The sequence below is a fragment of the Callithrix jacchus genome, chromosome 2 (genome assembly GCF_049354715.1).
Source record: "Callithrix jacchus isolate 240 chromosome 2, calJac240_pri, whole genome shotgun sequence".
NCBI lineage: Eukaryota > Metazoa > Chordata > Mammalia > Primates > Cebidae > Callithrix > Callithrix jacchus.
The window spans coordinates 50,189,310-50,261,398 of NC_133503.1; the positions used below are offsets into that span (position 1 = coordinate 50,189,310).

Consider the following 72,089-nt stretch of genomic DNA (forward strand, 5'->3'; position numbering starts at 1 on the left):
AACAATGACAAGAATTTCAACCCTACAATATATGGAATTTTATTGTCTATGCCTGTAGATAACTAGAAAGGGGGAACCTGAGGATTGAGTGTAGAGATGGAACATAAGGTAGATGGCACGGCAGCAGTCAAGGTTTTTACAATAAAGATTTAGGAGAAGGAAATGAGGTTAAGAAGTCAGACGATGAGACCTCTTGCTCTCTTGAGAAGGAGAATGTATTAGTCCATTCTCACACTGCTACAAAGAAATACCTGAGACTGGGTAATGTATAAAAAAAGTAGATTTAACTGGCTTATGGTTCTACAGGCTACACAGGAAGCAAGATGGCTTCGGGGCATCAGGAAACAGTCATGACAGAAAAGCAAAGCGGAAATAGGCAAATCTTACATAGCTGGAGCACAAAGAACACAGAGCTGGGGAGGTGCTACACACTTTCAAACAACGAGATCCCATGGTAACTCACTCACTATCACGAGAACAGTGTCAAAGGGGAAATCTGTTCACTCAATCCAATCACCTCCCACCAGGCACCACCTCCGACATTAGGGATTACAATTGGACATGAAATTTGGGTGGCAACACAAACCTAAACCATTTCATTCCACCCTTGGCCTCTCCCAAATCTCATGTTTTTCTAACATTGCAAAATTCAATCATGCCTTCCCAACAGTCCCCCAAAGTCTGAACTTACCCAGCATTAACTGGAAAGTCCAAAGCCCAATGTCTCATCTGAGACAAAGCAGTATCTTCCGTCTCTGAGCCTGTAAGTCAAAAACAAGTTAGTTACTTTTAAGACACAATAGGAATATAGGTATATAGGTATTGGTTAAATACTTCATTTCCAAAATGGATAAATCAGACAAAAGAAAGGGGCTACAGGCCCCATGCAAGTCTGAAACCCAGCCCAACAGCCATTAAATCTTAAAGCCCCAAAATAATCTCCCATGATTCCATGTCTCACAACCAGACCACACTGATGCAAGGGGTGGGCTTCCAATGCCTTGAGCAGCTCTGCATTCAGGCAAGGGGAAACAGGCAATAGACAAAATAAATAAGTAAAACATATAGAAAATTACATAATAGATATGTTTTGGAGAAGACTGAAGCAGGTATGTTGGATAGCAGAGGTGGGGTTTTGATTCTGAATAAGGTAGTCATGAAAGGCATCTCTGAGCTAAAACTCAGCTCAGTCCTCAAGGGAGGGCCTGCAGATTCTAGAGAGGGGACAGAGCAGTGTCCTGAGGCCCATGTGTGGTAGGATGTCTGAGCACCTTAGAAAGGCCACTTTCCTTGAAGTAAAATGAATGAGTGGTAGGAGGAAGGGCCACAGAGCCTTCAGTGTGGAAGCCCTGGGGAGCCTGGAGGCACTGTAAGAAATTTGGATGGCAATATTATCTAGTTCTGTGTTGCCACCAAAATCTCATCTTGAACTTTATAATCTGAATTGTAATCCCCACGTTTTGGGGAGGGACCTCATGAGAGGTGATTAGATAATGGTGGCAGTTTCCCCATGCTGTTCTCATGATCGCGAGTGAATTCTCATGAGATCTAATGGTTTTATAAGGGGCTTTCCCCACTTTGCTCTAACACTTCTCTCTCCTGCTGCCCTGTGAAGAAGGACACCTTTGCTTTCCTTTCTGCCGTGATTTTAAGTTTCCTGAGGCCTCCCCAGCCATGCTGAACCGTGAGTTAATTAAACCTCCTTCCTTTATAAATTATCTGGTCTCAGGCAATTTTTTATAACAGCATGAAAATGGACTAACATAGATGGTCTCTGAGACAGTGGGTCTCATGGTGTGGCCTGAAGTTCCAGAAAGACACTCAGGTTGTTGGACTGGGGGGAACAAAGGAAAGAAGCATGGTACACTGGTGTCTCAACCTGCAGTGGTGCCATAAATAGCAGTGAAGTTCTGAAGCTTCTCTGAAGATAAAGCAAATGGAGCTATGGTGAGCAGGGGAAGGTAACATAAGTAACTGTCATAGCTGTCTGGAAGAATTCCCATCACAGCAGATGACCAAAGGGAGTGGGCAGAGAGAGCTAGCAACCAAGCTGCTTCTGACCATAGCTACAAGGTATTTTGCTGACATGGATGCTCATTCTCCAGATCTGCAGAGGTGAATGATCTGCAGGTCTATGCTCCATGACATTACCTATGCATATGAAAAAATACATTCACTAAAACTTTAATTAACATTTTATATAGTTTACAAAGTATGAACATTTTCTCATAGTAGAGAGACCTGGGCACATGGAATGAGTCAATAAGGCAATACCTGGCCGTGACTGGGCAGGCTGGAGAGCAGCTGTGGCACCCAGCCTGAGTCTGCAACAGAATTCTCTAAATCCCAGCCAGCAATGCACCTCTCATTGAAGCAATCCACCCTGAAAGCAGTGTGGGATTTGTATTACTGCATCCTTAGTCAAGCAGATGTCATTTTGTTTCCAATTCTGGGCTTCTGTTTCAGTTAAATGTGTAAAGATGGGAGGGGCTCCAGAGTGGGAATCCTTTCAGAATGCTACTTCTCAGGGGTCCCCATCCAGAGAGATAATTAAAAACAGAAACTCATCCTGGGCAACATGGCAAGACTCTGTCTCTATAATGAAAAATTTAAAAATTGTCGGGCATAGTCCCAGCTACTCAGGAGGCTGAGGTGGAAGGAAAACTTGAGCCTAGGAGTTCGAGGCTGTAATGAAACATGATTGTGCCTCTGTGCTCCAGCCTGCAGGATACAGTGAGATCCATCTCAAAAGAAAATGAAAAATTAAGAAATTAAAATTTATTTAAACTGCAGCAAACATATTTTAGACTAAATATTTAGAACAATGTTTCTAGAGAAAGGTGAACATATGTCCAAAAGACATATTACCTTTCTTGGTGAAACTTAATAATTTCTGGGCGTATGGTGAAAGAAGGGATAAAAATATCAAAATCAGAATATTCCTCTTGGTTAATTTCAGGGTCAATTCACCCAGACACAGAAAGTCAAGCTTAATAACAGGCGGGAAAAAACATGCTTCTAAGAACCTTCCATATAGGGTGACAGAAGGTGGCACAGAGCCTGCATCCAGAGACCACTCTGAACCAGGCAGGAATCAGTGTCACTGTACTCTCTGTTGAGCAATAAATACACTCTGTTCTAGGTGTGCTCCTTTTCAAGGAAGCTAATATATACATCTGAATTTCAAACACATGTCAAATAATTTCTTTGTATTTTAAAATCTCATCCTTTTTTGTAGGATTAATAGCAGTCTTGAGTTTAAACAGCTCTACAGGCAACTCCAGACAATTCCTGTATTTTATCAATGTTTGTTTCCCCATCAGTGGCCTGCACATAGTCAGCACTCAGTCAAGTTTTATGAATAAATGTTTGAGAGCATGAAATTTTAACAATGTTCTTCCCGATCAGACTATTGGGTGTGAAGAACAGAAATCCAACTGAACTGGACTAAGCAAGCAAAAGAAGGCTCTGCCTGGCCAGGACTCGGACATCTAAGGCAGGGTCTAGCCATGTGAACTCAGCTCAGTGGGTTCAGCAACTAACTCCCACCATTCAGAGGGCACATGGTACATCTATCCCATCCTTTCCCGCTTCTGATGGGCTCTCCTTCTTCACTGTGGGGGCAGATATGACCAGCACCTACCCAGGTCCCTCCCCTGACCATGGATGTCACCTGCATCTTGGTGGGCAGTTTCCACATTCTCCCCCTGTCCTATGCCTCTCTGCCTGAGAGGTTTTCCTGGCCACAGAGGCCTGCCAGCTCATGCAGGGGGACAGGGGTGATGATGCACCGCCAGGGGCACTTCCTCACCTCCCCAGCCAGTGGAAGACAGGCATTGGTTGATAATCGTCTCAACTCCTGCTCTGCATGACATGGTCATTCAGGGATGTCTTACACTGTCTCTTGAGGTGTCCCAGGGGATCGCTACAGTTATTGGTGTCTTCAAAAGAAGTGTCTCATCAGACTTGATCTTCAATTCCTTATGTTGAGGTGTTGTTACCATCATTTCCAGTGTTGAAAGAGGGAAACTTGAAACCTTGAGGCACCAGAACAGAAGTAAAGTCCCACCCTGCTCAGTTTCCTTCTGAGGTCCACAGTCCAGCCAAACGCAGCTAGGATGGGAGGTCACATGTATCCACTTTCGCTTCACTGATGGGAAGTTTCTGTCAAACACCTGGGGTTCTTCCTTGTACTCTGCATATTGTGCCAACGAGAGTCACCTTAGCTCCCAAAGTCATGGTGTTTCCCATGCCAAAGACACTTGAAAGCACACAAGTTAAATGAGGATAAGATAAAAAGTTGTTTCTAAGTCTTGCACACCAATAAAGGAAATACAGTGGTCAAACAGGCCCATTAGAAATGTGAGTAGTGGTGTCTAAGAAAGAATAGCTAATATTTACATTTCTGAAGCAATTAGTTGATACATGTCCATCCATTATGTAAGAGTGTAAACCAATTTTATATGTGTGCAAAATCCTTGATATTGGAAGAAATCAATAAGACTCCATTTCACTTTGCTACTGAAAGAAACTTTAACCACAATTTTATCATTTCTGCCAAAAATTCTAAGTTCAGTATGTGTTGAAAGCACAGGAAAAGGTGTAGCAAAGCATTGTCAGGAGCAGAGGGAAAACCTGAATTACCTTCAGTGAACCAAGAGGATTTGAAATGGAAAAGACAGTGAAGCAAATAATTACCTAGAAATAGATTTTAAACATGCAATTGCTTATAAGGGTGCAAGCATTTCAGAAAAGTCCAAGGTTTGTTAAAAGAGAAGACAATAAGAAGTCTATACAAAATGGACACGATCATGCAGTACATAATGACATCTTGGTCAATAACGGACCACATAAGAATATAATGCTGTGGCCAGGCGCAGTGGCTCACGCCTGTAATCCCAGCACTTTGGGAGGATGAGGTGTGCAGATCATGAGGTCAAGAGTTCAAGAGCAGCCTAACCAACATGGTGAAACCCCAACTCAACTAAAAATACAAAACTTAGCTGAGTGTGGTGGCAGGCACCTGTAATCGCAGCTATTCAAGAGGCTGAGGCAGGAGAATTGCTTGAACCTGGTGGGAGGAGGTTGCAATGAGCTGAGATTGCACCACTGCACTCCAGCTTGAGCATAAGAGCGAGACTGTCTCAAAAATATATATATATATATAATATAATGCTATATTTCTACTTGACCTTTTCTATGTTGAGATATATTTAGACACACAAGTACTTATCACTGCATTACAATGGTCTACAGCATTCAGCACAGTCACATCCCACACAGATTTATGGCCTAGGCGCCACAGGCTAGCTGCAGGGGAGGCTCTACCATCTAGGTGTGTATAAGTACATGCTATGATGTTCACATACCCATGAAATCGCCTGATGACACATTTCTTAGAATTAATCCCTATTTTTAATGGCTGGATTCAGAGATAATTTTCTTAAGTAAAAATGAAGCATCTTAAGTCATGTAAAAAGTCACATCCAACATTTATTTTTGAGGAAGGATGGGCTAGATTGGAATCTCAGAGCATGCCCATAATGGTTAATTTTGTATGTCCACTTAGGTGAGCCCCAGGATGCCCAGATAGATCCCTGACTTAACCTTTCCAGGTGTGTCTGGGAAGGTTCCCCAGGAGAGACTGGCTTTCAGTTGGTGGACGGAGGAAAGCAGATGGCCTCCAACTGTGGGTGTGCCTTCAGCCATGCACCACCAGCCTGAGCAGGACAACATGGCAGTGAAAGGGTGAGACCTTTCTGCCTGGCAGCTTGAGCTGGGACATCTGCTCTTTCTGGCTCTCAGTGCTCCCAGATCTCAGGCCTACAGACTCTGCCTAGAATCTATGCCATGGGCTGTCCGGCTCTCAGGCCTTTGAACTATACTCCTGGCTTTCCCGGGTCTCCAGCGTACATGTGACAGATCCTGGGACTTCTCAGTGTCCATATTTGTATGATCCAATTCCTTGTAATAAATCTCTTTCTAAATCGATATAAATATAGATACGTGATACTGCTAGAGACGTATATGGAAACATTTCTTATAGGCTCTCATGCTCTGGAGAACCCTAACTAATACGACACCCCACCCAAATGTGCCTACCCACCCTGTGCATATAACTGGAGCTGGGGTTAGAGTGGCATTCTTGTGGCTAAGGCTTGGTTTCCCCATTCTTTCCTCCACTCAGTCATCCAGGAGACACATGGATTCCTCACCATAACAAAATGCAGACTGAGTGACTTAGAAATTTGTGCCCTTACAGTTCTGGAGGCCAGGAGGACAAAATTAAGGTGCAGGTGGGGCCACACTCCTGCTGAGGGTGCTGGGAAGGGGTCAGACTCCTAGTTCCGAGTAGCTCTAGTGTGGCTGCATCACTTCCATAGTCACAGGGCATCTGGGTCCTTTATATAAGGACACCAGTCATACTGGATTAGGGTCACCCTAATGAGTCCATCTTAACCTATCATCTACAAAGACCCTATTTCAAAAAAAAAACGAGGTCATCTTCTAAGGTACTGGAAGTCAAGACTTCATCTTTTGTGGGGACACAATTCAAACCATAACAGTCATCAATGCATCAAGTATTGTGACAATATTGATGGTACAGATATGGCTGCTGTGGCCTCTTCCTCAAGTGGTTCCCCTCCTGTCCATCCAGGAGTCAGGGACACAGACATTATATATATATATATATATATATATATATATATATATATATATATATATATATATATATATGCTATAGATCACAAACATATATGCCATCTGTGATGCTGCACATACAGGAGAAACTCCATGGTGGCTCTGGGAGGATAAAGGAGTTTCCCAGAGGATGTGGACATCTGAGCTAAATCTTAAAGACAAAGATTATTTAATGTAGCAAGAAATAAGAGAGAAGGGAAGGGTGTTGTAGGCTAAATAACCCTCCCCTGTAAGATCAATGACAGAACCTGTGGTTGTCTGTATGGCCAGGATGCTGGGGGCTGTGACAAAAAGATTGAGACAGGATTCACATGGGAACTAAAAGGAAATGATGAACCATTTTACCAAAAGTGGGTCAGTCCAGTGCTGCAGATCGAAACCAATGGCAGCACCCAGGGTTGGAAGTGAGGAAGGGGAATGCCAATGACACCAAACACTCCTTAGGGGAAGGTTGCTAGTGAGAAGGAAGCAATGAGGGGAAGAAGGTGCTTCAGGATACTTTAGGCTCCAGGCAGTGGATGCCCCTACTCAACAGAGCTTGAGGGATGAGAAAACATCTTCTTGCATAGTGAGAAGACCAGCGGTAGGTGACTTGGGAGGACATGGCAAGGGTCTTGTCTCAGTCTATGGGATAATCTCCTCCTCGTGCCCATCTGGGCATGGCTACATCAGCTTCCTCATAGTTGCCTGATAGTGGTGAGCAGCCACTAGGGCAGTCTGTCTCCTCATCATCTGGAGGACACCCTGTCATTTAAGGGCACCCAACTCCCAGCTGTACAATGAAAGCCTTCCCTTTGGTTCAATTTAGCCAATTTAGTTCCTATTCTCATTCTTAGACCAATAAGAGGTGCTGGGAATACCCATGCCCAGCTTAAACCTGCAATCCTGACCAAATGCTGGGACAGATGAGGTCAACACAGCCAGCTTAGTTCATTAGAATAACTAGGGAAACTTGTAAAAATTACTAGTATTGGCCGGGCATGATGGCTCAGGCCTGTAATCCTAGCACTTTGGGAGGCTGAAGTCGGTGGATCACCTGAAGTCAGGAGTTCAAGACCAGCCTGGCCAACATGGTAAAACCCCATCTCTGTTAAAAATATAAAAAAATTAGCCAGTCATGCTGGCATGCACCTGTGATCCCAGCTGCTTGGGAGGCTGAGGCAGGAGAATTGCTCGAACCTGAGAGACAGAGGTTGCAGTGAGCCGAGATGGCAACACTGCACTCCAGACTGGGCAACAGAGTGAGACTTTATCTAAACAAACAAAAAAAAAAAGCTACTAGTATTTAGGTTCCACCAAACTCTTGATTTAATTGGTCTAAGTTGAGGCCCAGGCATCTATATTTTTTTAGAAATTTCTACCAGGTCAATCTAATGTGCAGATAAAATAGAGAACCACTGACTAGGACTAATGTGAGCTCTACTCTTAAAGCTAGAGAGAAAGTCAGGTCTGCTATGTTATGAGGCTATGATAGAACATAGGTGGGGATTTGCTGAAATAAATAAATATAAAATAAGTTAACAACACAGATTCCTTTAGGCAGGCAGAAGTGAGTAATACATGCTGGGTAGGCAGCCAGTACTCTAGGAGGTTAAAGCCAGGGAAGAAGCTTGTGGTTTTCCTTCCTCTAGGTTTGTAAGAAGAAAACTTAGGCATCCCTGTAACTTAGTAACTTAAGGGAAAAGACCTTGGGGAGAAGTAGGATTGAAGATAAAGGATAGAGTACAATCAGTGGGGCAAGGAAGACATGGAATTCACATTCACATAAATGGGCTTACCAGCTGGACTAATGTGCTTTTGAGTCCCTTGCAAATAAGGAATAGACTCTGAGATCAGGGAGGAGCTGCTGCTTAGCAACAGGAAGGCATCAGGCAATGTGTTTGTTCAGTGGTGGGCCTTTGAGAGCAGATCTGTGAGGGTTTCTCTAACGGTGAGGGGTGTCATTCCTCCCTTCTGCAGGTAATGTGTTTCCACTGGATGGTTCTTCCTGGCTGCACACAGTCCTGCATCATCAGAACGTGGGAAAGCTATTCAGGGCAGCCTGCCTCTTGCTATTCCTGGTAAGAAAGATGCAAGCACTAATCTACAACACACACTAGCAGTACAATCTGGGAAAATGAACTAAAGTTCTCCGGTTCAATTTTGCAAAAAGAAAATCCAGGTTCAATGGCATGTCTGTACCAAATCAAATGATTCTTGAGCTTGTACCCATGAACATACCTTTGAATAATATATACTTTGAATGAATCAGATGCAAATGATTTATACATATTTGAATATAAAACCTATTTATTTAAAAATAATAATGAGAAAGCTGAACTGAGAGCCACAGCTAAGCAAACTTTGATGATAATGTACTAATTTTGGGTCAGGTCTCTAAAACAATAATAAGTGGAGACTGAATATTTTACAGCTTACTCCTGAAAAATAATTTATCTTCCTTAGAGTTTAGTTTTACATTTATAAGTGGACCCAAGGGCCAAGATTATGAGACTAAATCCAAGTTAAGATAGTATTTCTTCAGGATATGAAAGATAAAGTCATACTTGAAAATAAATTTAACTTGTTCTCACTAACTCTAAGTTCAAATCGAGTATATAAAAATATCTCACAGAAAAGATTATGGTGCTTGATTAAAGCTATTGTTATTTCACTCCTTCTAATAATTTTATGTGTTTTATTACAATTTTGAATGAGAATATATTTATATATTGTATTCCTAATTCTCTTAAAAAATACATATTGGATATGTTTGACTTGGTAAATTATCCTTTGAGATAAAACATTAAATGCTCAGAAATATTTTTAGATTCTATGCAATGTTAAACATCAGTGAAAACTTTTTGATGTTATTATGCTTCCATTCTGCTGTTAATGCTTTATCCTAAATATTTTCTTTGTCTTTTTTTATCTAGTTAAAGACCAGTATGATAGTATTTTTTTATTAATTGTCCTTTAGGTTCTGGGGTACATGTGCAGATCATGCAGAGTGGTTGCATAGGTACATACATGGCAAGGTGTTTTGCTGCCTCCATCCCCCCATCATCTATATTTGGCATTTCTTCCCATGTTGTCCATCCCTACCCCTCCACTTTTCCTCCCCTAGCCCCCCGCAACTGACCCCAGTGTGTGATGCTTGCCTCTCTGTGTCCATGTATTCTCATTGCTCAACATCTGCCTATAAGTGAGAACATGCAGTGTTTGATTTTCTGTTCTTGTGTCAGTTTGCTGAGAATGATGGTTTCCAGTTTCATCCATGTCCCTACAAAGGACATGAACTCATCATTTTTTATGGCTGCATAGTATTCCATGGTGTATATGTGCCACATTTTCTTTGTCCAATCTATCATTGATAGGCATTTGGGTTGGTTCCAGGTCTTTGCTATTGTAAACAGTGCTGCAATGAACATACATGTGCATGTGTCTTTATAGTAGAATGATTTATAATCTTTTGGGTATATACCCAGTAATGGGGTTGCTGGGTCAAATGGAATTTCTATTTCTAGATCCTTGAGGAATTGTCACACTGTCTTCTGCAGTGGTTGAACTGATTTACACTCTCACCAACAGTGCAAAAGTGTTCCTATTTCTCCACATCCTCTCCAGTGTCTGTTGTCTCCAGATTTTTTTAATGATTGTCATTCTAACTGGCATGAGATATCTCAATGTGGTTTTGATTTGCATTTTTTTTAATGACTAGTGGTGATGAGCATTTTTTCATATGTTTGTTGGCCTCATATATGTCTTCCTTTGAAAAGTGTCTGTTTATATCCTTCATCTACTTTTGAATGGGGTTGTTTTTCTTTTTTTCTTGTAAATCTGTTTTAGTTCTTTGTAGATTCTGGATATTAGCCCTTTAACAGATGGGTAGATTGCAAATTTTTTTCCCCATTCTGTTGGTTGCCAGTTCACACTAATGATTGTTTCCTTTGCTGTATAGAAGCTCTGAAGTTTAATTAGATTCCATTTGTCTATTTTGGCTTTTGTTGCCATTGCTTTTGGTGTTTTAGTCATGAAGTCATTGCCTATGCCTATGTCCTAAATGGTTTTTGCTTAGGTTTTCCTCCAGGGTTTTTATGATGTTAGGTCTTATGTTTAAATCTTTAATCCATCTGGAGTTAATTTTAGTGTAAGGTGTCTGGAAGGGGTCCAATTTCTGCTTTATGCACACCACAAGCCAGTTTTCCCAACACCATTTATTAAATGGAATTCTTTCCTTGTTGCTTGTCTTTTGTCAAGTTTGTCAAAGATCAGATCATTGTAGATGTGTTGCGTTGCCTCCAAGTTCTCTGTTATGTTCCATTGGTCTATATATCTGTTTTGGTACCAGTACCATGCTGTTTTGATTACTGTAGCCTTCTAGTATCGTTTGAAGTCAGGCAGCATGATGCCTCCAGCTTTGTTCTTTTTGCTTAGGATTGTCTTGGCTATATGGGCTCTCTTTTGGTTCCATATGAAGTTTAAAGTGGCTTTTTCTAGTTCCGTGAATAAGGTCAATGGTAGCTTGATGGGGCTAGCATTGAATCTATAAATTACTTTGAGCAGTATGGCCATTTTCATGATATTAATTTTTCCTATCCATGAACATGGAATGTTTTCCTATCTGTTTGTGTCCTTTCTTATTTCCTTGAGCAGTGGTTTGTAATTCTCCTTGAAGAGGTCCTTTACATACTTTGTTAGTTGTATTCCTAAGTATTTTATTCTCTTTGTAGCAACTGTGAATGGGAGTTCACTCTTTTTTTATTGCATTTTAGGTTTTGGGGCACATATGCAGAACATGCAAGATAGTTGCATACGTACACATGTGGTAGTGTGCTTTGCTTGATTTGGTTCTCTGTCTGTCTGTTATCAGTGTATAGGAATGCTTGTGATTTCTGCACACTGATTTTGTATCCTGAGACTTTGCTGATGTTGCTTATCAGTTTCAGGAGATTTGGGGCTGAGACAATGGGGTCTTCTAAATATACAATCATGTCCTCTGCAAATAGAGACAATTTGACTTCCTCCTTTCCTAATTCAAACCCCCTTTTTTTGTTTTCTTGTCTGATTGCTCTGGCTAGAACTTCCAATACTATATTTAATAGGAGTGGTGAGAGCAGGAATTCTTGTCTAGTGCCATATTTGAAAGGGAATGCTTCTAGTTTTTGCCCGTTGACTATGATATTGGCTGTGGGTTTGTCATAAATAGCTTTTATTATTTTGTGATATGTTTCACCGATAACTAGTTTATTGAGGGTTTTTAGCATAAAGGGCTGTTGAATTTTGTCAAAGGCCTTCTCTGCATCCATTGAAATAATCATGTGTTTTTTGCCTTTGGTTTTGTTTATGTGGTGGATTACATTTATAGACTTGCATATTTTGAACCAGTCTTGCATCTTTGGGATGAAGTCTACTTGATCGTGATGAATAAGCTTTTTGATGTGCTGTTGCATTTGGTTTGCTAGTATTTTATTGAAGATTTTTCCATTGATGTTAATCATGGAAATTGGCCTGAAGTTTTCTTTTTTAGTTGTGTCTCTGCCACGTTTTGGTGTCAGGATGATGTTGCTCTCGTAAAATAAGTTAAGGATGATTCCTTCTTTTTGTATTGTTTGGAATAGTTTCCGAAGGAATGGTACCAGCTCCTGTTTGTACATCCGGTAGAATTCGGCTGTAAACGTATGTGGACCTGGATTTTTTTTGGTTGGTAGGCTATTAATTGCTGCCTCAACTTCAGCCCTTATTGTTATTGGTCTATTCAGGGTTTCAACTTCTTCCTGGTTTACTCTTGGAAGAGTGCAAGTGTCCAGGAATTTATCTATTTCTTCCAGATTTACTGGTTTGTTTGCATAGAGTTGTTTGTAGAATCTCTGAGGATAGTTTATATTTCTGTGGAATCAGTGGTGATATCCCCTTTATTGTTTTTTATTGCCTCTATTTGATTCTTGTCTCTTTTCTTTTTTATTGGTCTGGCTAGTAGTCTGTCTATTTTGTTGATCTTTTCAAAAAACCAGCTCCTGATTTATTGACTTTTTGAAGGGACTTTTGTGTTGCTATCTCCTTCAGTTCTGCTCTGACCTTAGTTATTTCTTGTCTTCTAGCTTTTGAGTTTTTTTGATCTTGGTCGTCTTGCTCTTTCAATTTTGATGATAGGGTGTCGATTTTAGATCTTCCCTTGTGTCTCATGTGGGCATTTATTGCTATAAATTTCCTGCTAGTCAATGCTTTAAATGTGTCCCAGAAATTCTGATATGTTGTGTCTTCATTCTCATTCATTTCAAAGAACATGTTTATTTCTGCCTTCATTTCATTATTTATCCAGTCAACACTCATGAGCCAGTTGTTCAGTTTCCATGAAGTTGTATGGTTTTGAGTTAGTTTCTTAATCCTGAGTTCTAATTTGATTGTGCTGTGGTCTGAGAGACTGTTTATTATGATTTCCATTCTTTTGCATTTGCTGAGAAGTGATTTACTTCCAATTATATGGCCAATTTTAGAGTAAGTGTGATGTGGGTGCTGAGAAGAATGAATATTCTATGGATTTGGGGTGGAGAGTTCTGTAGATGTCTATTAGGGTTGCTAAGTCCAGATCTGCATTCAAGTCCTGGATATCTTTATCAATTTTCTTTCTCATGGATCTGTTTAATATTGACAGTGAAGTGTTAAAGTCTCCCACTATTATTGCGTGGAAGTCTAAGTCTCTTTGAAGATCTTTAAGAACTTGCTTTATGTATCTGGGTGCATATATATTTAGGATAGTTAGCTCTTCTTGTATTGATCCTTTTACCATTATGTAATACCCATCTGTGTCTCTTTTGATCTTTGTTGGTTTAAAGTCCGTTTTATCAGAGACTAGGATTGCAACCCCTGCTTTTTTTTTGCTCTCTATTTGCCTGCTAAATCTTCTTCCATCCCTTTATTCTGATCTATTCATGTCTTTGCACAAGAGATGGGTCTCCTGAATACAGCAGACCGATGATTCTTGACTTTTTATCCAGTTTGCCAGTCTGTGTCTTTTGATTGGGGCATTTAGTCCATTTGCATTTAATGTTAATATTGTTATGTGTGAATTTGATCCTGCCATTTTGTTACTGGTTGGACGTTATGCCCTTTGATTCACATAGTTTCTTCACTGTGTCATTCATCTTTATCATTTGGTTCTCTTTTGCATTGGTGGTACTGATTGTTACTTTCCATGTTTAGTGCTTCCTTCAGGAGCTCTAGTAAGGCAGATCCAGTGGCAATGAAATCTCTCAGCAATTAATTGCCTGTAAAGGATTTTATTTCTCCTTCACTTATGAAGCTCAGTTTGGCTGGATATGAAATTCTGGGTCGAAAGTTCTTCTCTTTAAAATTGTTGAATATTGGCCCCCACTCTCTTCTGGCCTGTAGGGTTTCTGCCAAGAGATCCACTGTGAGTCTGATGGGCTTCCCTTTGTGGGTGACCTGACCTTTCTCTCTGGCTGCCCTTAGCATATATTCCTTCATTTCAACCTGGTGAATCTGACGATTATGTGCCTTGGGGTTGCTCTTCTTGAGGAGTATTTTTGTGGTGTTCTCTGTATATCCTATATTTGAATGTTGGCCTGCCTTGCTAGGTTGGGGAAGTTCTCCTGGATAATATCCTGAAGAGTGTTTTCCAGCTTGGATTCATTCTACCCATCATCTTCAGTACACTGATCAAGCATAGATTAGGTCTTTTCACATAATCGCATATTTCTTGGAGGCTCTGTTAATTTCTTTTCACTCTTTTCTTGCCTTCTCATTTTATTTTGTTGAGTTGACCTTCAATCTCTGTTATCCTTTCTTCTGCTAGGTCAGTTTGGCTATTGAAACTTGTGTATACTTCATGAAGTTATCATGCTGTGTTTTTCAGCTCCATCAAGTTATTTATATTTTTCTCTAAGCTTGTTATTCTAGTTAGCATTTTGTCCAACCTTTTTTTTCAAGGTTTTTAGTTTCTTTCCATTGGGTTAGAACGTGTTCCTTTAGCTCAAAGAAGTTTGTTTTTACCCACCATCTGAAGTCTGCTTCTGTTAATTCATCAAATTCATTCTCCATCCTGTTTTGTTTCCTTGCTGGTGAGGAGTTGTGTTCCCTTGGTGGGGGTGAGGCCTTCCAATCTTTGCTGGTTTCATCCTTTTCATGCTGGTTTCTTTCTATTTTCTTGGATTTATCTAGCTTTGATTACAGGTATCTGCTTGGGGAGGCAGCTTTCCTTTGTTTGCCTGCAGAGGCACTGCTTGGCTGCCCTGGATTCAGTCGAGCTGCTGTGTAGATTTCCTGCATCTTTTGTTTACTCAAGAAGATTAGGCCTGCCTCTGCAATGGTGGCTGTTCTTCTCCTCACCAAGCTGGATCATTCGTGGTTGCGCTCCAACCTGCTTCAGCCTGCTGGGCTTGGTGGGGGAGGGATTCTTACAGCTGCATTGCCTGATTCCCTGCTTTCAGTCCCCTTTCTTTCTGGGGGGTGGGTAGCTCATTTCCAAGGGCTTTCTTGATGTCAGCCAGTGCTTCTGCCTAGATCTGTGCCAACAACCCCAGCACCACTGGAGTTGCTGCTCAGCCATGTTCAGGCAGCTTACAGGGGCTTTTCAGCCTGGCAAAGATCTCCTGTTCTGTGGGTTGTGGAGGGCTTGGGTGAAGTACAGTATCTGAACCCGAAGTTCCGGATGGGGAGAACCCCCAATTATCTGGTCAGTTGCACACACCTCCTGGGTGGGGCAGTGTTCTGCCCTGCCTCAACTTGCCCTCTTTGGTTTATATGCGCTGTCCAACCAGACCCACAAAATGAACCTGGTACCTCATTTGGAACTGTGGAGAACCACTCAGCTTCTGCGTCTCTCTTGCTGGGAACTGCATTCTGGAGCTGCCTCTATTTGGCCATCGTGGAAAACCCCTGATAGTATTTTTTTCTTATCTCTAGAACATGTTCTAAACTCCAACTGCTTATTTCCTTTTTTCTTTTTTTTTCTCTTTTGAGATGGAGACATTTTCTAAACTCCAAAACTCCAACTGCTTATTCCTTTTGTTCTTTTTTTTTTTTTTTTTTTTTTGAGATGGAGTCTTGGTCAGTTGCCTGGGCTGAAGTGCAATGGCACAATCTCAGCTCACTGCAACCTCCACCTCCTGAGTTCAAGCAATTCTCCTGCCTCAGCATCCCGAGTAGCTGAAATCCCTTCTCTACAAAAATTAGCTGGGTGTGGTAGACATGAGCCACCACACCCGGCTAATTTTTGTAGAGAAGGGGTTTCACCAATTGGCCACTCTGGTCTCAAACTACTGATCACAGGTGATCTGGCTGCCTTGGCCTCTCAAAGTGCTAAGATTACAGAAGTGAGCCACCATGCCCGGCCTTTTTTGTTCTCATTCTGTTTCCCACAATACAGTGACAGAAAAGAGACCTACAGGATTTGGGTCAAGGTTTCCCTGTATCTATTTATGCACACATCCTAGTAGATGCTCTGAAAGAGGAGGACTTATTGAAGGGGGAGAATCACTTGAGCACAGGAGTTTGAGGTTGCAGTGAGATATGATGGTGTTGGTGTACTCTAGCCTGGGCAATGGAGTGAGAAGGAGAAGGAGAAAAGGAAGAAGGGAGGAAGGGAAAGACAGAGGGAGAGAAGGAGGGAGGAAAAGAAATAAAGGAAGGAAGGAAGGAGGAAAAAAGGAAGGGAGGGAGGGAGGAAAATGAGTTAATATTGGATGCTACTTCTTCTTAGAGATAGGAAATGTGCTAAACAAATGATCTGAAATATTGGATCTTAATTTTCATTTCTAATTACTCCCTTGACTTGTGAAACCTTGGACAAATCCTTTAATGTAATTGATTTTCTTTTCTTAATCTGTAAAATTAGGGCTTTGATTTAGAATCCACAAATGTATAGAATTGAAAAAGAAGTTTAAAATGTGGTCTGCTCAAACACATTTTTCTGTAAACACACACATATATAACATATGCATTATATATAATGTATGCATATATTCTAGAATAAATACATGTGTAATGGTATAAATAGCTGTATTTTCATTCTGACGAAAGGAATATCCAAGAGTCTAAGCAATTGCTTCTTATTGAGAAAAGTTGACATGGGAACATATTAAACCATAAGGCCAGATAACTAATTTTTGTAAAATAATGTACTAACATACTAGAAAGAAAAAAATGGCAGAAATAAGTAAACGTGCCAAAATATGAATACAGACATCTGGGTATGCAGAATTATGGACATTTTTAAAACTGTTTTTCATTGTTGAGTATTTTCCAAAATGTCTCAGAGGAGTTGGTGTTACTTTTACAGTGTTAAACTATATGCTCTCAGAAAATAATGTATATATTTTTAAGTTTTCCCTTTCTCCATCCAGGAAAACACAACGTTCTTGTTTCTAAACTAGTGCAGTGGGGAAATAGATGGAAATTGTGTTAGTTGCTCAATCCATTTTCAAAGATTTTCAAATGGCTTAATTTTATGTTACAAGTGAAGAACTATTAAGAGAATGAGGAGCCTAGCCACAGACTGAGAGAAAATATTGGAAAAAGATATATTTGATAAATGACTATAATGCAAAGTATACAAAGAACTCTTAAAATTTAACAATAAGGAAATGAACAACCCAATTTTAAAATGGTCAATTATTTGAACAGATGTCTTGCCAAAGAAGACACAGATGGCATATAAGCATATGAAATGATACTCAACATTATATGTTCTTACAAAATTACAAATTAAAAGAACAATGAAATGCCACTATATACCTATTAGAATGGCCAAAATGTAAAACAAAACAAAACAAAACAACAAAAAAAAAACAAACAAAAAACAGGCAACATCAAATGCTGATAAGGAAATGAGAGAACAGGAACACTCATTCACTGCTAATAGTGATGGGAAATGGCAGAGGCACTCTGGAAGACTGGCATTTTCTTACTAACACACTCCTACCATATGATCCAGCAGTCATAGTTCTTGGCATTTACCCAAAGGAATTAAAAGCCTGTGTTTTCACAAAAACCTGCATAAAAGGTTTACATCAACTTTATTCATTATTGTCAAATCTTGGAAGCAACCAAGGTGTCCTTCAGTATGTGGATGGATGGAAAAATTAACTGTGGCAATCCAGAATGAATCACCACAATGAAATGGTATTCAGCGATAAAAAGAAATGAACTATTATGCTAAGTGCATATTATTCAGTGAAAAAAAAAATCTGAAAAGGCCACATGTTGTATGATTCCAACTACGGCATTCTCGAAGAGGTGAAACAGTGAAAAGAACAGTAGTTATTGGGGGTTACCAGAAAGGAAGGGGTGAGTAGGTGCAGCACAGAGGATTTCTAGGGCATGAAACTCGTTTGATGCGAATGTGACGGATGCATGACATTACACATTTGTTCAAACCCATAGAATATACAACCTCAAGAGTGAACTTCAATGTAAACAATGGAGGGAAGAGATTTGCCTTGGTAGGAGGCTCAGGGCTCCAGAGGCCACACAGGATGTCCTTAAGAGCAGCTGAGTGTAATCAGAGCACCTGGCTCAGCCTTTCCAAGTTCCACAACCTGATGCAAGTTCTTCACCACCCTGGGCCTTGGTTTCTTTTTGTGAAATTGGAATAATAACAACAACTTGTCAGTGTCTTTAGAGCGGTGAGCATGGCACTGCATGATTATGATCATGTTACGTGGAAAGTGGAAGGCAGGAGGCCCATGTGAATATGGGGACGGATTATTGAGAGTGGAAGAGAAGGCACATAAGAAAGAAACCTCCTCTCAGATGGCCTCAGTACTTGCGTTCCACAAAGTAAGAATCAAGGTCAGTGTGGGAGGGCAAGGCTGCACAGTTGAGGTGGGGCCATGGAGGTGTCCCTACAGTGAAGGACAAGTGAAAAGACCTCTCGTTTGCATCACTGGCCTCCGCTGACATCTTTTTTCTATGACCCCCTTCACCCGTGATCCTCATGGGGAATACATGTGATTTGTGTCCAGTAGTAGTAAGGACCTGGGTCCACCTTGCTGGGCTACCTGTGATTCCTGGGCCTTCAGCCACCCATGGATGTGCCAAAATGTTCTCCTCTGTAAAATGATGACATGATTCTTCTGAGATAAGGGTCAGTCAGATGCTTTCAACAGGTTCAATAGTTCTGAGACCTAGGAACACATTACTCTCCTGTTCCTCCTGATGAATGCTGACACCCACTCACCAGCTGGCTGGCCAGAATCACAGACACTGTTGGTTGTACTCCAGCCAGCTAAGCTGGGCAACTAGCCTGATCTATTAGAGTGAAAATCTTCATATCCATAAATACATCATAGCACCACTGAGCAGGCATAAAGCATGAACCTTAGAAAAATAAATGTAGATTTCTTTTTTTTTTTTTTTTTTTTTTTTGAGACAGAGTTTCGCTCTTGTTACCCAGGCTGGAGTGCAATGGCGCAATCTCGGCTCACCGCAACCTCCGCCCCCTGGGTTCAGGCAATTCTCTTGCCTCAGCCTCCTGAGTAGCTGGGATTACAGGCACGCACCACCGTGCCCAGCTAATTTTTTGTAATTTTTAGTAGAGACGGGGTTTCACCATGTTGACCAGGATGGTCTCGATCTGTTGACCTCGTGATCCACCCGCCTCGGCCTCCCAAAGTGCTGGGATTACAGGCTTGAGCCACCGCGCCCGGCCCAAATGTAGATTTCTTTTAACATCACAAACAGAACAAGTTTCTTCTTTCTTGCTGTTTTGATTAAAGAAATAACATAGCAACTAATACCCACATCTGATATATCACTCACAGGTAAGCAGATTAATGATTGCTTAAGAAACTTCAATCCAATTGTCTAAATTGCTCTTATTCCACATTGAATTTAATTATTTGTATTTGCTAAATTCTACACAATGTAAATGTCCCAAGCTGCATAGAATTAAAATGAAAAATCCACAAAACAAATGGGCATGACACATATGGGCAGTCAATTAAAAACAGTGATTTTGTGCAGTATCTGCTATATGCCTGAAAATTCAATGAAGAAAGAAAAAATAGCTAACATATTTTAAGATGCTCAGTTTTGAAGAAAAAATTAAATACATTGAACATAGTATTTCCATTTCTATGACACTGAAACACTTAATAGTTTGAGAGAAGTTCATCTGTAGTTCATCTTTTATGAGAATATAAATGGCATTAGATGCTGAGTCTCATGGCATACATAAAACAGAACATTATTTTAAAGTGTGAACGTCAAAGAGATCAACACTAAACTGCTAGTATTAACATTACTAGTATGTTATTTTTAAGTGAATTATGAATTATTTCCCTGGTAGAGTACATTTAAAGTGTGAATTGAATTAATTGGGGGTGGCTTCATATTTTAAGACAATCAATATTGGTAATAAGTAAAGATATTGAATTAAAATGGTGAAATACAACTTAATTTTAAAGCACCATTAAGGGTCTTTTCAAATTAACTAAATGCTCATGATTCCCTCCCATCCGTGCTCTCCACCATCTCCTAAAATCAGCACCTCCCAAAGTCAGCTCCAGTTCAGTGCTCAGACACAAAGCCCCAAGGCACCCTTGATTTTATGCTCTCACACTTCAGATCCAAGCCAGCAGTGAGTCCTGCTCTCTCTGCCTTCCGCTCCTTCTCCACTTTCAACTCCTACTCCCCCAACTACTATCTCTATCTCATCCACCAACTTCTGCCTTCCAGCTTCTTTTTTTTTTTTTGAGACATAGTTTCACTCTGTCACCCAGGCTGAAGTGTAATGACATGATCTTGGCTCACTGCAACCTCTGTCTCTTGGGTTCAAGCAATTCTCCTGCCTCAGCCTCCTGAGTAGCTGTGATTGCAGGCACCTGCTACCACTCCCTGCTAATTTTTGTATTTTTAATAGAGATAGGGTTTCACCATGTTGGCCAGGCTGGTCTCGAACTCCTTACTGCAAGTGATCTGCCCACCTTGGCCTCCCAAAGTGCTGGAATTAGAGGCGCGAGCCACCTCGGCCTGGACCCCTTCCAACTTCTAGCTTTACCTTTCACTTCTGCTCTTCACTTACAATCAGTACCACTAACTCCTTCTCTCCTCCACCTGATATCTCTACCTTCAACTCCTGCTCTCCCTACTTGTAATCTCCACCAGCACCATAAGACACACACACCACACCCAGAAACACACACCACCACCATCACCATAACCTCTATCTTCACCACCACCAACCCCATCACTACCACACAGTAGTTCTTGGTCTGTAAAATTTCTAAAGCCCTGCAGAGAAAACACTGTTGGGGTCCTCTACCAACAAGCAGTCAGTGCTCCTTGGTTAAGCCCTGATGTGACTCTGGACGAAGCACCCTCTCCATTGTCCAAGTCTCTGGGCTGGGCTTCTCCTGTCCCCACCTGGAATACGTCTGAAAATGAAATGGGCCTTGGGGAACACATCCCACTCCCCCTGGGAGACATACAGGTTCCTCAACTTCCTTCCTCCTCATCCTCATGGAAGATCAGGGACCAAGGATTGTTTTAGGTTAAGGACAGTAATGGGCTTTTCTTACCTTGATTTCCTTGGCAGTAGAACTCCATCAAAAACTCAGTAGACTTCCAGTCTGTTTGCTCACAGTCAGTTCCATGTGTCCACAGCTCACTCAGCGAAGCTCTCAGATTCCTTTCTTTGCTTTCCATTCCCACTTCTCATTTCTCACTCTTAGGTCAAAGATACCCTCCCTAGGCTGCAGAGCTCTGGTGGAAAGGCCCCACCTGTAATCTATTCTTTCAGACATTTAATCAGATTACAGGTGTTTAAAAATCTCAACCCTTAAATCTGTGGGCTAAAAGTAGTTTTTTTTCACACTGAGAGATCCAAATTTCTGGCTCTCTGTGTTTTTTATTTCCTTTTACAAATAAGCTGATCTGTCTGTATAAACTCACCCTCTTTCTTGTAATGCATTCTCAGTAAACCTATATTGACCCAAACAGGCTACATCGTCCTGCTTAAGTGCAAGAAGGGCTGGGCTATATTGGGAACACACAGGCATACTCAATGATCCACACAGCTGGTTGTCAAATTACTTTCCTAAATGTCCTTATCAATTCACATTTCTTCCAGCAGTAGGTAAGAGATTGCCTATCTGCATTCTTCATGCATTTGGCTTTATCATTTCCTTTTAGCTGTTGTTATTCTCACTGTACAACAAACTTTAAGCTCCCCAAGGATTGGAACCATGTCTTCCTAAATTTTATGCTTCCAACTACTGGCAACTGAAATATACTTGAATGTTGATATAATGAATGTATATAAATAAATGAATAAATGGTAGGATTATTCATCTGTTTTCAGCGTAAAAATTTATGAGTTTCAAGAAGGCACATATCAAAGCACCTACCCCAAGACTTTGATCTTAACAAAGCTTTTCTATAACCTTCCTCAGATCTCTTAGAAAACTGTGCTTTTGTGACTTTAGCCAGAATCATAGCCAATCAACAAAAAGTGATTTCTGCCCCCATCGCCCTCACCACAGCTCCATCGTTTATGAAGCAGTTGAAGCAAATCAATTCAGCACTTTGTATTTCAGTTCTCTCCCCTTGGTACCCAGTGGACATGAATAACCAATAGAAAGCAATTGGAACACAGAGAACTCAATGTATGCTAATAAAGTCCAGTTGATTTCTATATATGGGAAACATTTTAAGTAGCTGCCACAATTTTACGTCTAAAAGCAGAGGGAGTCATGCTTCAGGAAGAACTAATGGACCTTAAGGAGAATCTGAAGAGCACACCTCCCTGACAGTGATGTCCTGATCTGTAGAAAGACAATCTCTCTCTCTCTCTCTCTGTCTCTCTGTCTCTGTCTCTCTCTCTTTGTCTCTCTCACCTCAAACTCTACTACTACAAATTAGGATCCAATCGCTCATATGTGTACTTTACCACTTACATTTGATCTTCAAAATCACCCTATAGGCCAGCCATGATGGCTCACCCCTGTAATCCCAGCACTTTGGGAGGCTGAGGTGGGAGGATCACTTGAGGTCAGGAGTTCGAGACCAGACTGGCCAATATGGCGAAACCCTGACTCTACTAAAAATACAAAAATTTGCCAGGTGCAGTGGCACACACCTGTGATCTCAGCTGCTCATTAGGCTGAGGCAGGAGAATCACTTGAAGCCAGGAAGCAGAGGTTGCAATGAGCCGAGATTGTGCCACTGCACTCCAGCCTGGGAGATTGAGTGAGACTGTCTCAAAAAAAAAAAAAAAAAAAAAAAAAAAAAAAATCGCCCTATATAGGCAATGTTTAGATTAGATCATAGGCAAAGTGGGGATAAATAAAAATCCTAAGTCACAATGTCGTCATCAGGATCACAATCAGCTGAGATGCAGTACACAGCGCAGTGCTAGTGTAATGTTTGTGGAGCACTGTATCGTTTCCAATCAGTAAAGACTATTAAATTAAATTAAAATTAGTTAAATAACTATCAAATTTTATTAAATGCATATATACAAACTTGTGTTGACAAATAAATTTAAACCATGCTGAATTCTTTATTAGCAAATAATCAAAAATATTTTCCACAGTGGAACATTATCAAATGAAGGTAAACAGATGTTAAGAACTAGTATTGCTATAAATATATGCAACAGTAGAAACTAATCATATGTATACATGTGTTTATTTCAGTATTCTGAGTAGGATACATATACAACATTAATTTTGCTAGAGATTAAAGCTGATGAAATGTATCTTTATGAATATATATACATCTGCAAACAACCATGCTAAATACATGGAAGTTAAGAATTTTCATTGGCCATTTGTTCTGTCGCTTGAGAGTTATCTTCTATTTCTTCCAATTTTACAAATTCCTTGATAAATTTCCAAAGGCCCCTTAAAATACAAAAGAAATGAATACCATAGGTTAGAAAAAAATACATTAAGCATAAAAGAAAATTTCAAAATAAACATCTATTTTAGACACATTTACCTAAAAACAGACAAGATGAGATTTCATAATCATTTACTTTTTTAAAACAGATATTTGTACAGAGTTTTGGCCTTGAATGTAACAGATCCTCTAAATAAATAGATGTATTCTCCTGTAGCATATGGTATGGCGGGGAAGGCAGGTATACCATGAGCGTAAGGATAGACTTTAGGTCTATTCACTCTCATTGCCAAGGCTGTGGGAGGCGCTTCCCCAGTTTTGTGTATGTAACTCTATTCCCTCTTTAAGAACATCCCACATGATATAAGAAACCACAAAACCTCCATCCACCTATACAGCTCACTCAGCACTCTATCCAATCCCTTTCTTCCATGGCTTTTTCTGCCCCATAAGCTAGAAAGTGGGGTGCTCCATGTTCTGGCCTCTCTTACAGCTGAGAGTGGCCTTGGCCCATGGTGCTGGCCAATGAGATGTGGTGGGAGCACCTGGAGAGAATTGTCCTTCCTGAATAAACAGGAAAGCCTCAAATTGAGAAGCTCTTTGCCTTCTGTCCTTCACCTTTCCCTTTCTTAATTCATGGAATGAAGACTGGTTAATGCCTGAAGACAGCCATATTGAGACTCAAAGGAGGCAGCAGCCACACTCAGAGGAAAGCAGAGAAGACAGGTGAGGAGCCCTAGTTCCTTAATGATGTCATTGAGCCCAAGCCACCTACACCTAAAAGTCTTTTTCCCACTGATAAAAAAAAGCCTTTCCCTCTTTAAATCAACATATGGTTTTCCATTGTTCTTGATACCAAATTCTGAGATTCAAACTATAGTATCAACTCAGAGAAAAGTAACTGTGTGAAGTATAAGCTTGTAATATAAATAACAAGTTTATATCAATATTATAAGTTAGGTTATAAACAAATGATATGAATCAGCCACCTACTTTTTAAACTAAAATTTTCAGAGTAATATATGTATAGGGGTTTTCAAAATGTATCATCACTAAAAGCCATATAATTGGAGAAAATAAATCCATGCCTCCCTACTTTCCTAATTCCTGGCCATGAGAATTCACCTTCACCTCCAACTTTATCTAATAAATTCATTTCTATATTAATAAAGGGTACAGATTAAGGTCTACATATTAGAGTGAGCATTCCAAAGCACAGAAAAAGGATGCAACATGTGTATTTAATGCAAGCATTCATGAATGTGAACCCTTCAGAGGTCTGTCTAGTCTAATCTAGTTTTGAATAACTGATCTTGAGAAGAGGGTGATACTACTCTAGTTCTCTTATCATGATGTCAATACTTACTCCTGCCCCTCTTCACTTATCCTTCCCATGGTCTGCTTCACGTTGCTTTCAATAACCTACAAAGAATTATCATCATTGGGTCATGCTTATTACATAGGACAAGCAGGTACTAGAGGAAATATTTTTACTTATAAACATTGATTCACAAAAAAACTTACTTTTATTTTCTTCTTTAAAATCATATTTTCTGTTTCAAATTTTATAACTTCTTGCTAGAGGAGAAGTGGTTTGAAAAGCAATATACTTGGTTAAAAATATTTGTTAACTATTTTTCTCTATTTAACAAGATTATGTGAATAATGTTATAATTTTAAGAATAGTTAATAGCACACTTCTTAAAAACAGATGAAGAAACAAAGCATAAAATGAAGGACAGTTAATGAGAAGGAAACATTCTGGTCCTCTGGATAAAAAACCAGAAGAGGTGGAAATTAATGCTTTGAAATATCAGAAAATTTTAGAAAAGGAAATTCCAGTAGAGTTCTTTACTTTTCAAAACTAATGATAGAACTTGTTAAGGGGGCTGGAAAAATATAAAAATACAAATATCAATAAATCACACATATATCAGCAATAACTGAGTGTAAACTGTAATGGGAATTTTTTAAATTACTAGTTATAATAGTAATACATCCCAGAAACTCTTAAGAACAAACATAATTGGGGAGAACTCAGGATGGCGCTGTGAGAGCAACCCAGGATTGAAGCTCTCAGTGCATGCGTGGAGAGGGTGAGTCAGGGCCGCATTTCCAGATGGATCTTTGTTGCCCACAGAACGGGTAAATTCCCAGGTATAAAAGAGATGCGGGATGCCAGGCAGAGGTTTTGGCTGGTGTAGCCAGCAGTCGGTGTGGTGGCAGCCCACGCCTTAGCGCAGCGGCGCTACATAGCACTCCGCACAAAGTGCACTGGTCCGGGTGCCCTGTTGAACCAGCAACCTGAGACTTGAGAGGGCTGAACTTGAGACTGAACGGGACTTGGACAGTGAGCCAGCCCAGGAGATTCCAGGGACACAGCATTTGGGGTGGCGTAGTGTGACAAACAAAACGGCAATTCCAAACGCTCCCAGTGGAGAGGTTCCCTGAGAGTGCAGCTCTGTGGGGGAGGGGCGCCCACCATTACCGAGGCAACCCTCCCCTACTGAGGTACACGCCCATTGCTGACGCAGCCTGCCATTGCCGAGGCAACCCACTACAACAGAGAGACTCTGCCGCAGGGCATAGCCTGTGACAGCAGAGCGGAGACCGCAGCAGAAGGGCAGAGCCTGCACCAACAGGGCGAACCTCACACCAGCAGGGCAGAGCCTCGGCAGGCAAATAGTGACTAGACTGCCTCCTAGCTGGGCAGGACAGCACAATGGACACTCAAAAATAAAGCCCCAACCCCCACCAGACAGAGCATCTGAGAAAAAAAGGGTTTTCTTTTTTTTATGAGTTCTGTTGCAGCAGAATTAAACATAGCAGCCTAACAGCCCTGAATGAACAACAGAGCTCACAGCTCAGCAATTGAGCTCCTATAAAGTACAGACTGTCTCCTCAAGCAGCTCCCTAACCCCTCTATATCCAAAAGACTGACATTTGGCAGGCATCATTCTGGGACAAAGATAGCAGAAAAAGAAACTGGTAGCATCCCTCACTGTTTCGCAGCTGCTATAGGTGCACCCCAGACAAGCAGGGCCTGGAGTGGACCTCAGCAGTCGTACAGCAAAGGGGCTAGACTGGTAGAAGAAAAACCAAGCAACAGAAATACTTCATCATCAACAATCTGGGTGTCCACTCAGAGACCCAATCAAAAAGTCAGCAACTACACAGACAACAGGTAAATAAATCCACAAAGATGGGAAGAAACCAGCGCAAAAAGAAGGAAAACACCCGAAACCAGAACATCTTGCCTCCTAGAAAAGACCAAAACTCCTCACCAGCAAGGGAACAAAGCTGGATGGAGAATGACTGTGACGAAATGACGGAATTAGACTTCAGAAGGTGGATAATGAGAAACTTTTGTGAGCTAAAAGAACATGTTTTAAATCAATGCAAAGAAACTAAGAACCTTGAAAAAAGATATGAAAAAAGATTTGAGGAAATGATAACAAGAATGGATAACTTAGAGAGGAATATGAATGAATTAAAGGAGCTGAAAAACACAATATGAGAACTTCGTGAAGCATGCACAAGTTTCAATAGCCAAATTGACCAAGCAGAAGAAAGAATATCAGAAGTCGAAGATCAACTCAAAGAAATAAAACGAGAAACCAAGATCAGAGAAAAAAGCGCAAAAAGGAATGAACAGTCTCCAAGAAATGTGGGACTATGTGAAAAGACCTAACCTACATTTGATAGGTGTACCAGAATGTGACGAAGAAAATGAATCCAAGCTGGAAAATACTCTTCAGGACATTATCTAGGAAAATTTCCCCCACCTAGCAAGACAGGCCAACACTCAATTGCAGGAAATACAGAAAACACCACAAAGATATTCCGCAAAAAGAGCAACACCAAGGCACATAATCGTCAGATTCAACAAGGTTGAAATAAAGGAGAAAATACTAAGGGCAGCCAGAGAGAAAGGTCGGGTCACCCACAATGGGAAGCCCATCAGACTCACAGCAGATCTCTCAGCAGAAACACTACAAGCCAGAAGAGAGTGGGGGCCAATATTCAACATCCTTAAAGAAAAGAACTTTCAACCCAGAATTTCATATTCAGCCAAACTGAGCTTCATAAGTGAAGGAAAAATAAAATCCTTTGAGAACAAGCAAGTACTCAGAGATTTTGTCACCACCAGGCCTGCTTTACAAGAGCTCCTGAAAGAGGCACTACACATAGAAAGGAACAACCAGTACCAGCCATTCCAAAATCACACTAAATGCCAAAAAGCATCAACACAATGAAGAATCTACAACAACTAGCAGGCAAAACAGCCAGCTAGCATCAAAATGGCAGTATCAAATTCACAAATAACAATATTAACCCTAAATGTAAATGGACTAAATGCACCAATCAAAAGACACAGACTGGCAAATTGGATAAAAATCCAAAACCCATCAGTGTGCTGTATCCAGGAAACCCATCTCACGTGCAAGGATACACAAAGGCTCAAAATAAAGGGATGGAGGAAGATTTACCAAGCTAATGGAAAACAAAAAAAAGCAGGAGTTGCAATTCTCATCTCTGATAAAATAGACTTTAAAGCAACAAAGATCAAAAGAGACAAAGAAGGCCATTACATAATGGTAAAAGGATCAATACAACAAGAAGAGCTAACGATCCTAAACATATATGGACCCAATACAGGAGCACCTAGATACATAAGGCAAGTTCTTAATGACCTACAAAAAGACTTAGACTCCCACACAATAATAGTGGGAGACTTTAACACTCCACTGTCAATATTAGACAGATCAACCAGACAGAAAATCAACAAGAATATCCAGGGCTTGAACTCAGACCTGGAGCAAGCAAACCTGATAGACATTTACAGAACTCTCCACCCCAAATCCACAGAATATACATTCTTCTCAGCACCACATCACACCTACTCTAAAACTGACCACATAATTGGAAGTAAAGCACTGCTCAGCAAATGCAAAACAACTGAAGTCATAACAAACAGCCTCTCAGACCATAGTGCAATCAAGTTAGAACTCAGAATTCAGCAACCAACCCAGAACCGCACAGCTTCATGGAAACTGAACAACTGGCTCTTGAATGTTGACAGGATAAACAATGAAATGAAGACAGAAATAAAGAAGTTCTTCGAAACCAATGAGAACGAAGACACAACATGCCAGAATCTCTGGGACACATTTAAAGCAGTCTCTAGAGGAAAGTATATAGCAATAAGTGCCCATATGAGAAGAATGGAGAGATCCAAAATTGACACCCTATCGTCAAAATTGAAAGAGCTAGAGGAGCAAGATCAAAAAAACTCAAAACCCAGCAGAAGACAAGAAATAACTAAGACCAGAACTGAACTGAAGGAGATTGAGACACGAAAAACCCTTCAAAAAATCAATAAATTCAAGAGCTGGTTTTTTGAAAAGATCAACAAAATAGACAGATTACTAGCCAGATTGATTAAAAAGAAAAGAGAGAACAACCAAATAGATGCAATAAAAAATGATAAAGAGGAAATCACCAGAGATTTCACAGAAATTCAAACCATCATCAGAAAATATTACAAACAACTCTATGCACATAAACTAATAAACCTGGAAGAAATGGATAAATTCCTGGACACCTGTGTCCTCCCAAGCCTCAACCAGGAGGAAGCTAAAACTATGAATAGACCAATAACAAGGTCAGAAGTCGAGGCAGCAATTAAGAGCCTACCATACAAAAAAAGCCCAGGTCCAGACGGGTTCACAGCCGAATTTTACCAGACACACAAAGAGGAGCTGGTACCATTTCTTCTGAAACTATTCCAAATAATCTAAAAAGAGGGAATCCTTCCCATATCATTTTATGAGACCAATATCATCCTGATACCAAAACCCGGCAGAGACCCAACGAGAAAAGAAAACTTCAGGCCAATATCCATGATGAACATAGATGTAAAAATCTTCAATAAAATATTGGCAAGCCGATTGCAACAGCAAATCAAAAAACTTATCCATCATGATCAAGTAGGATTCATCCTGGGGATGCAAGGCTGGTTGAACATATGCAAGTCTATCAACGTAATTCATCACATAAACAGAACCAAAAACAAAAACCACATGATTATCTCAATTGACTCAGAGAAGGCATTTGACAAAATTCAACAGCCCTTTATGCTAAAAACCCTCAATAAACTCGGTATCGATGGAACGTATCTCAAAGTAATAAAAGCTATTTATGACAAACCAACAGCCCATATCATACTGAATGGGAAAAAACTGGAAGCATTCCCTCTGAAATCCGGCACTAGACAAGGATGCCCTCTTTCACCACTCCTATTCAATATAGTACTGGAAGTTCTAGCCAGAGCAATCAGGCAAGAAAAAGAAATAAAGGGTATTCAAATAGGAAAGGTGGAAGCCAAATTGTCTCTATTTGCAGACGACATGATAGTATACCTTGAAGACCCCATCGCCTCAGCCCAAAAACTCCTGAAACTGATAAACAACTTCAGCAAAGTCACAGGATATAAAATCAATGTGCAAAAATCACAAGCATTCCTCTACACCAATAACAGACTTAAAGAGAGCCAAATCAAGAACGAACTGCCATTCACAATTGCTACAAAAAGAATAAAAGACCTAGGAATACAACTCACAAGGAATGTAAGGGACCTCTTCAAGGAAAACTACAAACCACTGCTCAACGAAATCAGAGAGGACACAAACAGATGGAGAAACATTCCATGTTCATGGTTAGGAAGAATTAACATTGTGAAAATGGCTATACTGCCCAAAGTAATTTACAGAATCAATGCTATCCCCATCAAACTACCATTGGCTTTCTTCACAGAACTGGAAAAAACCACCATGAACTTCATATGGAACCAAAAGAGAGTATGCATAGCCAAGTCAATTCTAAGCAAAAAGAACACAGTGGGGGGCATCACACTACCGGATTTCAAACTATACTACAAGGCTACAGTAATCAAAACAGCATGATACTGATACCAAAACAGAGATATAGACCAATGGAACAAAACAGAGGCATCGGAGGCAACACAACATATCTACAACCATACGATTTTTGATAAACCTGACAAGAACAAGCAATGGGGAAAGGATTCCCTGTTTAACAAATGGTGTTGGGAAAATTGGCTAGCCATGTGCAGAAAGCAGAAACTGGACCCCTTCCTGACACCTTACACTAAAATTAACTCCAGATGGATTAAAGTCTTAAACATAAGACCTGGCACCATAAAAACCCTAGAAGGAAATCTAGGCAAAACCATCCAGGACATAGGAGTAGGCAAGGACTTCATGAACAAAACACCAAAAGCATTGGCAACAAAAGCCAAAATAGACAAATGGGACCTAATCAAACTCCACAGCTTCTGCACGGCAAAAGAAACAGTCACTAGAGTGAATCGGCAACCAACAGAATGGGAAAAAATTTTTGCAGTTTACCCATCTGACAAAGGGCTGATATCCAGAATTTACAAAGAACTCAAACAGATTTACAGGAAAAAACAAACAAGCCCATTCAAAATTGGGCAAAGGATATGAACAGACACTTTACGAAAGAAGACATATATGAGGCCAACAATCATATGAAAAAATGCTCATCGTCACTGGTCATCAGAGAGATGCAAATCAAAACCACATTGAGAAACCATCTCATGCCAGTTAGAATGGCGATCATTAAAAAATCTGGAGACAACAGAAGCTGGAGAGGATGTGGAGAAAAAGGAACACTTTTACACTGTTGGTTGGAGTGTAAATTAGTTCAACCATTGTAGAAGACAGTGTGGCGATTCCTCAAGGCCTTAGAAATAGAAATTCCATTTGACCCAGCAATCCCATTACTCGGTGTATATTCAAAGGACTATAAATTGTTCTACTATAAGGACACATGCACAGGAATATTCATTGCAGCACTGTTTATAATAGCAAAGACCTGGAATCAACCCAAATGCCCAATGATGATAGTCTGGATTGGGAAGATGTGGCACATATACACCATGGAATATTATGCAGCAATCAGAAATGATGAGTTTGTGTCATTTTCAGGGACATGGATCAATCTGGAGAATATCATTCTCAACAAACGGACACAAGAACAGAAAATGAAACACCGCATATTCTCACTCATAGGCGGGTGATGAAAAATGAGAACACATGGACACAGAGAGGGGAGTACTAAACACTGGGGTCTATTAAGGGGAAAAGGGGAGGGCCAGTGGGAGGGGGAGGTGGGCAGGGGTAGCCTGGGGAGAAATGCGAAATATGGGTGAAGGGGAGAAAGGAAGCAAAACACACTGCCATGTGTGTACCTATGCAACTGTCTTGCATGTTCTGCACATGTACCCCCAAACCTAAACTGCAATTAAAAAAAAGAAAAGAACAAACATAATTATTTTGCATCAAAGTATAAAAATAAATTAAATAAGCCCAAAATAATCCCAGAAAGGAGTATTAACATTGTATAAAGCTGTCACTTCCTCCCAAATGCATTTACGCATTCATCGTAAGCACAATCACAATACCAAAAGTATTGTTATCAAAACTTCAAAAATTAGTCAATAGTGTTAATGAGAATATTCAAGATAATTCTGAACAAAATAATAATGGGCAGAGGGTAAAAAGACTTTCTCTTTCAGATATTAGATGTGTTGAAAAGGATTAGCAATTGTAACAGTTAGGCTTAATGGGGTATTATTAAGAACCAAGGCTGAGTTTCAATACTAACTCTACTGCTTGTTAACTGTGACCTCAATCAAGTTACTTAACATATTTGCACCCCATTTCCATACTTCAAAAAGAGAATTAATACTACTTTCTATCTGTTAGGGTTGCTGCAAATTAAATGAAATTGTATTTTTTTAATGTTCATAAAACTGTCTGATGTATTGTGAATCCTCAATACATTTAGCTCTCTCTCTGTTTTTTTCCTGGTTGGAAATTGCCTATTTCAAATCTAGAACCAGACACCAATTACATAACAGAATAACAATGGCAATTCTGTTGTATTTTCCAGTATTTGAATTAAGAAGCCAAATATAAATAAGAAGTAAAGTAATATAAATTAGTGATATGGAATCTTCATAGGGTGCTTTCTATTCCTTAGATTTATCTAATGAGGTATTAATTATGAAAGAAAAGTTTACATGATTTTGACATATCATGCTTTAATATTTAAAGTTAGAGCTCATTACTGTTTAAAAACACAATTATAAATCAATGGTTGTTCTGAGGGCATTTATTATTATTATTATTATTTTTGAGAAATAAAAGAGAACAAATCCTAAAAAAAAAAACACAGAAGAAAATCTTCAGGAATGGGCCAAGATGGCTGACTAGAAGCAGCTGCTGTCAGCAGTTCCCACTGAGAAGAATAAAAATGGTAAGTGACTCCTATACAGCTGAGGTATCCAGGTTCTCTCATTGGGACTGACTAGGTATTTGGCATGACCCACAGAGAGCAAGAAAAAGCAGGGTGAAGAGATGGCCAACCTGGGAGCTGCAAGGAGGAAGGGGAATTTCCACTCCCAGCCAAGAAAGGTGGTAAGTGAATGTGCTATCCTGCCCAGGAAACCATGCTTTATCCACAGATATGTGCAACCTGCAGATCAGCAGATCTCCTCATGAGTCCACAACACCAGGGGCTTGGGTTCCAAGAACAGAACCACTCAGGTTGCCAAGTTCCCTGCAGGGAGGGGCAGCCACTATCACTGTGGCTGTCTGCTGCCTAAGCAACAAAGTTCCTGTGGGGAAGGGGGACAGCCATCACTCCATCTCTAGTCTGCTGTTTTGCCCAGCTGGTGTCAGATAGACTGGACATTTGGACAGGGAGGAATTCCCCATAGCACAGCACAGGGTTTTGGCAGACTGTGGCCAGACTGCTTCTTTAGTTGGGTTCTGGATCTATTCCTCCTCACCAAGTGGGGACTCCCTGTGGAAATTTCAGCAACTCCAGCCAGGGTTTTATGAACAGAACTCTGATCTCCCTGGGATGGAGCCCCTGGGGCGAGGGGTTGCTGTGGTCTCTGGTTCATCAGACTTGGTCTTTCCTGTCTGCTGGCTCTGAATAGGCCAGTCTGGACAAGGGGGATTCCCCCCAGCACAGTGCACCTCCTCCACTAAGGGGCAGCCAGAGTGCTCTCTTAAGCAGATCCCTAATCACGTGGCTCCTAAATGGCTGATACTTCCCAACAGGGATTGCTAGACACCTTATACAAATGCATTCCTGTTGTAATTAGGCTGGTGCCCCTATGGGACAAAGCTCCCAGAGGAAGGAGCAGGTAACAATCTTTGCTGTTTTGCAGACTCCATTGGTGACACCTCCAGGTGCTGGAGGGACCCAGGTGAATAGGGTCTGAAGAGGACCCCCAGCGAACTGCAGCAGCCCTATGGAAGAGAGGCCTGTTAAAAAAGCAAACAAACAGAAAGCAACAGCAACAACAACATCAACAAATAAGACTTCAACAAAACCCTATCCAAAGGTCATCAGCCTCAAAGATCAAAGACAGATAAGTGCATGAAGATGAGAAAGAATCAATGCAAAAGTGCTTAAAACTCAAAAAGCCAGAGTTCCTCTTCTCCTCAAAATGATCTCAACACCTCTTAACAGGGGCAAAGTCCTGGGCTGAGGCTGAGATGGATGAACTGACAGATGTAGACTTCAGAAGGTGGGTAATAACAGAATTCACTGAGCTAAAGGAGTATGTTCTAATCCAATGCAAAGAAACAAAGAATGATGATAAAACATTACAGGAGCTGTTAGCCAGAATAACCTGTTTAGACAGGAACATAAATGACCTGATGGAGTTGAAAAACACAGCTCAAGATCTTTGTAATGGAACCGCCAGTATCAATAGCCAAATAGACTAAGTGGAGGAAATAATCTCAGAGAAAAAAGAATGAGAGGGATAAACAAAACTTCTGAGAACTATAGGATTATATGAAAATACTGAATCTAATTAGTTCAACCACTGTGGAAGACAGTGTGGCAATTTCTCAAGGACCTAGAAATAGAAATTCCATTTGATCCAGCAATCCCATTACTGGGTATATACCCAAAGACCTATAAATCATTCTACTATAAAGACATGCACACATATGTTCATTGCAGCCCTGTGTACAACAGCAAAGACCTGGAACCAGCCAATTGCCCATCATTGATAGACTGGGCAAAGAAAATATGGTACATATACACCATGGAATATGATGCATCCATAAAAAATGATAAGTTTATGTCCTTTGTAGGGACTTGGATGAATATGGAAACCATCATTCTCAGACAGAAAGCCAAACACCACATGTTCTCACTCATAGGTGGATGTTGAACAATGAGAACATGTGGACTCAGAGAAAGGAGCATCACACACTGGGTCAGTTTTTGGGGGTATGGAAAAAATAGCAGGGGGTGGGGAGGGATAACATGGGGAGAAATGCCAGATATAGTATGCACCTAAAGTTAAATAAATAATTTTTTTTAAAAAAATGCTGAATCTACTGCTAAGTGGCATACTTGAAAGAGAAAAGAAGAATAAAAGCAAGTTTGAAAACACACTTCAGTATTTCATCCAGGAGAATTCCCCAACCTAGCAAGGCAGATCAACATTCAGATACAGGAAATCCAGAGAACCCCAGTAAAATACTCCATGAGAAGATCCCAATACACATAATTGTCAGATTCTCAAAGGTCAAAATGAAGGAAAAAAAATGTTAAGAGCAGCCAGAGAGAAAAGCCAGGTAACCTACAAAGGGAAACCCATCAGACTAACAGCATATCTCTCAGTGGAACCTTACAAGCCAGAGATATTGGGGGTCAACACTTAACATTCTTAAGAAAAAGAATCTGCAACCCAGGTTTTCATATACAACCAAACTAAGCATCATAAGCAGAGGAGAAATAAAATCCTTTTTAGACAAGAAAATGATGAGGAAATTTGTCACCACCAGGCCTGCCTTACAAGGGCTCCTGAAGGAAGCACTAAATATGGAAAAGAAATCCATTACCAGCCACCACAAAAACACACTAAAGTACACAGACCAATAACACTATGAAGCAACTACATTAGCAAGTCTCAAAATAACCAGCTAGAATCATGATGACAGGATTAAATTCACGCATAATAATATTAACCTTAAATGTAAATGGGCTAAATGCCCCAATCAAAAGACACAGAATGGCAAGCTGGATGAAGAGTCAAGACTCATCAGTGTGCTGTATGCAAGAGACCCATCTTATGTACAAAGACACACATAGGCTCAAAATAAAAGGGTGGAGAATAATTTACCAAGCAAATGGAAAGCAGAAAAAATCAGGGGTTGCAGTCTTACTTTCTGAAAAACAGATTTTAAACCAACAAAGATCAAAAATAAGAAGAAGGGCATTACATAATGGTCAAAGGTTCAATTCAACAAGAAGAGCTAACTATCCTAAAGATACTTGTACTCAATATAGGAGCACCCAGATTCATAAAACAAGTTGTTAGAGACCTATAAAAGTCTCTAATAATAGTGGGAGACTTTTAACACCCTGCTGTCAATATAAAACAGATCATTGAGACAGAAAATTAATGAAGATATTCAGGACTTGAAATCAGCTTTGGATCAAGTGGACCTGATAGATATCTACAGAACTCTCCATCCTTGAACAACAGAATATGCATTCTACTCAATGTCTCATGGCACTTATTCTAAAATTAATCACATAATTGGAAGTAAAACACTCCTCAGCAAATGTAACAAAACTGAAATCATAACAGTCTCCTAGACTACATGCAATCAAATTAGAACTCAAGATTAAGAAACTAACTCAAAACCACACAACTACATGGAAATTGAACAACCTGTTCTTGAATGACTCTTGAGTAAATAACAAAATTAAGGCAGAAATCAAGAAATTATTTGAAACTAATAAGAACAAAGAGACATCAAAGAGAACAATATGTCTGGGATGCAGCTAAAGCAGTGTTAAGAGGGAAATGTATAGCACTAAATGCCCACATCAGGAAGTTAGAAAGATCTCAAATCAACATCATAACATCACAACTAAAAAACCAAGTTCAAACAAACTCCAAAGCAAGCAGAAGACAAGAAATAACCAAGATCAGGGCAGAACAGAAGGAAATAGAGAAACAAAAAAACCCTCAAAAAAATCAGCGAATCCAGGAGCTGGTTTTTTGAAAAAATTAATAAAATAAATAGATTGCTAGCTAGATTAATGAAGAAGAAAAAAGAATCAAATAGACAAAATAAAAAATGATAAATGGAATATCACCACTGACCCTACAAAAATACAAACAACCATCAGAGAATGCTAAAACACCTCTATGCAAATAAACTAGAAAATTTAGAACAAATGGATAAATTTCTGGACACACGCACCCTCCCAAGGCTGAACCAGAAAGAATTTGAATCCCCGAATAGACCAATAATGAGTTCTGAAATTAAAGCAGTAATAAATAGTCTACCAGTTAAAAAAGAAATCCCAGGACCAAATGGATTTACAGCTGAATTTTACCAGAGGTACAAAGAAGAACGGGCACCATTTCTTCTAAAACCATTCCAAACAAAAAGGAGGGACTCCTTAACTCATTTAGTGAAGCCCACATCATCCTGATACCAAAACCAGCATGCACAAGACAAGGATACCCTCTCTTACCACTCCTATTTAACATACCATTGGATGTTCTGGTCAAGGCAATCAGGCAAGAGAAAGAAATAAAGGGTATTGAAATAGGAAGAGAGAAAGTCAAATTGTCTCTGTTTGCAGATTACATGATCCTATATCTAGAAAACCCCATCATCTCAGCCCCAAAGCTTCTTAAGCTGATAAGCAACTTCAGCAAAGTCTCAGGATGCAAAATCAATGTGCAAAAATTCCAAGCAGTCCTGCACACCAAAGACACACAACAGGGAGCCAAATCATGAATGAACTCCCATTCACAATTGCCACAAAGAGAACAAAATATCTAGGAATACAGCCAACAAGAGAAGTGAAGGACTTCTTCAAGGCGAACAACAAACCGCTACTCGAGGAAATCAGACGACACAAGCAAATGGAAAAACATTCCATGCACATGCATAGAAAGAATCAATATCATGAAAATGGCAATGTTTCCCAAAGTAGTTTATATGTTCAATGCTATTCCCGATAAACTACCATTAACATTCTTCACATAATTAGAAAAAAAAAACTATTTTAAATTTTATTTGGGAACAAAAAAGATCCCTTATAGCCAACACAATCCTAAGCAAAAAGAAGAAAGCTGGAGGCATCATGCTGCCTGACTTCAAACTAGAGTAACCAAAACAATACAAACCTACAGTAACCTAAACAGCATGGTACTGGTACAAAAACAGACTTATAGACAAATGGAACAGAATGGAGAACTCAGAAATAAGACTGTACACCAACAACCACCTGATATTTGACAAACCTGACAAAAACAAGTAATGGGGAAAGGATTCCCTATGTAATAAAAGGTGCTGCGAGAACTAGCTATCCATATGCAGAAAATTGAAACTGGACCCCTCCCTTACACCTTATACAAAAATTAACTCAAGATAGGTTAAATACTTAAATGTAAAACACAAAACTATAAGGCCCTAGAAGAAAATCTAGGCAATAACATTCAGGATATAGGCATGGTCAAAGATTTAATAATGAAACCATCAAAAGCAATTGCAACAAAAGCAATGGGATCTAATTAAACTAAACAGCTTCTGCATAGCAAAAGAAACTATCATCACAACTAACAGACAACCCACAGAATGGGAGAAAATTTTTGCAATCTGTCTATCTTACTAATGTCTAATATTCAGAATCTATAAAGGACTTGAACAAATTTACAAAAAAATACAAACAGCCCCCACAAAAATGGGCAAAGGACACGAGCAGACACTTCTCAAAAGAAGACATACATGTTCCCAACAACCATATGAAAAAAAGCTCAGCATCACAGATCATCAGAGAAATGCAAATCAAAACCAAATGACATACCATTTCACACCAGTCAGAATGGCAATTATTAAAAAGTCAAGAAACAACAGATGCTGGCAAAGTTGTGGAGAAATAGGAATGCTTTTACACTGTTCGTGGGAATGTAATTAGTTCAACCATTGTGGAAAACAGTGTGGCAATTCCTCAAAGATTTAGAACTCAAAATACCATTTGACCCAGCAGTCCCATTGCTGGGCATATACCAAAAGGAATACAAATCATTCTATTATAAATATACATGTATACATATATATTCATTGCAGCACTATTCCCAATAGCAAAGACATGGAAAGAACCCAAATGCCCATCAATGATAAACTGGATTTAAAAAATGTGGTACATATACACCATGGAATACTATGCAGCCATAAAAAGGAATGAGAGCATGCCCTTTTCGGGGTCATCGATGAAACTGGAAGCCATTATTCTCAGCTAACTAATGCAGGAACAGAAAACCAAACATCACATGTTCTCACTTATAAGTGGGAGCTGGACAATGAGAACACATGGACACAGGGAGGGGAACAACACACACTGGGACCTGTTAGGGAGGCAAAGGGAAGGAAAGCATCAGGAAAAATAGCTAATGCATGCTGTACTTAATACTAGGTGATGGGTTGATAGGTGCAGCAAATCACCATGGCACACATTTATCTTTATAACAAACCCGCACATCCTGTACCTGTACCCTGAAACCTAAAATAGACAAAAATACAAAATCAAAAAAGCAAAAAAAAGCAAAACCTTAACCTTTTAAAATAAGGCTAGAACCAGTAAAATTATTTCATCCAGTAATATTTCATTCCTGTAACAATAAACCATAGGTTTCCTCTATCTTTAAATAATTTTCTTCTGAAACAGTGGTCAACAAACTAATCCAGTCGGCCACCTGTTTCTATAAATAAAGTTTTATTGGCACACAGCATGCCCCCCTCCAAAAAAAGAAAACCTGAACATATTATTTTAAAAGAGGAAGAATTTTTAATAAAAAAATTTGGACCATCAGTGCCTTTCTATATGCAGTATAATTCTCCTAAAAAGAATAAAAGTAGTTCTGGTGTACAGTTAATTATAGAACCACAAGGAAATAAAATCATGTATTTCTTATATACTCTGTAACTAGAGGTTACATTGAGTTAGATTCTACACAATTTTAAATTATGTCTTTAATTTCTTAGCTTTTATGGATTTAGGGGTATGAGTGCGGTTGTAAATGGATATATGTGCAATGGTGGGCTTTAGTGCACCATCACCCGAATAGTGTACAGTATACCCAGTAGGCAGCATTTCATCCCTCATCCCTCCTTCCACAGTCCCACATTCTGGAGTCTTCAATGTCTATTATTCCACTCTATATGTCCATGTTACCCAAGAAAAATAGGTTTTGGCTATTAGAAATCTATAGAATTTTTATCACATTCCTTTTTTCTTGTTTTAGATAGATCTCTTAATTATTATAATTATTTGCTACAAACATTTTTAAATAAAAAGTATACTTGAGCCAAATGCTATGATTTTTTTACCTTATTACCAAATCACATTACTTCATGTGTTTGTCAAGATCTTCAAGCAAAAGAACAATGTAAATTTTTAAATAAATAAGTTGCATACCTCTATGCTTTTAATCCTATTCTCAGTGATACCTAAAACTCCAGTATGAACCAAAGTTGTTTTAATTTCTTTTTCCAGAGCTTGTATCTCATCCCACTTATTGAGTATTTCACACCTCTTCTTTTCAACCTTCTCAATAAGAGTAAGTTGGTTCTCATCAATTATATGTTTCTCAGATGATTCTGGAAATATTTTTAAAGCAAAGTATTACCATCGTTAATATCTCAGTTATTATTAATAGCATTTATGTATTATTAACAATGTTATCTATACTATGGTATATATAACCAGGAAGTATCAAACTTGAAGCGTGTCAATAAAAATAATCTGACCCAAGAATGAGGGTATTCCTCCTTTAATTCATTCAGCTAATCAATATGTATTTGTTGAACACATGCACTGAACTAGGTAGAAAGGTTCAATGATGAATTAGCCTTTTCCAGAGTGTGTGACTAACAGTGTAAACCAACAAGAAGCCACAAGAAAGTGACGATATGGTGGCAGAGTGGAAGGTGCAATGGTATGACAAAGCAAGGACATCGGACACAGCGTGAGGAAGGCTCAAGGATGACTTTGACAGAGAAGTGGCAATGGCAGAAATCCCTGATAAGACCATCAGATCTTGTGAGATTTATTCAGTACCACCAGAACAGTATGGGGGAAACTGCCCTCATGATTCAATTATCTCCTACTGTGTCCCTCCCACAACACATGAGAATTATGGGAACTACAATTAAAGATGGGATTTGGGTGGGGACACAGAGCCAAACCATATCAGGATAGCACTCCCAGCATGAAGAAAAGTGAAAAAAATCCAAAAACTATTTAGGAAATAGAAAAGAAAAAATAGACCTTAGTAATTAACTAGATCTGGCAATGTAGAGAAGAAGGCAATGCCAAAAATAAGCCATAGGTTTTAGCTCAGTTGTAGCTAGAAAGAAAACAATGAGTTCAATGACGCATGGAGGTAAGAAAGAACTTGTTTCAATCCCAGCTTGGCCACTTATTCCAAGCTGTGTAGGGAGAAGTTGAGGGGTAGGACAATGAAAGTTGCCTAGCACATGTTTTATGACTCGCATCTCCATGTATTTGGTGATACCATCCACTGAAATAGCCAGGGAGATGCCAAGTTAGAGAAGGAGATGATTTTAATCTCGGACATGTTGAGACACCTATGAAACACACAAGAGACCATGTCTAGTAGGTACTTGGATATACAGTTCTCAAACCAAAAAAAAAAAAAAAAAATAGAAGAAGGGTTTTTAGCAGAAAAAATAGATTTGGAATTTTAAAAAATGCCAACTCTTCCAAAGAGATGCTGGAGTCCAAAGAATATCAACATTTAAAGAGGATAGAAAGGAGATGGAGTCGTCAAGTGATACACCACCAAGGCCAATTTGTCATCAGTCAGCACAGTTTTATACTGACTGGAGTGGTGAGACTTACTTTTTTTGAGAAAAAACAATTACTACTTTTCGATGGGAACAAAGCAGACAGAAATATGAATAACCCTTACTTGTAGATAGGAAACAAGATGGAAGGCATTGCTGTCATTCAACTTTGCAAAATTTGGAAGAAGGCAAAACTTTGATATTAAATTTGAAAATTTGGGGGAATTAGTTAAGTAGACACATGATGAGCTAGCTAAGGGGATAGAAATGGTCATAGTTAAGCTTCTACACAAACTGAGAGAAACTACAACATAGAGTGTTTGGTCCCCACCTTAATCTAAACTGAAGGTTTCAGCCTAAAACCATCAGCTGAGGTCAAAGAGGCCAAAAGCAGTGTCAAGCCAGGCGAGTGAGCTCCACACTCGCCCCTTTTCTAAAAGCCCTCAAGAAATAGGTATGAAAATGGGGACATTCCACAGCAAATGTGTATGATTAGAAGAGCAGGCTTCTGAGACAGAAGGCTTTGGGAATAGATAAAAGCGGGAAGAACCAGCATCACCAGGTTTGTTCCATTGCAGTAAGAGTGATGAGAATAGTGGGCTAGGATCAAACATGAAGAAAGGTTACTAGAGTTCTAGAAAGTTAGTCACTGCATTTTATTTTCATTCACCATTACCATTTTTCTTATTAGTGGCTAGCAGTAAAGACCTTAAGTTTCTGCTTTTTTTGTTTCTGTTTTTTTTTTTAATTTTTAAATCATGGGCCTGTTTTAAGAGAAAGCAAGAAAACAGAAAACACCAAGCGTGGGTCCTATTCCACGGCCTGCCTGTGAGAGGAACCCTACAAAGAATGAACGACATGGTGGAAGAAGGGGGAAAACAGGAGACCTTTGAGCCCTGAGAAGGGGCAGATGGAAGGAGAAGCTGAGTCAGCCTGGGACAGAGAGCGGGCGTGGCAAGAGGATGCAAATCAGGCCACAAGAACCCTGTGCAAGGACATCCAGCACGGTTAACACCATCCGTGCTGCTCATAGGTAGAAAAGAGGAAACAGGCGGAAGCAGGAAAAGGCAGTAAAAGCATTCTCTCAAGGACCTTTGAGGCCAAGCTCTACTAAGAACTTAAAACAGGCTGGGCCTGTGAGCATATCCTACAAGACACTGAGAAAAAATATCTAAAACAGAGTATGAGTGAGTGTTTAACAAACTCAGAGGGAAAATGGCATTTCACTTCACAGTTGGAAAATAGTCAAGGTTAATGAGCAAGATACTTAAACTTACTTTTATCATTTAATTGCATTCCAATTGTATACATTTAAAATAATTTTAATATCTATTTCACGCATAAGTATTCATAAAACATAATTAATTCCCCATGAAATGCCTATTCTTCCTCCCAAGTAATAATAAAAAGTTGAATAACAAACAGGCAGTGACCACCACATGCCAGGCCCGGTGCTCTTGGGTGAGGTGGGTGAACACGTTGAATTCTCGCCACAAAACTCAGAAGGAGCTCCAGAATGGCTCAGTTGACAGACAGGCAGCCAAGGCTGCAGCAGCTGAAATAATGAAGGCCACAGCAAAGCACCCATCAGCAGGACATCACATAGACACTCACCTGATTGTTTCTTCGCAGACTGCAGCAACGCCTGCTCTATCACCAGTTCACTCCTGAGTCTACGATGTGATGATAGAAAAATAGGGAAATATTAGATCCCCTTTAATCGTTTTTCTTTTGTCTATGTTACACATAGTTGAGAAATTAAAATAAATCTGCTTACGTTCTAACACAACAGGTACTCTGAAGATATTTATTAAATGACAGCCTAAATCAGCCAAGTTAAACAAACAAAAGAATACTTTCTTACCAAGATTGCATAAGCCATTAAAGATTTAGTTAATTTAAAGTAAATGATTTCCTAGAGAGTTTATTTGTATTTTTTGTTCATGGAATTCCTAAAAAGGAAGAAGGCAAAAAACAAACAAACAAGAAGCAAACCTAGCTTTCTTTTTTTTGAGATTGAGTTTCACTCTTGTTACCCAGGCTGGAGTGCAATGGCGTGATCTCGGCTCACCGCAACCTCTGCCTCCTGGGTTCAGGTAATTCTCCTGCTTCAGCCTCCTGAGTAGCTGGGATTACAGGCACGTGCCACCATGCCCAGCTAATTTTTTGTATTTTTAGTAGAGACAGGGTTTCACCATGTTGACCAGGATGGTCTTGATCTCTTGACCTCATGATCCACCCGTCTCGGCCTCCCAAAGTGCTGGGATTATAGGCGTGAGCCATCGCGCCCAGCCACCAAACTTAGCTTTTTATGCTTAAAGGTAAACAACATGTCAAGGGCTATGGAAAGACCTCCCCGATGCTAGAATACACTGCATCTTTGCTGTGTATTATCATTCTGTGCAACAGATACAATTTACAAATTTCACAATGTTTGAATTAAAAATAAAATACAAGAAACTTTTTAAAAAAGGGAAAAAACTTATTTGTTTCCTCTGCTTGGTTCAGAATAACCTAAATCAACTATCTTACGTTTTATAGATTTAAGGAGAAGACAAAAAGGAGTCTAATAGATATTACATATATTGAGGACAACACTGTGATTTGATTTAAGACATCAACATGCAAATAAGTTAATGCCAAATATCTACAAAGGGCCTAACAATTTAAGATTTTTACACATATTGGCTCATTCCATCTAAGATTAAGAGAGAAATATGGTGGTATTATGATGCTCGATTTTAAGGAACTGGAGCCAGGTGTGGTGACTCGTGCTTGTAATCCCAGCACTTTGAAGGGCCAAGACAGGTGGATCCCTTGAGCCCAGGAGATGGAGACCAGCCTGGGCAACTTGGTGAAACCCCATCTCTAAAAAAATACAAAAATTAGTCAAATGTGGTGCTTGTGGTCCCAGCTACTTGGGAGACTGAAGTGGAAGGATCCCTTGGGCCTGAGAGGTTGAAGCTGCAGTGAGCCATGATCATGCCAGTACACTCCAGCCTGGGCAACAGAGCAAGACCCTGTCTCAAAGAAAAAGAAATTAATAAACTGGGAATTCGTTGGATTAACAATCATGATAAAAGACTTTTTAATACATATATTTAAAAAGTTTTGTTTCCAGAAAATTTTTACACATTGTAGTTTTAAATATTACTTATGTTTTTTTTCCATTGCTTTGTTTTTCTTCTTCGGGGACTTTAATTGTATGTGAATTGGACATTATTTGCTTATCTTCTATTTAATCTACTTTCTCTGACTCTTTTTATTTCTTTATCTTATTTACAGTCTTTTAAATATTTTGCCACTTTTTCTCAATGCTCCTTATTATATTTTCATTCAAAACTATTTTTCCTTGGGCATTTTGGAATTTAGTCTTGACCTATGATATAATTTTTACTTTTTCAAATATTTTTTCCTCAGTTGTTATCTTGTTTATTGTTGCTGATTTCTCTGCTTAGTTTTTAAATCTATGACTCAATTGTTTTCATATCCTGAAATGCTCTTTTGGGAACGTCTAATTTAGCTTGGAGTGCTGTGCTACAGGTTTCTTCTTCAACTTTATTATTATTATTATTCCTCGGTACAGCAGGGACTTTCACCAGGTAGATCATTTGGATTCTCATTTTTTGTTACAGTCTTAGAGTAGTTTGTATAGGCGAAGATGGTTTACATCTCTGCATTTCTGCAGGCTGGACTAGTGATTGGGAGTAGCATGTGAAGTTGCTAATTCAAATGGATGCTTTTCCATCAGTGTAGCAAATTATGCTATTTTATTATTGATTTGTTGTTTTTTGGTGTTGTTTTGATTTGTTTTTATAGTCCTGGATAGCTTTCTTGTTTAGAAGAGAGAAGGGCAGTATGTGGAAGGGCTGTGTGCACCTTGATTTTTCTCTTTTTTACAGGATTCTCATTTTCCTTTCTTGCTCCCTTTTGCCTGCATTGGACATTTCTAAAGGATGCTGCTACCTTTCCTTTAACCCCTTTCTCACCTGTGTCATTACTATTTCAAAGTTGTTTTTTCACTTCCACACTGTTCCAAGTAACCCCGCTCCGCCCCACCCCAGCAGTCATAGTCAGTGCTGCCATCAGCTGGCTTCCTCGCTTACACGGATTCTCTCTCTGGAAGTGGTTTTAGAACAATTTTAGGCCGCCTTCTAGCTCCACTGTTCTCTCTTTCACGAACTTTTCCCAGAACCTCAGTGTTCTCACAAACAAAGCTTTGCAGCAGGGACGTGGAAACTGGTTCACTGCAACTGAATGTTTTCTTGTCTATTTTCAGTCATTTTTAAACTTTGGATGCATTTGCAATGAATCCCTTTTTTATTTTTTGCCTTGGCATTCACTTTGAATAGAAGTTTAATTTTCTCACTCCAGAAGCAGGGCTCAGTCACCCTTGCGTGACACAGTTTCTAGTCCTTCTCCTCCCCCCAGTGCCTCAAAATGGTCATCCCAGAAATCTGCCATAAACAACCATCTCCCAGTGACCACCTGCTATGAGCCAGCCAAATACAACCTACTTTCCTCAATCCACTGACCCCCCCACCCCCCACCCTGCATGGGCCATGAGCATATGCTGCAGTGACCCAGAAACCACTTCTAGCCACAACGCGACCCCATAGCACTTGTGTCTTCTTGCCCTAAACCCTCTGATCAGGACTCCCCATGGAAAAGCTGCTTGGGTCATGCTCTGGACCCAAAGGCCTTGGTCCATCAGTTCTCACTCTCTTGCTCACCTACCCGCCGGTGGAGCCAGTGTGTTTCAGGTAGTTCCCCCTTCCTACCACCCCTGCGAGGTACACTGCCCTCTTTTCTCTGGGATCTGTAAGTAACAAATCTGCCGTTTCATGTGCTTTTTTCTGTGGCCTCCTCTGTCCCTCACCTGACAGGCACACTTGAACCTCGCCTTTTCCAGCTAGGGCTCTCCCAGAGACTGACTCTCTTTGTAGGAATAAACTAGACACACACCAGACAATGGCCACAAAGGCTTCTGCCAGTGTAGTCAGATTTCTTGTGAGAGAGACATCTAGTCACAGGTCGGACACTTAGACATTAAGCCTGAGGGCCGGATGAAAACGCATCCCATGGAGGGCATTCTCCACCAGCCTCCCGAAGCCCAGTCAGGGCAGGGCTAGAGTTCATAGCCACCCTTGTGAGAGAGACCTCAAGAGCAAATTGGAGGGCAGGTGAGGTAGGTAGTTCGTGCCTGTAATCCCAGTACTTTGTGAGGCTGAGATGAGTGGATCACTTGAGGTCAGAAGTTCAAGAGCAGCCTGACCAACATGTTGAAAACCCATCTGCACTAAAAATACAAAAATTAGCTGGCTGTGGTGGCACATACCTGTAATTTCAGGTATTCGGGAGGCTGAGGCAGGGGATTCATTTGAACCTGGGATATGGAGGTTGCAATGAACTCAGATCACCCCCCTGCACTCCAGCCTGGATGACAGAATAAGGCTCCATCTCAAAAAAAAAAAAAAAAAAGACCAAACCAGAGCAAAATGCAAAGCTCTCTGTCTTCTAGTTACACTGAAGGCAAATTTTGTTTTTTGGTTTTGTTTCTTGTTTTGCTCTCTTGAAGATATTTTAGATGTTGCAGGTTTCCTTTATCTCATTTTAAAAATCATACAAACAGTATGCCCTATCCAATTGTGATTTGATCCTGGAAAAAAATACAGGGAGGTTATATTAGAAGAGCTTTGTAAGTTAAAAACCAATAAGATCATTCAAAGGTGTCTTAGATCTTTAGCCCTCTCCCCTATTGGTAAGTCTTCAGGAGACCACCAAAAAAGGACAGGAAATTCCTTCAGAAACTTCCTGAACTCTCCCCATGGAACCACCATGCTTAGCAGAATATCCTAGTCACATATACGATAGCCTGTGCAAGTGCCCAGACCAGGAAACAATGTAACGGTAGGCTTGTCACATCACTTTAAGATCTTATTACAGAATAATCTAAACGTAGAACAGATCCACCACTCATGCCTCACCTGTCATTGTGCTCCAGGGCTGCTTTTATAGCTTTCACGAGCATCCTCAGCTCTTCCCTGGCGAGATTCACATCTGCCGTCTTCACTGGCCTCTGCTCCAGCCCCTTGAGTTGAGTCAGAAGAACCTAGGCAGGACCATGCACGTGAGGTGAGACAAGTACACAGGGAGGAGGGGAGGACTCCCTTTTTTATTTGTCATTAATGCATTTTCAAGGTGCCCTGAGTTAACATATACATTCTAGTTAAAATAGGTAAACCGGGGGGATTGAAGGGAGGGATGGCCGTTGGGGGAGGGATGGCCAATTGGTGACATTCCCAGTAAAATACGTTTATCAGTATGTTAAGAGTTAATTTTTCAAAGAAATGGAAAGATGGTAGTGAACTCTCCTTTTGGCCTGTGTCAGGGGAAGGACACTCTGGGTGAAGTCCAGGAGGCACATTGTCAGTGGCACTGCAATTGTTTCTTCCACAGGAATAAGAAGCCAAATGAATGCGATTGCTGTCTGCAGATGTAAAGCAGTGCGGTGCTCAAATGGGAAGCCACAGAGATCTCGGCCTTCTCAGAGGATGGGCTGCTAAGGTCACAGACACAGAAAGAGGCATCCAGGGCCCTGCTGGCCTGGGAATTTCTTCATGCTCACGTTTGACTGAGATAGGGACGTATGTCACTTTCTCACTCAACCTCACAACCTAAGGAGCAAGGTAGATTCCCCACTGGAAACTTCGCTCACATTCTTGTAAAGACAAAGGCTGCTTCTGTGTTACAGAAAGGCTCAGCACAAAGAATATAGTGCTCACATCTGATTTTAGATGAAGGAGCGAACTAGAACTCATCTCCTCATAATACTGTGATTTGTTTTTTCATATACAAAAGAAGCAACTGTCTTTCCTAATTTATGAAGTAAAATTAATTTTTAAAGTTTATTGAATTCAAAATGCCAAAGTTATCTCTGCTACAGTGTTCTATTTTCTTAGGTTTTATAAGGGATAGAGTTATCCCTGCAGTATATTTTCTTATTTGACCAATCACATGTTTAACCCCACCCTTGAGAGAACACCTGGAATGCTGTCACCCATTAAAAGAAGAGATCATGGCGTTTTGAGCCAGCTTACAGCACACTAGCCATCACAATGCATTCTCAGTGTTTTCACCAGGGTGAGGACTGGACAATGGTTTTTGGTACTTACTGGCAGAGAACCATTTATATTCCCAATTTATACATATATAGTTATGTCGCTTGTTTGGGAGTATAAAGAATGCTATGCCAATCCAAAGTGAAGTTCTTTATCAATAATGTTTTCAAGGCAGTATAAGCTCACTTATAATAAAAAAAATCAGCTATTCTTTTTTTTTTTTTTTTGAGACGGAGTTTTGCTCTTGTTACCCAGGCTGGAGTGCAATGGCGCAATCTTGGCTCACTGCAACCTCTGCCTCCTGGGTTCAGGCAATTCTCCTACCTCAGCCTCCTGAGTAGCTGGGATTATAGGCTCGCGCCACCATGCCTGGCTAATTTTTTGTATTTTTAGTAGAGACGGGTTTTCACCATGTTGACCGGGATGGTCTCGATCTCTTGACCTCATGATCCACCCGCCTCAGCCTCCCAAAGTGCTGGGATTACAGGCTTGAGCCACCACACCTGGCCAAAAATCAGCTATTCTAAATTATGGGGCACACATGGGGCTTGTGGGATTCAGGAAGGTTTCCACTGCTCGTGAAATATGAAGCCATGAATAAGCAGGCTCCATTCAGACTCTTCACAATCGATTGTCACCTCATGCTGTGCTGGGGGCTGGGACTCCAGGAGCGTCGCCATGTAGAGTTCATATTCATCCTGTACAGAAACAAACAAAAAGTCCACTGGTTATGCGTGGGGAGGCCACAGTGCAAGCATTTCATGTGTGTAAATAATACAGAAGTTAAGAATGTTCATTTACATCATTTCAAAAAAATATAAAATGTTCTACAATGCATTAAACAGTATACGTGTTCACATTTATAAAATCACACCATCTTTGAAGCATATTTGAGCATTAAGTATTAATTATCCCAGAATATCATAAAATATTATGCAACAAAATATAAAATATTGATCACTTCAGAATGTCATAAAACACCTTGACACACATACAACAAATGATCTTCCGCCATGCAGAAGGTCTGTGGAATCCATCCTACTGGCCTGCCAGGATGAGCCTCCGGGTGATGAGGCATCGCTGGAGAACAAGCCACCAGGTCTCCATTTTTGGGCATTCCTTGTCATTAGTAAAATTAAAGAATAGCATAATCTTTAAGCAACATGATCTTAACTCAGATTCTATATGATTCTATATGAAGAGATTCTATATGAAGGTCACTTTCTATTTTTTTTTTTTTTTTTTGCAGCCTCCACCTCCTGAGTTCAAGGAATTCTCCTGCCTCAGCCTCTGAGTAGCTGGGATTGCAGGCACGCACCACCATGCCTGGCTAATTTTTGTATTTTTGGAAGAGATGGGGCTTCACCATGTTGTCCAGGCTGATCTTGAATAGCTGACCTCAAGTGATCCACCTGCCTCAACCTCTCGAAATGCTGGAATAACAGGTATGAGCCACTGCACCCAAAGGTCACTTTCATCATGAATTTGCAACAAATCTATAATTCCATAAGGATTTATTTAAAGTCACACATGTAATGTTAAAATAACTAATTATTAATTTATTTGAATTATAGTAATTTAGAATAAAAAGTTTGTCACTTATGTATAATTTATAAAAGGTTGTGTATGATCAGGAAGCTCTAGTGGGAAAATATGGGCTTAAGAAGTGAGTTAACTGTTGATTCCACATGGCCCCTGTACAATTTACATGCCTGCAGGCAGATGACCTAGAGTCTCTGTGAATGATGGTCCCCATCTGTAGAAGGGAGCCCGTGATAGCTAGCAGAATTTCTGTGAGGCTTGAGATCATTCATGTACACGGAACCTCATGCAAGCTTCTCAATTGTTATGCTGAAGATATGTATTTCTCACCTTAACTTCTTTCAAGAGATCACCAAATATCAAAGAACTCTTACAAATATCTTCAAAGACTTTTCCAAAGACGTGCAGTCTGTTGAACTGCTGAGGGCTGCATGTGCAAATTTTCTGGAGCTCCTGGAGGAAAAAGAGAGTCAGCCCATTTTAGGACAGCTTCATTTTTCTTCCAGAACCGAGTTTCTCAGGAGTCAGGGAGGACACGGTGGCCATCACCCTGGTGACTGGGCAGGGCAGCACAGGGGACCATACCCAGGAGTTCTGATCCCTCCCACCAGCTGCTGAGCTTCTTTGCTTCCCTGATTACCCAAGATTTGGGATTTTTTTTTTTAACTCTTCTTTATTCACTCTCTTGCTCCCTGTCCTCTGCCTCCACAGTCCCCTAAGGCCTTTTCTCTCTTCCAACCCTGAGGTCTGGTTGCTTCCTGGCGGACCTACTATTTTCTTCTCCCTTGTGCATCCTCCCCATTTGGAGATGGAGAGCGTCCCATCAGCTGTCCTCCTCTGAGTCAGCGGCCCATCCTAGATCTTCCCCTCACACCAGCACCTTCTGTAGGCACATGCTGCCTGGGCATACTTCAGGGCGTGACAGCTCTCTGTCTCCCCTCACTACTCTTCCACGGTCAGGCAGGCAAGCCCTCTCTCAAACTTCTCGGCTGACCCACGAACATCTGATTTACTGTTGCGGCCACATGGCCTCCAATGTGTCTGCTATGGGCCTCCCCCAGCTTAACAGTTCCTAGACGGCTTCCTCCTCCATTTTACCCAATCTGTCCCCACTGACGGTGCTAATGCTTAGGCACCTGGGGCAGTGCTGCACTATACCTGGACGTGGCAGGGAAGCCTCAGAGGATGAGCCTGTCCCTGCACCGAGAGCTCTGCTCTGAGAACACTGCACCGAGAGCACCGAACCGAGAGCGCAGCATCGTGAACGCCGCACCGAGAGCACCGCACCGAGAGCTCTGCACTGAGAACACCGCACCGAGAGCACCGCACCGAGAGCTCTGCACTGAGAACACCGCACCGAGAGCACTGCACCGAGGGCGCCGCACCGAGAGCACCACAAGGCTGCCCTACTCACCTGCTGCAGCTTTCTCTCATGGCCCTTGGCCACCTTGCTCCCAGTTAAGTCATTTTCCAGGAGATCTTGCTTGGCGAGCACTTCCTTCTGGAAACGCAGGAACATCCTGTAGCTGTCGGCCTTGGTGACCCCAGCCAGGTAGGAGCTGACATAGTGGTGCTGGTCCCTGGTGCCTCTGGGCCCGGCCTTCTGGTATTGCAACACCTTCATGTCGGGCAGCTGGAGTTCTTCCCTCCTGCGCCATCCAGGTGAGCCTCTGTGCATCTCCTCCTTCCCTTCTCCAAGAGCCTCCACTGGAAGGAGATCCTCCTCTGTAGTGTGGGAAAGAGAGGCCTGGGGGTTCAGATACCTGAACAATGGCGTGTCCTGGGCATCACTGGGGACAAACGCCGTGTGTATGGTGAAGCGGGCCAGGGCCTCCTTCATCTTCACCACCTGTCCTGCAGCCGGCTCTCCCACCCCAGAGACACGCTGCTCCCTGGGCTGGTTGGCATTGGGCCAGTGCTGTAAGACAGTCTCGGGAGGCCGGTACAGCTTGTTGGGGTTTAGGTGTCCAGAGATGTACAGGTCGACGTCCTCCCGGTGGTCTTTCTGAAGCTGGTTCAGAAGTTTCTTCAGATTGCACAGGGTCTTCACGCCTGGTGTCTCACAGTGCTTCCACTTCAGGTAAACTGGCCAGAAAAGAAAAGGAGGCTTTTAGGGATGCTCTTAGTTCACAGTAAGTCAGCAGGTGCACTGGCTGAGAGGCCTAGCCCCTGCCCAAATAGAGGGTCTACAGAGAAACTGATGAACAGAGTATATGGCCCAGTCCTTAAAAGTCAAAGACAGCTGTGGTGGCTCATGCCTGTAATCCCAGCACTTTGGGAAGCCAAGGAGGTGGATCGCCTGAGGTCAGGAGTTCAAGATCAGCGTGGCCAACATGGTGAAACCCCATCTCTACTAAAAACACAAAATAAGCTGGGTGTGGTGGTGCATGACTATCATCCCAGCTCATCGGGAGGCTGAGGCAGGAGAATCAATTGAATCCAGGAGGTGGAGGTTGTGATAAGCTGAGATTGGGCCACTGTCCTCCAGCTTGGGTGACAGAGTGAGACTCCATCTAAAAAAAAAAGTCAAAGACACCCATGCCAGGTGTGATGTGCTGCTGTAGATGAGAGGCGGACAGGCCCCCAGATGTGCAAGCCAATCAGAAAGCTCAGGGCCCTTAAAGCTGATAAGAGAAAGACAGAATATTTTAATTTGGGAGAGTATTTCTTACAATATTAGCAAAAGCTCTGAAAGAAAAGTGCACAATCTTAATTATAATTCTTAATGGTGATGCTTAAAGATGTCTTCTTTAATGTACTTCACATGCCAGGAATACAGAAAGGGTTTGCGGGGGTGTTCTCCCTTAATGCTGAAGTGTCTCAGGAGTCCCTGACTAAAGCCCTCAATGACCATTGGGCCACTCACCCCTTCCTGCACCCTCCCCCCAGAGCCAACCCTGAGGGCATATTGAACCACAGCTGCTTCCTCTACAACATCAGAATCATCAGCTTATACAAAATGGTTGACTGACACTCAGATGGAATCACTTTTGGCAAAGGGGACCATGGCCCAGAAGAGATACTCCATAAATTCAACCCATTTTTGCTGCAGGTCTATAGTGCAGACAGTACTCTCAGCAGAGGGATGCTGGAGAATCACCCATGATGATCAACTTAGTTCTTCAGAGAAACCACTTATGAAATGATTAATAGAACAAATTCTCCAACAACAATCACTGTTAATTCATCCAAGGCATGAACACTTCAAGCTCTAAAAGGCATCCTGTACCAACTCCATGGAAGATGGAAGAAGGAGGCAACTACATTGTTGCTGTGTCATCCTTTGTTACTGAACACTTCAGATAGAACAAGAGCAGCCCAGAATTGCCCCTTCATTTGCTACCAATCCAAGAAGGAGAGTTTCTTTCTGGGACACTGTATTGTGATGGCCAACAGACAGCTGGCTCATCCATACCCTCCTCAGAGAGCCTTGCTCCATCCACTGCGAAGCAAACCATCCTTCCCTGAGTCAACCAAGGTGGCCGAATACTAGAGCCAATGCCCTCAGCAGAGTGATGCCAGAGAATCGCCCTGAAGGCCAGGCGCAGGGGCTCACACCTATAATCCCAGCACTTTGGGAGACCGAGGTGGGTGGATCACAAGGTCAAGAGATAGAGACCTCGAGACCATCCTGGCCAACATGATGAAACCACATCTCTGAAAAAAAAGAAGAAGAGAGAATCGAATTGCCCTGTGGAACAACTTAGTCCTTAAGAGCAGCCACTTAGGAAATGATTTAATAGAACAAATTCTCCAAGACAACAATTATTGTCATTCATAAAAAGCAATTCATAAATTACTGTAATTCATAAAAAACTAACTCCATGGAAGATGGATGAAGGAGGCAACTTCATTACTGCTGTGTTATCCTTTATTTTATTTCCAAGAAGGATTTGAAACCACCAGCAAGTCAATTGGTACAATCATTTCCCCACTTCAAATGCTTTTTCTTTCTATTGTAATAAGACCTGCTCCAGATTCTACTTCTGTCTGCCGCATTCTTACAATATATGCCACAAATCCCCATCATGGAAATAAATATTTTAATTATTTTCCTATCTGAAAACATTGTTGGGTGTGGGTGTGGGTGTGGGTGTGGGTGTGTATCCTGCCATCTCAACCTGAGAAAGAAAACAAAAATAAACAAAAGTTTTAAGAATTTTTTAGAAAATGTGATTATTTTATAAATGATCTGCAAACAAATTTGCTTTAAGTAAAACCAAATTAGCTTTTGAATGTGTATTGAATAGGAAGATGCAGTAATAGGTCTTTAGACTAGTTTGGAATAAATATTGCCAAATGTTAGTATTTTTTTTGAGCTGGAGTCTCGCTCTGTTGCCCAGGCTGGAGTGAAGTGCAGTGGTGCGATCTCTGCTTACTGCAACCTCCGCCTCCTGGGTTCAAGCAATTCTCCTGTCTCAGACTCTGCTACCACACCCGGATACTGTTTGTATTTTTTAGTAGAGACAGGGTTTCAACATGTTGGCCAATAGGTCTTTAATTTCAAAATTATTACAAATCAGGCCAGGTGCTGTCACTCACACCTGTAATCCCAGCACTTTGGGAGGCCGAGGCAGATAGATCACTTGAAGTCGAGAATTTAAAAAAAATTACAATTACTGTCCCATGTTATCTGATCTGTGGGAAACTAAGAATCCCACAGAAATTATCCCTGGTCTCATTCTAGAACATTCATATTTCCTCTGTGTTTCTGCCCTCTGCCTCCTCTGCCCCCACCCTAAAGTCAGTACACATCCTAGGAAATATATTCCTGGAAAGACTCTGAGAACAGAGCAGCAGGCCCAGACCCACAGGCCCTCTGCTTGGGGGCCAGTGTGGCCAGAGGAGCCAGGTAGGCTGGGGACAGTCCTGGCCAATGGGGATCTGTCCTGGAGTCCTGGGCTTCCCTCCGTGAATTCTTGCAGAACTCACAAAGAGCGTCCGTCATCCCCTGTATCCATCCTACCCACTGGAGAATCCTTTCAAACTCCACTGAGATTGCAATCCAGCCTTTCCTGAACCCGCAAATAAACATCTGTTGTCTGTCCCACACTGCGATTGAGGGTGGGATGAATGTGAGCCCCCAGGAACCTGGAAATCCCATAGGGAGTGAGATACAGACCCCAGGCTGGAGGGACCTGAGCCCAGAGGAGAAGCACATGCCTCATGTGGACTCTATCTCAGGGTGAAATGCAGAAGCAGAATGATGGAACCCAGAGCTATCCACCCTGATGCCAGACCAGGGAAAGAGGTCTTTACAGGTTTAATTCGGGTCATGGGCCTTAAAATAAAGAGCTGAGTCTGGATGGGCAAGGCTCTAATCTAATTACATGAGCCCCTAAAAGCAGAGAACTTTCCCTGGAAAGAGTCAGAAGGGAGAGGTGGAAGAAAGGGGGTCAGGAAGGTTGCAAGGAGAGGAAGCTTCCAGGCTCACTGGATCCCGGGTGTAAGCCACAGGCCAGAAAGAAGGAGGCTTCTTAGAGTCAGGGCCCCTCCTGACAACCGGCAAGTCCCCCACCACAAGGACAGGGTCAAGCCAGCAAGTCCACTGGGCCTGGAAGAGGTTCTTCCCCAGAGCCCCTACAAAGCAGCAGAGCTGACCTTCCCATCGAGTTCAGCCTGGTGAGAGCCTCAGCTCTCTGTATACAAAGAAGACAAAGACAACTCCCCAAGGACTGAAAGACCCCTTTTCAAAATAATTCCCACTGTCTATGTCACAGCAGATGTGTGGGATACTGATTCAATCTGCACAGCAGCCTGGGAGGTAGGCACCATCCCCGCCTCCTTTACAGGTGAGGAAACTGAGGCATGGGTGTCAGATGGTCAGCTGCCTCCAAGGCCCATGCTCTCAACCTGCCCACTCATCTGCACATAAAGAGCACTAAATGCATTCTGACATCATACAATAAAATTTCTTTTAAATCAAGAATTTAAAATTTCTTTTTAAAATGATTCTTGATTTAAAATTTCTTTTAAATCAAGTCGAGACTGCTTTGCTCAGTCCAGCAAGCTTTCTCTCTGCCCAAATTTTGTCTGAAGCAGTCAGTAATCCTGTTTTAGTGCCAGCACAGGGCGGGTGGTGGGAAAAGCAAAGGCTTTGAAGTTAAAAGACCTGGGCTGATCTCCCCACGGACTCCCCTTAGCAAAATCACAATAACCGAAGTTTTCAGGGCCACGGATACTAAATAAAGTCAGAGATAGCAAAGCACTTCTGACTTGATGCATGTGGATGCGCTGAGCTTTGTGGTCATTTAGAGGAGTGCGGAAGGGCAGCATGCCAGGAAATGCTCTGAAGTGTGGCTTTTTAAGATCACACTCTGAACTAACAGCCTGAAACCTGCTTCTTCGTCCCTCCTCCTCCTCAGGTGTCCAGAGACTCCAACACACTGTGCGTCCGTGCAGGTCCACACTGGATGGCTGACACACCCACATGGCACTCACCCACCACCTTTGTACTTTGCATGCTGGTTTTAGATTCTCTGAGAAGGCAGCACAACCCCAATCTAATCCTCAACCCTCATGACCATGGAGCCCGCGTGCAGTCACCAGAAAAAGATGTTCACATTTCAAATCAGTCTTCAGAAGCCCCTCCCTCTACAACCGAACAGCAAGCAAATCTCACAAGCCAACAGGAGCTGCTCCAGGCCACTTACATTCAGGCTCCTGCCCCTGGGCCATTGCTTCCTTCCCTCCAGCTCCCTGGGCTGGGCTGTCGCCATGGAAACCACAAACATTCTAAGCCCTCCTTGGCTCCCTCACTGTGGAGCAACCAGGCACGGCCCCTGCTGTGGAACTGCCCTCCAATCCCTCCCCTCTTCTGTGTCTCCAACCTTCCTGAACAGGGAGTATTGGTGTTTGCTTGCTTGTTTTACGTTTAACAGTGAAACACTTTCTGTGATCTAAACAATGTCAAAGTATCCTCGCACTCCCTGATTCCTCTCAAAGTCCAAAAGGTAAAAGATAACTGGTCTTCAGGTATCTCTTATAGAAATGTGCAGATTGGACCTATCCAACTGTACCTGGAGATCCAGCACAGAGTAGGTGCCAGCCACTAAGTGATCATTTACTTGCTTTTTATTATTATCTATGTATGTTCTAGTGGGGAATTGAGATCCCGTGGGGTAATTTGCCCAAGGTCAGTTAGCAGGGAGTGGAATTTGCAGATGTGTAAGTGCAGATCTGTGTGACTGCAAAGTCCATCCTCTCTCCTTAGGCTATCCCATGTGTCGAGGGAGGGAAAAGCTAGAACCCCTATCTTTGAAAACTATAATTTTGTTTATATGTCTTGCAGTCAGAAAGAGAGTAGTGGAAGGGCGATTTTACTGGCTCTTAGAAGGAACTTTGACACCAACCCTCACTACTTTCAGCTCTGAAGTGAGAAAGACAGTCATGTAGGCACTACAGGTTGTGCAGATGGAATTCATGGTTCTGTGAGTGATGCAGGGCACACAGTGTCTTTGTTGCTTCCTTTCTGTTGATGCTGCCTATTAGTTCAAACTGCACCATTTTGTAAGCCCCGCACCATTCTGCAGGCCCTGGTGAAAGTGAAACATTCCTCAGGGCTTCGGGCCACGAGAAACATCCTGCCCACCACCTGCTGTTTTTATCATACTCCGCCAGGCAAAGCCCCAGCTGAGGGACATCCCCATCATATCCTGCTGGGCAAAACAGGGACAAACCACGTCATCATGGAACATCTCATCAACATATTCCTGAGCAGCAGGCTATGCCCCCGCCCCTAGGCCTTTAATTGCCCCAGCCTGTAAGCAGCAGAGGGCACTGGGAGTAACCTGGTCTCCCATCTCTGCAGGTCTTATGCTGGACAGAGAATCTGAATGGCTATAGAGTTGCCAATACTCTGCCTTTCTTTAACCCTCACCTTCCCTTCAAAACCTAACACTGGACAGATACTTGAAACGTGAACCTTCTGGAAGCCAAGAAGTTGCCAGGACCCTCACCTGCTCAGGTGGCTTCATCACCAGGTGCATTGGAATTCCACCTGTGAAAAGGTAACCTCAGGGCTTACTGCTTGTCTCTCTGCAATGTGCATGGTAATTGGACATCTTCATCATGACAGAAAGGTCGACATGAAGATGCCCCAGTTGCCTGAGGATGTCTAAGTGTGGGCACCAGAGAGGAAATGCTGTGTGCCCCTCCCCTTCAGTTCCTTATGAAGTAGGCTCACAGGGGCAGCAGTTCAGGACCTTAGGCAAGCAACTACTAGGGATGAAGAAACAAGTCTCTATACTCAGAATCCCTTAGTAAATTACTGCATTTTATAAGTTCTAAAATAGCCCATGGTTTCCACACTGTGAAGACAGGCAGAAAGGTGACAATAGAGGTTCCCACTTTTCTTTCGCAGATGGGCAGGAGGGACAGAGGGCCCCTCTGCAGGCCCTGGGAGAGACAGTGATGAGGAGCGAATGCCCGTGAGAGCTGCTCGCCTCTAGGGTTCAGCCTCCGCTACCCTCACTCCTGCTCCTTGACTCAGACATGAACTTGACTCATTTTACTTGGAATTGCAGAGTACTGGTTTAGATCAAAAGAAAATAGTTGTTTTCAGGACCTCAGTTTCTCCCAAGTCGCCCCTTATAGCAGAAGGCAAATGTAGTTAAATGAATCCATCCACTCCTTCCTTATATGCTACCAACACCAGAAAGCCAATGACCAAGTCAACATCAGGCCTTAAAAGCCCACTTGTGGCTCTCCTGTTGGCAAATATTTCATCAAAGCATTTGCGGCAGAAACACACTTAATCACGATGTTATCAGTGTAGTGAACTGATGTGCCAGAAACACACTGGCTCTTCCTTGGGGCCAGACTTCCATGTAGAAATGGCCAGGAACTGCTCAGCAGGCAAATCGCTCCTGCAGATGTTTCAATGACTATGGCTGCTGTTCTGCTTATCCACCCTAGATAGCATTTGAACACATCCTAAAACACTGGGCCACTGGATGCAACCCAAGGGTGAAACCACCATTCTACCACACCAACTAATCCATGCATCCACCCGTCCTTTCATCCTACCCCTCATTCCCAAGGAAAAAAAAATAAAAAAGCATTGTCTACTACTGTTTCTTTGCTAAGACTGCAGAAATGCACAATTAATTCCCTACTTTAGGGAATGGAGAGGAGACAGCTGGGGAGTAAAATGCAGCGTGATGTGAGCAGCAGTGGAGAAGGGCGTGGAGCGGCAGAGGGAGGAGGGAAGGATTCTCATCTCATGGGCTGCAGAGGCTTCCAGGGAGACCACCTGTTCTAGGGGTGCAGGATGGGCGAGCAGGATTCCTTATCAATTATGGGGGTTGGGGGAGTATCGGTCAGAAGAACTGATGGGTTCCAAAAGGGAAGAGGTCACAAACAAGTGATTCCACTTGCTGCTTTTCAGCCATTGGAATCTGCTATGCAGAAACGAACCAACTTGCAGTAACTTTTAAAACGTCTTAGTGCTTCCTGAGCTCTGGAAACTGAATGATGCTTTTAAGAAATTTTAGATAGACTGCAAACCAAATGCTGGCCTGGCAGGAGGATGCGGGGTTGGGGGTGGGATGAGAATCCTGGGATGGGCAGGAGCAGAGTCAGGAAGGAGTTTCAGTTTGGCCCTGAAGATGGCTGAAGAGTCGTCAAGAGTCACTGAAAAGTGTTTTACGGAGCGGGGTATCACTGCTTTCTGTGTTAGAGACACAGCTGTTGCTGCACTTCATAGAGGGTGAAGGGAACAGCACTAATAGTCAAGAATGACATCTCCAGCTCTAGGCACATAAGGAATGGTGGCTGGCAAGGACACCCCAAATTCTCCACCCTCCTCTTTGATGTGTCGGGGAAAAGCCTCTTACCCATCCAAGGCCAAAATGCTGGCTCCCAGACTCTCTTGCTTTCTCAAGGGCCCCGGTTCATTGGTCTGTTTTTCTCTCTCGCTCTTCCTCTCTCTCTTTCTCTCTTTTCTTGCATCATTCATCCTTGCTTTTCTATAGGAACATTTCCATCAGAAAACCAACATGCTAATTTTTCTCATCTCAAAAACACATAAAAACAAGACTTTTGTGTTGACCCCACACCTGTCTAAGGCAGGTATTCCACACAACAGATCCAGATCAAAGCCTGTCACAAGGAAGGAAGCATGGCCCGCCTGCCAAGGAGGAGGAAGCTCAGAGCCCTTGCCCTGCCTGCGTTCTCTGTGAGGGGGTCTCCTACAGCACTGTTATCTGTGGCATAGGCGGGCTATTTCTACTTATCCCAAAGCTTCTCCCGTGAAGCCTGTATTTTGCCCTAATGGTAATTTTCTGTAACATAGCTTTATTTTTGAGTGGCATTTGAGGGCAAAATAACTATAATATAATCCCCTGAAAGTTTGGAAAATCCATGAAGAAATGGTGCAGAAAGAACACACCTCTTGAGGGGCTCCCTAACATCCCGTCCCCACTCACCGCCTACCCAACAAGCCCCTTTCCTCCACTGGAAAGTAAAACAAGCCTTCATTCAATGACATTTATACATAAAAACTGCATTTCTTTGTCTGCAACATGCTGTCTATCACTCATCTACACCTGTTTCCAAAAGCTCCATTATTTTTTCAAGTGTGAAAATGGTTTGGGCATGTTGGGTCAGGGCAGGAGACATCCTGATTTCCTCATTAAGTGAGAGGTAGGTGGGTAATGAAAACGCCCCCAGTATATCCCACACCCTCTGGCTACTCTCTTCAGAGACCACCCATCTGAGCTTATGCTTATACAACTTCTCTCAGACAGCCCGTGTAGACAAGAAAATTCACTCCCACCATCTCTCCGTCCTTTCTCTTCCACAATGACCGTGTGCCACTCCCACTCCCTCCACTTTGCCTTTTTTGTCTTGAAAACATTATCTTTTTTTTTTGAGATGGAGTTTCATTCCTGCACAGGCTAGAGTGAAACGGCACTATCTCAGCTCACTGCAACTTCCACCAACTGGGTTCAAATGATTCTCCTGCCTCAGCCTCCCAAGTAGCTGGGATAACTGGTGCGTGCCAACACACCAGCCTAACTTTTGTATTTTAGTAGAGATGGAGTTTCATCATTTTGAGCAGGCTGGTCTTGAACTCCTAACCTCAGGTGATCTGCCCACTTTGGCCTCCCAGAGTGTGGGGATTACAGGCATGAGCCACCATGCCCTGCCGAAAACATATTTTGGAAATCATTCTGTTCCGGTACATAAAGAGCACCTAACTTTTTACATGGCTGGGCAGTGTTCCATTGTATGGCTCTACTGTGATTTATTCCATCCAGAGAGCACTGATGGATATACACACTGTTTCCATTCTTTTTCTATTAAATCCCACTGCTGGTCCTTGGGTCACTTCCTGTGTGTGTGAATCTGGGTGAACACAAAGCTTGAGTACCTGGGGTGGAATCATCGTGTTTGTGCCCATGCGATGTTGAGAAAGAGCATCACATTGTTCTCAGAAGGGTTATTCCAGTTTACTCAATCCCAGCAGTAATGACAGTGCCTGCTTCTCCACCTCTTCACTACCAAATAGCGTTATCAAACACAACGTTGCCACGCCTTCTGATCTTTGCCAATACAAGGTTTCCAACAAATGTCAGAGAGAAGGAAAATCTACAATGAAACTGAAGGAAAAAAAAACCCTAAGGTGTCATAAAAATATAAGTGCAATGGTGAGTCTTACCATTTTGCATAAGATGACCAGCAAGGCCTAAATTTGTTTCTTGTGGCTGCCATTATAAATAACCATAGACTTCGCAGCTTGAAAGAAACACCAATTTATGACTTCACATTGCTGGGAGTCTGAAGTCTGGCTAAAGCCAGGGGTGGGCAGTGGGTAGTGGGCAGGCTGCTTCCTCCTGGAGTGTCCTGGGGAGGGTCCCCTTGCTTGCCTTTTTCAGCATCTAGAGGCTGCCTGGTTCCTGGCTCCTGGGCCCTTTCTTCTGCAAAGCCAGTGAGGCTGGGCAAGCCTTTCTCACATCACAGACACCCTCCTGCGTCTCTGTTCTCTGCTTTTTTTTTTTTTTTTAAATTTTTTGAGTTATGGGTCTCACTCTGTCCCCCAGGCTGGAGTGAAGTGGCGCCATCTCCGCTCACTGCAACCTCCGCCTGCCGGGTTCAAGTGATTCTCCGGCCTCAGCCTCCCAAGTAGCTGGGATTATAGGCGCTCACCACTACCACATCTTACAAATTTTTAGTAGGCATGGGGTTTCACAATGTTGTCTGGGCTGGTCTTGAATTCTTGAACTCAGGTAATTTGCCCACCTCTGCCTCCCAAAGTGCTGGGATTGCAGGCATGAGCCACTGCACCTGACCTGTTCTCTGAACAAGGAACCCTGTGATGGCACTGCACCGGCCCAGATAGTGCAGGCTCTTCTTCCTATTTTAAGGTCAGCTGATCAGCACCCCTGATCCCCTCTGCAGCCTGATGCTCTCTCTGCCCTGTGACTTCATGTTTTCACCAGTTCTGGGGATTTAGTGTGGCCCTTGTCACCTTGCAGATGAGCTGACAAAGAGGCAGAGGGAGTTCTTAGCATCAAGCTAGAGAGTGTGGTGCAGAACTGACCCCTTTTCCAAAACTCTTGTGTGGCCTGACACTGGAGGTAGAGCCTTGGCTAGGGATGGGGGAGATGGTTCCAATCATTGTTTGTTTTCTATTGCTTGTGTTTCATTGGTCTGAAATGAAATTAGAGAGATTTGAGCATGTGGAGGGAATGGGGCCAGTGGAGTGAAAAATGTTGAAAGTCTGAGAAATAGGGGACATTTGATTTCATGACCTGGTACATGCCTAAAAAGGTGTGTGTGGGCTGGGTGCTGTGACTCACGCCTATAATCCCAGCATTTTGGGAGGCCAAGTCGGGAGGATCACTTGAGCTCAGGGGTTCAAAACCAGTCTGGGCAACATGGCAAAACCCCTACCAAAAATAAAAAAAAATTAACCAGGCGTGGTGGTGTGGGTCTGTTGTTCCCAACTACTTGGGTGGCTGAGGCAGGAAGTTGGCTTGAGCCTGGGAGGTTTCAGTGAGCTGAGATCACACCACTTCACTGCATTCTGGGTGACAGAGTAAGAATCTGTCTTAATACATACATACATACGTATGTAAATTTAAAACTAAATAAATAAACAAAAGGTGTGTGTGTGACTTGCGCTGGGGGAATCTAGCTATAGACAAGGAGGAAAGAAATCCACAGTTGCTGGGGGAGGCAAAACCGAAGCCGAAGTGGTGTAGTTCAGTGGCCCTGATGTTTTCCAGTCATCTCGAGGTTAGTGGGGTTCTGAGAAATGCACACCTAACAGCAAGGCCCATGTGGCCGTGGGGATGATATCAAGATGCTGCACATGGGGCACACGGCCTTCTCCAGCCCGGCTTTGCAGAAACCAAAGGCCCCAATGTTAAGCCCTTTGAATTTCCCCAGGTAGTGGAGTTGACCGAGTGCAAACACAGGGCGACCTCCGTGAGCTCGCAGCACGAACCCCAGCATGGTTTTGCTGCAGAGTCTAATTTTCCAGTGAAACCTGCATCTGTGGGGAAAGTAGACCTGACTCCTACCAACTGCTTTTCTAAATATTTGAAGTTGCTGATTATTTGCTGTTTCTGATCCTTGTTTCATATTGCCCATTTCTTCATTGGTAACAAATGGTTGCTCACATTTCTGAAAAAGAAAGAATGGGAGGCCTATTGGTTCCTGAATACAAAGGCTAGAAAGGAGTGGATGAAGCCTCCACGGGAGCTGTCTGTTCCTTCCCATTTTTGTGAGCGTTTTTCAAGTGAGACTGTGGGTTTTTCCTCATCCTTGAGACCGGAGACCTTCCCCTTCCAGGGTAGATGGGCGGCCATGGCTTGTCCTTCCGCAGGTATTTTCCCAGTAGTCCCGCCGACAGAAGAATTTTCTGTGTGTCTAAAACCCATGGGGGAACATTGCTACCTTAATAAAAAATAAAGCCACAAGTTGTCCAAATAAGAAAAAAACATGATTGACTGTTTAAATTCTTTTTTTTATTATTGTTTTAGGTTTTGGGGGTACATGTGCAAAACATGCAAGATAGTTGCATAGGTACACACATGACAGTGTGTTTTGCTGCCTTCCGCCCCTTCACCCACATTTGGTGTTTCTCCCCATGCTATCCCTCCCCAGCTCCCCCCTCCATTGTCCCTCCCCTATTCCCCCCAATAGACCCCAGTGTGTAGTACTCCCTTCCCTGTGTCCATGTGTTCTCATTGTTCATCACCCACCTATGAGTGAGAATATGCGGTATTTCATTTTCTGTTCTTGTGTTAGTTTGCTGAGAATGATGTTCTCCAGATTCATCCATGTCCCTACAAATGACATGAACTCATCATTTTTGATTGCTGCATAATATTCTATGGTGTATATGTGCCACATTTTCCCAGTCCAGTCTATCATCGATGGGCATTTGGGTTGGTTCCAGGTCTTTGCTATTGTAAACAGTGCTGCAATGAACATTCGTGTGCATGTGTCCTTATAGTAGAACAATTTATAGTCCTTTGGATATATACCCAGTAATGGGATTGCTGGGTCAAATGGAATTTCTATTTCTAAGGCCTTGAGGAATCGCCACACTGTCTTCCACAATGGTTGAACTAATTTACACTCCCACCAGCAGTGTAAAAGTGTTCCTATTTCTCCACATCCTCTCCAGCATCTGTTGTCTCCAGATTTTTTAATGATCACCATTCTAACTGCCATGAGGTGGTATCTCAATGTGGTTTTGATTTGCATCTCTCTAATGACCAGTGATGATGAGCATTTTTTCATGTTTGTTGGCCTCATGTATGTCTTCTTTTGTAAAGTGTCTGTTCATATTCTTTGCCCACTTTTGAATGGGCTTGTTTGTTTTTTTCTTGTAAAACTGTTTGAGTTCTTTGTAAATTCTGGATATCAGCCCTTTGTCAGATGGATAAACTGCAAAAATTTTTTCCCATTCTGTTGGTTGCCGATTCACTCTAGTGACTGTTTCTTTTGCCGTGCAGAAGCTGTGGAGTTTGATTAGGTCCCATTTGTCTATTTTGGCTTTTGTTGCCAATGCTTTTGGTGCTTTGGTCATGAAGTCCTGACTGTTTAAATTCTTAAAGAAAGGAAATGTGAGCTGTCAGGGAGGGGACATGAAGTCCTGGGTACTGGCTGCCCTCAGGGCTGGCAGGGGAGATTGGGTGCTGGGAGACTTTGGGTGCTTCCTTTATCTCTCTGTGCCCATTTGCTCTCTTCCCCATGTGGCACCATCACCCAGAGTAGCCTCCACTGACCGCCCCACTGTGCTGAAAAGATCACACTCAACACTTGAAAGATTCCCATCAATTCTTTCCTTCTAGCATTCCCCAAATTTATCTAACCACAAGACTTTTTGTTCCCCAGAGGCACAGAACTGATTGGGAGGCATGCCTGGAGACATGTTGACCTTGCTTTATTCTCTCCATCATCTTTTCCCGGAAATAAAATGGCACTGACTTTTGGTGTTTTTGGGAGCAGTGGCGCAGGACAATTTAAAGCCATTGTAATTTTTGCTTTGTCTAGTCTGGACTTCCCTTGTCATTTCTGAATCGCAGAGGTGTTTATGACAGAGGCAGAAAGCAGGCATTTGGAATGATTTTCCTTTCTTGTTCTTGGTGTTTGTTTTGGAGACAATGTCATTCAGACGGTTCAGGATTTACACTGGGGGAGAAGGAGAGACAGTGACCTTTGAGAAGGGGAGGAAGGGAGGAGAGTCCAGCCCCAAAAGAGGACACTGGCATGGACAGTGGACGGGAACACCTGCCCCAGCAATGATGCTGCTCTGGCCTGCCCTCTACGGGGGACCTGCCATCAGGACACAGGCCAGGTGCAGCTCCTCAGGAATGCAGAGAGGACTTCCTTGAACACTTGGAACAAACCTGAGCCTCCCAGGAATGGAAGGACATTCCTGGAGATGAATGGGATAAAAACTCCCACCACCTAGCAAAAAGAGGGTCACCAGATTTGAGATCTGAAAGTGAATTTAACATCTTTCTCCACCTGTACTGTAGAATACATGCCCACAACATGCCTCATGTACTATTCTTCCAAATAAGAATGGCAGAATGAGAGACCATATGCCTGCCACCTAGGTGACAAAATTAATACTCCAACTTGCTTGTCTGTCTCTCTGTCCACCTTTTGTGCTGAAATATTTGAGACAGTAGTAAAGTTATGAGTCTTTACCCCTAAATAATTCAGCTCTGAGCATGTCCACTAAAATAAAGACATTCTCCTTCAAAACCACAGCCCATTGTTACTTAAGAAAATCATGACCAACTGTCTGCTAATGCCCAGCAAATATTGATATTTCACTAATTTTCCACAAAATGACCATTTATATAGCTGTGTTTTCAAATAAGAATCCATATGTTTGGTTATTGCATTTATTTATTTGTTTATTTTAAATTTTAATTTTAAGTTCTGGGATACATGTGTAGAACATGCAGGTTTGTTACATAGGTGTACATGTGCCATGGTGGTTTGCCGCACCTATCAACCCATCATCTAGGTTTTAAGCATCTCATGCATTAGGTATTTGTCCTAATGTTCACCTTCCCCTTGCCCCCCCATCCCCCAATAGACCCTGGTGTGTGATGTTCCCCTCCCTGTGTTCATAGGTTCTCATTACTCATCTCCCACTTATAAGTGAGAACATGTGGTGTTTGGTTTTCAGTTCCTGTGTTAGTTTCCTGAGGATGATGGTTTCCAGCTTCATCCATGTCCCTGCAAAGGACATGAACTCATCCTTTTTTATGGCTGCATAGTATTCCATGGTGTATATGTGCCACATATTCTTTATTCAGACTATCCTCTTTGTAACAACTTTCTTTATATACATAGAATGCACCCAACTACAGTGCATGATCGCTGGTTTTCATGATCGTCACAGAGTTCTGCTCTTTTCACCTTAAACCGTCACACTTAAAAAAAAATTATATTGACATTTTTAAAAGACCAGGCTGGTTGTCTTATATCCTGTCTACTTTTGGTATTTGTCTGATTATTTCATTCTGTGCTGTGGTTGAAATTATATTGGTTGATTCTATATCAATCAATAAAATGGAAGTTTGATCCAAGGTTCAATTGTTTATAATTAGGTTGAGTAGTTTGCTAAGGCTTCACAGGTGATGATCTGTGATTCCCACTGTTGAGGCAGGAGAATAAGGTTTGGAGGCAGAGAACATAAGGCTGATTTACCCACTCCAACTATGATGGGAAATATCCTCTCCATACATAGGGAGTACACCAAGTACATGGCTCTGTAACTTCACTTCATCCTCTTCATTTACATAGGGTGTACACCAGGTAACCAACAGAAAACTCTAGAGGGTATGTAAACCCAAAACAATTCTGTAATGGGGCTCTTGAGCCCCTATGCTCAGGCCCGCTCCCACCCTGTGGAGTGTTCTTCCATTTTCAATAAATCTCTGCTTTTGTTGCCTCATTCTTTCCTTGCTTTGTGCATTTTGTCCAATCCTTTGTTCAGTACGCGAAGAACCTGGACAGCCTGCACTGGTAACACTATCAGTGATACAAAATTAGATCAGCTCACCCCTGAGTGGGTGGGCGGCCACCATGTCCTGTTACAGGATCCTAAGCTTTCCCCTTTGCAATTAGTGGGGATGCTGCAGAGAGACACTGGATGCCTGAAACTCCCCAGTTCCCTGAGCACCTCCATTCATGCTCCTTGCCTAAATCCTCAAGCCAAAGGAATTTGCAAATGGCCACTTCTTCCACACTGATGACGATCATTTCTTCCATATTGTTGAGATGTCATTCTGAAAAATGGTTTTCCCTCATCAATTTGGTACATAATCTCCTAAATGGGGAAATATTTTATTCTACAATTACTGCTTTCGAAGGAATTGGTTTTAGGAGTCACCTCTAAAACCACCTAATGAATTTATTTCTTTTTATTTTGAACATTATTATAGACATGGATTTTCTTTTTTTAATGTATTGTAAACAATTACAGTAATTATTCTTCTTCATAGGTTCATTGAGAATGTATTCAACATACCATAAAATTCACCTTTAAAAGTGTACAATGTGTGGTTTCTGATCTATTCACAGAGATGTGCAGCCATCACCACTATCTAATTTTAGGACATTCTCATCACCCCAGAAAAAACCCTACACATGCACGGTCCCAGCCCTAGTCCCAGCCCTGGGAACCATTCGTTGAGTCTTCTGTTTCTACGAATTTTCCTATTCCAGACATTTTACATAAATGTGGCCTTCCACGACTGACGTCTTTCACTCAACAGAATGTTTTCAACATTCATCCATGTCGTGGAATGTATCCATTATTGAGGGTTTTATAAATCATATTCCATTGTATGGCTGGGCCACGTTGGAGTGTCCATTTCCTCTGGTGATGGCCACTTAGATCCTTTCCATTGTTTACATGAGTAACACTGCATGAACATCCTTGCAGAGGTTTCAGTGTGGGCATGTGGACATACATTTTTACTCATCTTGTGTATATACCCAAAAGTGGAATAGCTGGGTTATGTGGAAACTCGATTTTTAACATTTTGGGGAAATGTTAAAAATATTTTTTTTCCAGAAAAACTTTTCCAAAGTGACTGCACCGTTTCGCAACCCCATGATGTATAAGGGTTGTGATTACTTCACATCTTCACCATCATTTGTTATTGTCTTTTTTATTTTAGCCATCCCAGTGGGTGTGGACTTGTATTATGGTTTTGATTTGCAATGTTTCTGATAACTAATGATGTTGAACACCTTTTCATGAGTTTACTTCTTTGGAAAAAAAGTCTATTCAAACTCTTTATCCATGTTTTTTAATGGGGTTGTCTTTTCATTATTGGGCTGTGAGAGCTCTGTATATATTGGATATGAGTCCTTTATCGCATGTAGGATTTGCAGATATGAGCTGTCTTTTCACTTTTTGATGGTTTCCTTTAACTTGCAAAGGATTTTAATTTTAATGAAGTTTGCTATTCTTTTGTTGCTTGTAGTGTTGTTGTCCTAGCTAAGAAGTGGTGGCCGACCCCATGGTCACTTGGGTCAGGTTTCTGCTAAACTGCCATCTCATCCATCAGAGGTGTCTATCACTGTCCATCAGCCTCTGTCCCTTCCCTTGCCCTATTTTTTTTTCATTGCTGTTGCCATCACCTGACACTTTCCATAATTATTGCATGTCCAACATCTGTCTTTCTACTCAAGAACACACATGGTCTTTGGCAGCAGAGTTTTTAATTTCTGTCGTGCGTGGCTGGATGCCCGGTGGCTGGGATAGAGCGAGGCTTGTTAAGTATTCTCCAAGCTGAGGAAATGATAGGCAGGCAAAAGACAAGGCAACTGGCCCATAGGCAGAGCTGCAGTACACAACGCCACCTCCTGTGAAGCAAGGAAATTGGGCAGCTGGGCTTCTGTCGAGCACATTGGAGGAATGCAAAAGAAGCAGCAAAATGAAACAAACCCCAAAGACAAAACAGGCATTATTAAAGACCATATGTCCAAGGAAACTTTGTGAATTGGAAATTGTTTTATAAATAACAGTAAGTATCCCAGCAGAAGAGAGCAGCATCCCTGGTGCAATAGTGAATTTCATATATCAACTTGACTAGAATACAGGGCATCCAGATATTTGGTTAAATACTATTCTGGGTGTGCCTGTGATGGTGTCTCTGGATGAGATTAATATTTGAATGAGCAATGTCTTTATTAGCTTAGACTGCTGTAACAAAAATACCATAAACAGCGTGGCTCATCAATTATAGAAATACACTTCTCATGGCTCCATGGGCTGGAAGCCAGAGGTCAGGATGCCATCATGGTCCAGTGCCAGTGAGGGTCCACTTCTGGATTGCCATCATCTGACTCTCCCTGTATCCTCACCTGACAGAAATAGAGTGAGCTAGCTCTCTGCCCTGCTCTTACCAGCTCTACTCTCATGCTTAATTACCTCCCTAATGCTTCTCCTCCAAATATCACATATTCAGGATAATAGTTCAGCACATTAATCTTTTTGTAATTGTACTTTAAGTTCTGGGGTACATGTGCAGATCTTGCAGGATTGTTTCATAGGTACACACATGCCGTGGTGGTTTGCTGTCTCCATTCCCCCGTCACTACCTCAGGCATTTCTCCCAGTGTTACCCCACACACAACAGACTCCAGTGTGTGATGTTCCCCTCCCTGTGCGCATGAATCTCTTTTCAAAGGAGTCTCGAAGGCTCAGAGGTAGAATGAGTAAAGCAGGTTACCATCCATGTGGTAGGCCCCAGCCAGTCTGTTGGAGGACTGAATAGAACAAAAGAAGGAGCGGGAGAAAATCTGCTCTGTGCTGGAGCTCAGATATCACTTTTTTTGGCTCCTGGACTGAGAATCACACCATTGGCTCTCTGGCCCTTAGGCCTGTGGACTCAGATTAGAACTTCTCCCAGCAGCTTTACTGAGGCTCCAGTTCACAGAGGACAGATCGTGAGACTCATCACCCTCTGTTATTGTGTGAGCCAATTCCTTAAAATAAATCTCACTCTCTCTTTCTCTTTCCTGAGATCGCAGACAATGCATATATAAAGAGAGAGTAAGAGAAAGCTAGTACACCTGGTTAGATCCAAATAGACCATGAAGGTTGATATGGTTGCATCCCCATCCAATTCTCATCTTGCACTCTAACTCCCACAATTCCCACATGCTATGGGAGGAACCCCATGGGAGGTGATTGAATTATGAGGGTGGGTCTTTCTTGTGCTGTTCTTATGATAGTGAATTAGTCTCACAAGATCTGATGGTTTTAAAAATGGGAATTTACTGCACAAGCTCTCTCTTTACCTGCTGCCATCCATTCAAGACGTGGCTTGCTCCTCCTTGCCTTCTGCCATGATTGTGAGACCTCCCCAGGCATGTGGAGCTGTAAGTGCGTTAAACCTTTTTCCTGTATAAATTATCCAGTCTTGAGTTTGTCTTTATTAACAGCATGAAAATGCTGTTAACCTAATGCAAGGTTAATAGGCCATTGAATCATTGGATAGGTGTAGTACTTTTCTTCTGAAGGAAAAGCAAGTCTTAGAAAAAAAATTAGCAATTCCTTTACTGATGAAAAGGTAGCCACTGATCATACATGAATAACAGCACCTCACTGTGACTCAATACTGTAATGCATATACTTACATATTAACTCTACAGTAAATTCTCTGTCAGTCCCATTGCATAATCAACAGTCACCAGCTCCAAGTTAAAGAAATATCTAGCTACCAGAGGAAAGAATGGGAGAGGCAGAATGGGCTACACCAGAAATATAGAAGTCACTGCTCTCGAATGCAAGTGTAAAAATTAACTATTTTCATTTATTTATTTATTTTTATTCATTTATTATTATTATACTTTAAGTTCTGGGGTACATGTGAAGATCGTGAAGGATTGTTACATAGGTATACACATGCCATGGTGGTTTGCTGCATCCATCCCCCTGTCCATACCTAATTTACATTAGGTATTTCTCCTAATGTTATCCCTCCCCAATTCCCCCACCTGCTGCTATCCCTCCCCTGGCCCCCCCACCCCCAGCAGGACCCAGTGTGTGATGTTCCCATCCCTGTGTCCATGTATTCTCACTGTTTAACACCCACTTATGAGTAAGAACATGTGGTGTTTGGCTTTCTGTTCTTGTGTCAGTTTGCTGAGAATAATGGTTTCCAGCTTCATTATGTCCCTGCAAAGGACATACACTTATCCTTTCTTATAACTGCATAGTATTCCACGGTGTATAGGTGCCACGTTTTCTTTATCCAGTCTATCATTGATAGGCATTTGGGTTGGTTCCAAGTCTTTGCTATTGTAAACAGTGCCACAATAAACATACGTATGCATGTGTCTTTATAATAGAATGATTTATAATCCTTTGGATATATACCCAGTAATGGGATTGCTGGGTCAA

At 41.8% G+C, this 72,089-nt stretch overlaps 1 protein-coding gene and 1 long non-coding RNA gene across 2 annotated transcripts; one reads left to right on the top strand and one right to left on the bottom strand.

Annotated features, from left to right (window-relative positions):
• Positions 1-23,183: 23,183 nt before the first annotated feature.
• Positions 23,184-56,896, bottom strand: LOC100406567 (uncharacterized protein C6orf118). Its single transcript, XM_035288872.3, has 10 exons — positions 56,839-56,896; positions 51,600-52,270; positions 50,516-50,638; positions 49,282-49,341; positions 47,510-47,634; positions 43,137-43,195; positions 40,132-40,313; positions 25,069-25,122; positions 24,911-24,966; positions 23,184-23,546 (listed from the first exon to the last, which is right to left on the bottom strand). The coding sequence occupies exons 1-10, from the start codon at positions 56,861-56,863 to the stop codon at positions 23,453-23,455; spliced, it is 1,449 nt and encodes a 482-aa protein (XP_035144763.3). The 5' UTR covers positions 56,864-56,896; the 3' UTR covers positions 23,184-23,452.
• On the top strand, positions 47,527-50,088 carry LOC144581547 (uncharacterized). Its single transcript, XR_013532489.1, has 3 exons — positions 47,527-47,657; positions 47,982-48,211; positions 49,893-50,088. It is a non-coding gene; the product is annotated as an uncharacterized LOC144581547 (long non-coding RNA).
• Positions 56,897-72,089: the final 15,193 nt, after the last annotated feature.

Excerpts from the sequence above, each read along its gene's own strand:
- LOC100406567 (XM_035288872.3), bottom strand. The coding sequence starts at position 56,863 with ATGGCCCAGGGGCAGGAGCCTGAAT. Across the intron at positions 25,123-40,131 it reads ATAGGATTAAAAGCATAGAG|CAAGAAGTTATAAAATTTGA; the intron begins GTATGCAACTTA and ends CTTCTCCTCTAG. Across the intron at positions 23,547-24,910 it reads ATAAGTGAAGAGGGGCAGGA|GGGCCTTTGGAAATTTATCA; the intron begins GTAAGTATTGAC and ends TTGTATTTTAAG.